Genomic DNA, 72,089 nt, shown 5'->3' with positions numbered 1-72,089 from the left:
CGGGGAACGACCCTCCGGACTGCTGCGGATTGTGTCGAGTGTGTAAGCCACGCCGCCCCAAGTGGTGCGCTGGGGGAAGCCAAGTCTAGCTACCTGGAGGGTAGGCTGACGAATGAGCTTCGGATTCTCCTCGCCCGGATGCAGCCGCGCGTCGAGTTGCTTTGTCGTGAAAACGACAAGTTAAAGACGGCGCGTAGCCTGGAAGTGGCTCAGGCGCGGGCTATCCGGGAGGAGAATAAGAGGCTTGCCGCCATTGCTGCGGAAAAGGAGAAGGCCTTCAAGGCCCTCGAGGTTGAAGTTCAGGCCCGGCTCGAGGCCCGTTCCAAGGCTACCCAAGCTGTTAACGAACAGCTTCGGTTGGCTAAGGAAACTGCACGGAACGCAACTGAGAGGGCCACCAAGGCTGAAGCTGTTGCTGAGCCTCTACGCACTGAAGTTGAAGAACTTAAAGCCAAATTAGAGAAGCTCCTGCAGGCTCATGATGCCTTGGCCATGGAAGACGCCAAGAAGCTCCAAGAGATCTTGGACCAGAGGGGCATGCTTGACCACACTGAGCGTAAGCTGAAGGGCGTTGAAGAGGCTGCAGCTAAAGATGTGTTGCTTGCCAACCTTACTAAAAACGAAGCCGAACGCGCCCGTGATGAAGCTCAAGCTGCCCTCCAAGAGGCTCTGGTCACCAAGGAATGGCTTCTTCGAGAAGTGTTGTCGCAGGTATGCGCAGCTTCATGATTTCTTTATGCTTTTCCTTACACTTAGAAGCGTTTTTGATATATTTCTATTTTGTAGGTTGTGCATCGGGTTCTCACGAACACATCTTATGACGATGCCATGAGCGCAGCCCTCAACGCTTCTCATGAGGATGGGGAAAAGGCTGGCTTCCTGCTTGGTCTAGGGTTTGTTGAGAAGGGCATCTCGCCTTCCAACTTCCCTCTATATGACGTGGATACTGAAGCTGCTTATGACCAAGCAGTGAACCAGTATGCTGCCTTCCCGCATCCGGTGGTGGAGAAGGTGAACGAGATTGCTGCTGCTGATGATGGGCTAGCTATTCTCAAGGCTTTCCTTGAACCGCCACACTCAACTGATGGTGCGGGTTCAAGTGGGAGTGGTCCTGAAGCTTGATCCTTTAGATCCCTTTCCACCGTTGGAATAGATTTTTATTTTTGTATAGATTTATATTCTTGTATGCGGGTATGTGCCCAGCCATTCTTGAAATAATTGAATTTTTATGGAATATAAATCTTTTGTTAATGTCTTGCCTTGTAAACCTTATATGTTTGCTCATGCATATTCTAGTTTAACTTAGCAATTTCATAAGTACTTTGGATGGGTTAACCTTTCAACGTGGTAGATAATAAGTTAAAGTTTTGCTTCCTCTATCATGATTGTGCGGGTAAAACCGTCACTTTCACTTAGGATGGCTAAACTTTACCTATATCTGACCTGCATGAAGGTTTTTCTCAGCTTTTCCTTAGAAATTTTTGCCGTTTTTATATTTACGCGGGTTTTTCCGCCTTCCACACGCAACGACTTACTTCTTTGCACACTTATTTATGCGGTGAATACCGACATATCAGTGTGGAAAGTTCGTAAGTATAAAGGTAAGGTTATCAACACAATGTGATAAGGGATAATCATTTCCATTAGAAGTGGCTCTAGGCCTTTTCTTTACAAGTTTGGAATTGATCTACATGTAACATTTGCGTAATTGAGCTCCATTCCATGTTCTTGGGATGGGGGTGCCATCGAGCCTTTCGAGCCGGTATATGCCCTTTCCCAAAACTTCTTTGATAATGTATGGCCCTTCCCAGACCGGGGCCAGCTTTCCTGTTTGCTCTTGGTTCGAAGCCTCGTTGTTACGCAGTATGTAGTCTCCGACATTGAAGTTGCAGAGTTTTACCCGCGTGTTGTAGTACTTTTGCATTTGTCGCTTGTAGTTCTCTTCACGCGCTGCGGCTAAGTCTCTGCGTTCTTCGGTTAGCATAAGGTCTAACCGTCTTTCTGCATCATTGTCTTCTGGCTGAGTCAAGACCCTTGGTGAGGGTAGACCAATTTCGACCGGGACCATGGCTTCAGTGCCATAAGTAAGGCTGAACGGGGTTTCTCCCGTACTTGCCTTTTTCAGCGTTCTGTTTGCCCAAATGACGTGTGGAACTTCGTCCACCCAGCCAGATCTATGCTCCAAGAGTCTTTTCTTTACGCCGTCGACGATGCTCTTATTTGCTCTTTCTACCTCACCATTACCCTACGGGTGTGCCACTGAGGTAAAGGTGTGGGTGATTTGAAGTTCTTCTAGCCACTTCTGTAGCTTCTTGTCAGCAAAGTTGGTGCCGTTATCGCTCACCAAGTTCTGTGGAAGTCCAAAACGACAAATAATGAATTCCCAAATAAACTTTTTGATATGTTTGGCGGTTGTTTGGGCTAAGGGTTTTGCTTCTATCCACTTGGTGAAGTAATCGATAGCTACCACTAGAAACTGAACGTTCCCTGCTGCTGTGGGAAATGGGCATGTCACGTCGATGGCCCACTTCTGAAATGGCCATGAAGAAGTGACTGGGACAAGTTCATTCTTCGGGCGATGCGTGTTGGGTGCGTAGAGCTGGCAAGATCTACACTTTCTGATGTATGCCAGCGCATCCGTATGCATCCCCGGCCAAAAGTATCCCGCGTTATTTAGCTTGGCTACAACAGCGCGTGGACCTGCGTGTACCCCGCAGATGCCTTCGTGTACTTCCCTTAGGAGGTAATCAGCATCTTGGTTGTCCACGCATCTTAGGAGTGGGCCAAGAAAATTACGCCTGTAAAGTATGTCATCAACGAGTTGATAGTTCAGTGCTTTACAGCGTATTTTTCTTGCCTGTGTTTTTGACTCTGGTAATATACCCACCGCAAGGTAATTTATTATTGGTGTCACCCACGTTTCTGTGCCGGTTTGGATGACACAGATTTCCTTGTGCTGGACTGATGGTGCTCCAAGGAGTTCAATGCGGATGTCCTTTCCCAAGTGGGTGAAGGCTAGCGATGCAAGCTTGCTTAACGCATCCGCAGATTTGTTTTCGCTTCGCTTGACGTGTATGACTTTACAATCGTTAAAATCGCGCATAAGGGTTTTTGCTTGTGCGAGGTACAGGGCCATTGTGTCGTTTACGGCCGTGTACGTCCCGTTTATTTGGTTGGCTACTAACATGGAATCCACGTGGGCTTCCAAGTTTTTCACTCCCATCTTACGCGCAATTCTCAACCCGGCCAAGAATGCTTCGTACTCCGCTTCGTTATTCGTACTTGGAAAATCCAGTCGAATAGCGTAAGTGTATTCTTGGCCTGCTGGGTTGGTTAGTTTCAACCCTGCGCCTGAACCCTCGTTATTGGTTGCTCCATCAGTGTAGAGTCGCCAGACATCATCAATGTCCTGTGCTGGAGAGGGTTGAGCCTCCTCCTGGCACTCTTTCTCCCGCGAAGAGGGGACTTCTGCAATAAAGTCGGCCAAGACCTGGCCTTTTATGGCTGGTCTTGGTTTGTACTTTATCGCGTATTCTCCCAATTCTATTGCCCATTTGGCTAGACGTCCTGACAACTCGGGTTTGCCTAGAACGTTTGCAAGTTTGAAATTGGTGAGAATGGTGATTGGGTGACCTTGGAAATATCGTCTTAGCCTGCGTGAAGCGTGTACAAGCGCTAAGACTAATTTTTCAAAAGTAGAGTACCGGGTTTCTACATCTGTTAAGACGCGACTAACATAGTAGATGGGCATCTGGATGCCTTTTCACTCTACTAGCAGGACTGCCCCGGTTGCTCTATCTGTGGCGGAAAGGTATAGGATTAATTCCTCCCCCACTTCTGGTGCTGTGAGCGTTGGGAGTTCGATCAAGCGTGACCGAATTTCCTGAAAAGCTGCTTCCGCTTCTGGTGTCCAGCGGAAGTGCGTTTTCTTTAAACAGTTTCTCAATGTTGACACGAATGGGAACGACCTATCCGCATGGTTTGCCAAAAAGCGGTTAAGTGCGACTAGTCATCCATTCAGTGTCTGAGCTTGCTTGATGGTAGTAGGTGATTCAATTTTGATAATGGCTTCGACCTTTTCAGGGTTCGCTCTGAAGCCATCTTTAGTAACAATGACTCCTAAGAACTTCCCTTCTTCCATCCCAAAGGAACACTTGCTCGGATTGAGCTTCATGTTTATCTTTCTGAGCGTGTTGAAAGTTTCTTCGATGTCTTTCAACATCGCTTCTGGCTCAAGGCTTTTGATGACCAAGTCATCCATGTAGACTTCCAAGTTCCTCCCAATTTGGGCATGAAACTCTTTGTCCATCAGGCGTTGGTATGTGGACCCGGCATTCTTAAGTCCGAATGGCATCATTTGATAACAAAATGTGCCATCGGGCGTCCAAAATGCGGTTTTGTCCTGATCGTCAACGGCCATGTGGATTTGATGGTATCCCTTATACGCATCAAGGAAGCATTTAAGGCGAAACGGTGCTAACGAATCTACCTTAAGGTCAATTTCGGGTAACGGGTAACAATCTTTGGGGCATGCTTTGTTTAGGTCTTTGAAATCTATGCACATGCGCCATTGTTTGTTAGATTTCGGTACCATGACGGGATTTGCAACCCATGTTTGATATCTGCTAACGCGTACGATGCCCGCGTCAAGGAGTTCCTTGACTAGTGTTCTACACGTGTTAGCTTGTTCCGCCCCCATTACTCTGCGCTTTTGTATGACTGGCGTAAAAGCCGGGTCACACTTGAGCTTATGCTCTGCCTTACTTCGAGGTACACCAGTCATGTCAGCTGGTGTCCATGCGAAGATGTCAGCGTTTTTCTGTAGTAAGCGTTTGAGTAAGGTGCGTGTAGGATCTGTGATTGTTGGACCAATGGTAACAGCCTGGTCAGGGTATTTGCCATTGAAGGCCCATTCTTCTGGTTCAGTGATGGTTGGTTTGGCCATCTTTGGTTTGGGTTTAGATGAGACAGATGCGATGCATACCTGGGGAATACCGGTGATCATCGCTACACCCTCAACTGTTGCCCACCCCATCATGCCGTGGACTGAAGACACCACGGCGTTGAATCTTGCCATCCCGTCTCTCCCGAAGAGAATGTCGTATGTGTGGTGTGGCTTCCTCATTACGACGAAGTCCACGTCTTCTGTGCGGGAATGTTTCCCGTTCGTGAGAGTGACGGGGAAAGATAGGATACCCAGGGGGTGTTTGTGCTGCCATCGAACCCTTCCATCGAGGCGTAGACCGTTTCCAGGCGTTCTTTGTCTTCGTCGTCTAGCTTGTCGAAGAACTGCCTGTACATGACCGTTGACGAGGCGCCGTTATTAGCAAGGGTGCGGGAAGTGATGTAGTGCCCCAGCTGGCTTTTGATGACTATAGGGCCTTCTTTGTTGGGCCCTCCTGGCACTCGCGGGAAGCGCATTTCAGCTTCCTTCCACGCACATGGTTCTGTCGTTCGTCGTTTCCTTCTTTTGACGTTACTATGAACCATGTGGATGCTGATGTCAACAGGCTTTCGTCCGTTGCCCTTGTACCGATTATCATTCCTTCCTCCATTCTTGATTGATGCCACGAGGTGCGCAAGTTTTCCATCTTTGACGAATGTTTCGACAACATCCTTCAAAGATGTACACTCCTCGGTGTTGTGGCCCTTTGTCCCGTGGAAGTCACAGGATTTGCTCTGATCAGCATTGTGGCGCTGCCGGATCATTGGAGCTTTTGGCCATGGGAGTTTCTCGGTGGCAAATATCTCCGTGACGCTTTTGGTGAGTGGCGTCCATCGGGGGTTTCGGTTTGATGGGTGCGTGTTATCCCTTCCGCTTAATAGAGGGCGAGAGCTGGATGAGGTGTCAAAGTTTACCCTTGACTGCCAAATGCCTAGCTTCCTCATTTTGTTTTGCCGGGCGGTCCGGACGTTGTTTTCTCTGGTCCTTTGCGTGTAGAGATTTGTACTCTGGGGAAGATTCCGACCCAGTTGATTTTCCGTTTCGGCAAAGCGCTTGGCTGCCGTCATGATGGCATCCCATGTGGATGGCATGCCGTCTTTACCCGTCAATGTGCGGATAAGCTCTGGGTATTCGGCGCCTTGGATGAAAGCTGCGCGAACAAGATCTTCGCTTATGGTGCCCAGACTCAGCTTCTTTGAGTTGAAGCGAGTGATGAAGTCTAGCAAAGATTCATCCTCCTCTCTAACGCAGTTGAGGATCGTCCACTGCTCTTCAGTATATTTTCTCTGTTGACTGAAGTGCTGGCTGAACTTGTGCTGGAAGTCCGCCCAATCATAGATGTGGTGGACCGGTAGACGATCAAACCATGCCCTGGCCGCTCCGACCAGCGTCATCTGGAACATATAACACCACGTGGGTTCCGTCCAATTGCTGACGGTTGCCCCGCTATGAATCTGTTCAAGTGATCGTCTGGGTCGGATATGCCATCATAAGTGCCGATGTTAGACATCTGTTTGGCACTCTTCGGGGCGATTGCTTCCGCAATGTCCCTTGCAAACTTGGACGTTCCCGCATTTGCAACAGTCGGTCTAAAGGTTTTGGAGAAGTCACGTGAGTTTCCCCCCGCGTTCCTCGGTTTGAAGGTTTCTCCAAAATTCCTTCTCGGTTGGAAGTCCGTTTCTTTGCGCTTCCCTTTTGCCCTATGACGAGGGTTTGCGTCGCTGTCGGACTCCTCCCAATCATCGTCCAAGTACTCGCAATCATTGCTCGTGTTGAGCTGTTGTCGAGTACTTCCGAATTCGTCAGCCTGTTGGAGTGAACGTAAACGTTCATCCAACTCCGCTTGGAATTCCTTCTGACGTGCTTCCGCCCACGCTTTCACTTGATCAAGTGTTTGGCGGGGGATCCTTGTCTGTTGCCTCTCCACCTGGGTATCAATGAATCCAAGGGGAGGATTGTTTACTGCACTTGCCCCGGCTTGGGTAACCGGGGTAGTGTTCATAAAATTTGTGTACTCGCCGGTGTTCCCCCCAGTAGCTGGGGTTTTGGTTACCGGGGTTTCTTGGTCACTCGCTGGCCTTGGCACCGGAGTAACCTTAGCCATCTTTCCAGAGGTTTTGAAAAAACTGAGAAAAATTAGTTCTAGCTTTTATGCACGGATGGCGCCAATGAAGAAACACTAAGTAACCCCGGCAGATTACGGATAATCTTAGGGTTAAATAGATGTTTCCCACGAGGGTTAGGTCCGGCAAATATGGTTATTCTTCTGATGTCCTGCAAAACAGACACCGTGAGCTCGTCACTGAGAATGGGGGGGGGTTCCTCCTTGTGACCACCCTCCGACGTGAGAATCAGACTAGGTTGCTCTGAATATAAGTGTATATTAAGAGAAATAGCTAGAGAAGATAAGATAATATCAGATGATATATGATGATGATACCGTTCCAAGGTGTTGGAGTATTTATAGCCGAATGTAGGTTTCCAAGCATGTACGGCCAGCTGTATAATATTCCTTTTCCACCAACTACAGGCTATGTACGTGCCACGATGGGAGTTGGTGGGTAGGGAGCGTGCTCCTCCTCGTACTATTGTCAGTGAGCTGTCACCCTGTGATTGGTTCATGGGCTGCTTTGGTCAGATCTTGTCTATTTTGTCCATACCTTGGCAGGTATAGTACAAAAGATCTTCCAAAAGCGTACGGACTGGCTCTTTTGGGCGGGAATATTCCCGCCTTGCTCATTCCTTCTTCAGGTGACATTGCTGAAGTAAAAGAGTTAGTGCCTTATGCGTGTAGCCTTACTGTTAGGGCGAGTAGCCTTCCTTCTTGGCTTGTACCCATAGCTGCGGGAACAGGCCGGGTACTGTACCAAGAGAGGCTTTCCTGCGTGAACAGCTGGCTTACTGCATGTAAGGTCTTCATCTCTCTGAGCATGGTGGGTCCTGCGGAACCAGTTGGTCTTTGCGCAGACGTACCTCATCAAGGTGTGTCTTGCGGGTCCAACTGGGCTTTGCGGGGACCTACCTCTTCAACTATACTATCCATAAAAGGAACACTATGTTGTCTATAGAAGGAACACTATATTATCCATAGAAGGAACACTATACTATCCATAAAAGAAACACTACGCTATCCATAAAAGGAACATTATACATTATTCATAGAAGGAACTCTATATATTATCCATAGAAGGAACACTGTACATAAGCTATTATTTAATATCCATGTAAGGAACTAATCTCTTCCCTTGGCAATACGTGCAATATCCGAAGATCGTTCACGTACCGACAAGAAATCAATCGTATCTATTACAAATATCATACATGGCATACACTTACCATTTAAGGTAAGTGTATTAACTGTCACATCGAGTATGCACACAGCCCCGAAAACATAACAAGGAAATGGGGCTAGAAACTCACCTGAACTCGGTTACTTCTTCCGTTAATGGTTACTCCTTTCTTTTGGCTGTGCACGGCTAGCTGTATAACAATTATGCGTATTAATTACTATCACTTTTCATATCGCGTTTCTAGTTAAATTATTACCCTCAACGAACGGGGTTCCGGGGGCAGCGCCCTGGCAGCGGGGTCTAGGGGCGGCAGCCCCTAGCAGGGTCCAAGGGGCAGAGCCCCTGGCTGGGGTCGAGCTGCCAAGTCAGCTTGGAAAAAATTTATTTATATTAATTGTCTTATCACATTTTCCATTAGGATTTTAAACTATTATCAAATTCGCCATCTCATTCGTTATAACGAATTAAGTCAAATTCGTTATCAGATCACAGTCTAATTCGTTATCAGATATGATCTGACTCGTCATCCTTCTTAAGTTGATTCGTTAGTCTAGCTCGTCATCTTTCCGATTCGCTAGTCTGGTTCGTTATCTTAGTTCGCTGGCCTAATTCGTTATCCTAACGAATTGGGTGGGTAACGAATCACGTGATTCGTTATCTGATCATAAAGAATTGGGGAGACTGATTCGTTATTTGGGCATAACGAATTGGGTTAATTAATTCGTTATCTTCTCTTAACGAATTACACCCATCTTATCCAGACTTTGACTCAGAGATCAAAGTCAAAATCGTCAAGAACACCATATAGTCAACATATCTTAGATTTGCAATTAAACCTTCGTTTCTTAACCAAATAACACGATTTAGGTATCAATGGATTCGGAATTATAGCGCCTACAAACCCTAACCCTTTGTTCGTCCAAATATACATGTTTATGGGGTGCGATTTAGGCATATATGTTACGGGTCTTCATACTAGCAATTAGCCTATCAAACTGTAATCAATTTCAGTAAGTTTAGCTTCGTTGGATTCGTTTTAACCATACTAAAACAGATCTATGATTTCTAGGCTAAATCCGAACTTAAACGAACAAGTTCTTGATATAAACGTACCTTAAACGAGTAGGTTTACGAGCACGGTTTAGTCTTGATGTTGTTTTGGTTCGTCTCGATGTTCCAGCACCAACAGATCTCGGGTTTTCGCCTTCGGATCTTGACTCGGGTTAGAGAATAGTGTTTGTGTGTGTTTATCAAGGTGTAGGCTATGATGTAGAGATAAAAATGGAAATGATTAGGGTTTAAGGGGTTTTTATACTCCATTAAGCCCATGAACCTAAGGCCCATATTTTCTTTTTGGTCCATCTTTAATTCTATTAACTAAGCCCGCTACCCCTTAAACTTTATTATTATATTATTATCATTATCCCACTAACTCAAATAATTTACCCGACGCAGGTATTATATTAAATATTAGTCTAGAATTTTCGGGATGTTACAATAATAACGTAAGATTATGTATATAATTACGCATGTAATATACATAACAACGCACGGTTATATATAGCTAGAAGATAATTAAAGCAACGGAAAGAGAAAATTAAGTTGAGACATTAATGTTTATGTTTCATATTTAAATAAAGCATTACGTACAAGTAATTATATGTCACATTAACATAATTGAATTGATTAAATGCTAGAATTGGCTAAATAGAAAAATGCACCACCATTGTTGGTTTTTATCTAGCTTCACTAAAACTTTAATGCAAATAGCTTTTATATATTGTCACACGAAAAAATTTCGAGGCACGACCAACAGTTAGATTTACACAAAAACAAATTTTTACTAAAAAAACACTACGAAAGTCTACATTTTATCATTTAAAAAAAAGACACATGAACCAGAATAAGGCTTTGTTGTATTTAGCTTTAATGTTTACTATGTAAATATATTAATCGCATCAAGAGTTTTGGCCTCTTAAATCATTAAATCATTCATGCATCTACTTGAATGATTGAAGTTATTTACAATATGTTGAAAGTATAATTTTCTAGACACTACTGTCTTAAAACGTTTGCTTTATTCAAACTTGTTTTGAACGTTTCTGTTTCTTTTTGTGGACCAATGTAATTGTTTTCAAACAATTTCATGACATATATCCAAGCCAAATCATTGAAAAGGAGTTTACAAAACTATTTACGACATATATCAATGTTGAATAATTTGAAAAGGGTTTTTAAAAACATTTACAACGTATATCCATGCCAGGTAATTTAAAAAGGTTTTACAAAGTCATTCTAAACCATATTATTTTCACAATACCATCAAGCCTTCTTGTTCGTACCTTCACACACTAACTCGAATTTATACAACATCCTATGCGCGCGTGTGTGTATACTAAACCCAGTTTAAATCTCTTTTGTGATTAGGCTTATATTATTTGATGCAACACCTCAAAGGAAACCTTAGATTACTTTTAAGCGAGAGAAGATACATGTGTAAATGCACCATTAATAAGTCACTAGTCAAACCAATTTGTCAAGTAATACTCGTCAATAGTGAAAAAGAAAAAAATAATAATAAAGAAACAATAGATCAATTTACCAAGTAATTAGTTACAAACATGGTTTTTAGTCTAATTTTATAATGTCATTTTAGTCTAAACAATAAGTTATACCAATCGGTGCAGTTTTAATTGTTTCTAAAACAACCAACTAAATTCTATTTTAACTGAAAACAATATCAAGCAGGTATTCTGTAATCTGTACACCGGTTGTATGTAATAGTGATAATTCAACATATGATCATAATGACATACGTACTGATTATACATGATATTAAACTATTTAAATAAAAACTATAATTAAACTAATGAATAAAGAAATGATAATGGTAGGTCGTAATATATTATATAGTGAAAATGTTTAAATAATGAAAACATATAATAGTCCTCCCTCGTAGGTCGTAAGTCAAGCCCAAGTTCTTACATCGTACAATCTTTGCCGTTTAATTTGGATATTTGCACTATAGTCCATGTATTTTATTATTTTTGATGCATGATGTCATTAGTTGCATTTCCAAAAATAACATAAACCCCCATCAACCGGACCACCGGTTCTTTTTCTTTCTTTTAAAAAAATGTAGTTATATTTAATTAAACTAAATTAATTTCATATGTAAGCATCAATCGTACATATGAGCCACCTTAGGTTCACATAAGTCTTTCTTTTGTTTAACGTCACGAGTTTGAATTCAACTAAGCCTAGATGAAGCACTATTAGGTGGATTAAGTCTTACGACCCTAACCACCACCACCCCCCCCCCCCCCCCCGAGAGCTTTCCATTAATCAGGTTAATGGAAGGGATGAGTGGTCAAGGAAAAAGAAAAAAAACACGAAGATAAAAAAACAATATTTCATAAGGTTGAGCAGTGAATATTTCACGCGAGCGACATTTTTACAAGGTAGGGTGATGTTTCACGGCGCCACACCAATTGCCACCTAGGATGGGAATCGAGAAATCGACGTCCACAACTTAGAATACAATGCTTAATAAAGTCATGGCATCGTATGACATTGGAATCGGGCATTGAATGTTCTGGTTCCAATAATAATATCAATGTTGTGGATATATCACAAATTTCAAATGAATCATTGAATTAGGAGGTTATGAACAAGCTTTTAACTAACTTTTTATATTTGATTTGTATGAGATGTTACACAACCTAAGCTTACCCATGCACTCATGTAGATGTGTAGTAGATACTAACTTTATCATGTATATTTATTGGAAATTTGTTACAATCAGCATACATTAACATTATCATCCTAAACAAGACTTCATATGTGATATGAAGTATGAACTTATAGCATATCTTAAAACTGCTATATATTTCCTGCAAGTAACCGACAATAGTTTATCAACTTTTAGGAAATTTATTTACATAACTGTATGTAAAACACAAGTTACATCTTACATGCAGTCGCATGTAAAATATAACTCACGTTATGTAACAAAAACTTAAAAACGGAAACCGTCATATTTTCCACTTGGAAAATTGCCAAAAAAAAAAAAAGAAACCACATGATCAAACACATGCAATCAAAGCTTATAATCTTGTGACATCATAAATGGGAAATTATCATCACTCTTGTAAAACATCCCAGAGTACTCTTCATCATTGACCATCAATGGTTGACTTTTTTTGTCATCTACATCATCTTCTTGTTCTTCACTTCCATTAAGGTTTTTTTGCACAAGATCTCTAAATATTGATGACTGAAACAACAACCCGAGTGCGGTTGGAGAAGATTTGTTCCTCGGACTAAATGGAAAGTTGATATCAGAACACACTTCTTGTTTTTGAGGTAAGCTTGTTTTTTCAGTATATGTATCATTATTGTTATTATAGCCAAAGTTATTAAATGGCAAAACCGGCAAAACTGTTAACTTAGTGTGTGTTTGTGGTTGTTCAGTAATTTGTAGTCCTGGCTTCAACCATCTTATGTAGGTGCTTAAGTCGAAATTGGTCACGGCGTTCACGCCTCGATATTCGATTGCTGCTATGTCATATGCACGGGCGGCCTCTTCTTGGGTGCCTGTAACACAATATTCGGGTAATTAAACATTTAAACATGTCGTTGGTCACTCGGTCTTGAGTTGGTGGCATAGTGGGAGAGATAAAGTCTAAAAACTGGCATAATGCAACATTTTTTTTACAAAAGAGTTGCATCAGACAAATTTGTATTAACCATGTACAATTTTACGGAAAAGAGTTACATCTTGAAAATGTTGCAATTGAAAGAAAAAAAACAGTTGCATTAGGTAACAAAAATGTTGCATTAGGCCACTTTTTTTAGTAGTGATCTTAAACACCCAAATGGCAGGGGTTCAGTCCACGGACTAGAAAGAAATTTGTCTTATATAAAACGTTTAAACATGTCATTCTTAATATTTTACGGGTTGTTGATAATTTATCATTATTATTACTGAACTTACTATAAGTTCCTAAGTAGAGATATTTGTTTCCAAAAACTCTTCCAATTCGGGCTTCCCATTTCCCGTTATGATGATGCCTCGCGACTCCCCGGTACTTTGATACTCCTCTTGAAAATCCACTGCTTCTCCTGATAGAAAGAGACCAAATTACAAAAAGAGTTAGTAATACAAATGGTCTCTGACTCACTGTGATTGTTGGAGTTGTTTTAAAATTGTACATGTGTTTAGTGTTGTTCCTCTAACGTAACACACATGTTTATTGGAATATCATATTTGAAGTTTTTTAACTAATGGGGCCCATTGGCCCACCATTTTTTAAAATAATATATATGTATGCGGTCTTGGATTTCCCTTGAATAAATTAACTACAACATTCGTGTAATAACTTTTTTTTAACAAGAATAAAGTCCGGCTATCTGGATAATCTAATGTCAAAAGACGACCCCAAACACTCACGATTGCAGACCACACTGGGTAGCCCAAGCCGGTGATCTCTTGTTCCGAGAAAAACCAGCTACCCAAAGGGGCCAACTATGGTAGAATCTGGTTGTGATCAGATTCAAACTCAAGACCTTGCGGCATCCATCTAGAATCTTCACTTCTTCTCCGATAGCAGTTGAGCAAAAGCTTATGAAACTATAATTCACAAGAATATTTTCTTACAATCCAATTGTTTTTAAAATTTTCTTAAATTTACCTTCTTAGTGAAGCTAGGTATTCTTCCTTTGTAACAGTTTGCATTATTTTGATTTCTTTCTCATAATCAGAGACCTTCACAAAAGTTTAGACTCACAATTAGCTGTTAAAAATTTTAAAATTACTATTAAAATTTAAAATTCATTTTTTTTCTTTACCGGGAAATTAGTGAAAGTTGATGATCCCCAATACTTAAGAGCAGCTAGATCATATGCCCTGGCTGCTGATTCTTCTTCATCATAAGCTCCTGATTCATGATCAAGTTAAAAATGTCAACTCTATGGTTTAAAAGATCAAAATAACACTAACTTTAAGTTGATTGTCTATGCATAGGTTGGTTTTGGGCTCAAACCGAGCCCAAACCCGAAAAATATTTGGGCTTCGCGTTCTTAAAAATCGTTTGGTTTTTGTTTTTTCAGTCTTTGGTTTTCACAATGGGTTATTTAATATTTACTATTTTTTCAGTTTTGTCATTTGGGCTTAAAATTTGTTGCCCCTAAAAAATGATCATAATAATGAATTTTTGATACTTAATGGTTATTTGATTATATATAAGACATTGGGACCTAAAATCTTTGGAAAGATCATTTATATTCCATAAATTCAATAACCAAAGTTGGTTTTTTCATTTTTTATTGGTTTGCTTTTTTCGGTTTTCTGCACATGCAAAACCGAAACTAAATTTGAAATTTGGTTATCGAAAAAACATAAAACCAAATTGTTGGTTTTGGGTTAGGTTAGGTTATTTCGATTTTTTCGATTTCATGCTAGTTTTATAGCATCTACGAGACCTAAGAGACTAATTCTAACCATATAAAATCATATACTCATTTGCGAAAAGAACTCACCAAGATAAACTGTTCACCCGAACATATCATCCACAAAGCCGATCAAAGTCGAAAAAAGAAACAAAATTTGGTTAAGATTTCTTGATCTCAAAAGAAATACAAAACCATAACAACAATAATAGTAATAATAGTAGTAATAGTAATAGTAACAGTAATTGTAGCAATAATAATGATAATAACCTTGTTTTCCTTTCTTTTTCCGTGTAACATTCCAAGAAAGTTTATCCCACAAATGAGCTTCATATCTTCCGGTCCATCTATGTTTGCTCACACCGCGAAACTTAGAACTTCTTTTCACCGTTGTTGGTGAAGCTTGACCCGATTGTTGACTCGGGGTCATCTGTTCACTTTTGCTGTCAAGAGCAAACTCTCTTCTTCTCTTCACACGCCTCGGTTCTGCTATACCTTCGTTTTCAACCATATTAATACGTCTACGTAGCGAACTTTCTTCACTCTTTACCGCAATCAATGCCATTTTGTTATAACTTATAAGTATAAGCTTCTTGTAGTGTCTAGTTGTTCTTGATCATACGATAATGCATGGTGTGCTACATTGTATTATTGATATGTGTTTATATATGGATATACATATATATAACCATGCACACGTGTGCATGTTTTGGTCTAATGACGATAATTCCAATGATTTTGACAGCTTTAGACACAATTCATTTGTCTATAGTATGTTTTGGTCTAGAATCATCATTCATCGTGTTCTACGCTAGAACCAGTCTGGCTGTTGGTGAGGGTATTTTGGTCATTTTGCTTATTAGGTTTGAACAAGATCTTTAAAGTTTATTTTTTTGTTTATATTAAGTCAAATTTTAACAACTTTAGGAAGCATCATATTCCATGAAAATCTCCGTCTAATTGGTTAGAAGTTTTTTTTTAACATTTTGTGTAAAGAGTTCATTTGTTTGTTTGGGACGATTTAAACAATGGGATCAACAAATTACACGCGTCTTTTGTTTAAAATAATGTTTTTAATTAATAAAGACTCCAAACTAATCATGCTTCTACTTGGATGTATGTATAATGTTCTTTCTTGTGAGGAAATGGCATATGTATATGAAAATGACATGGGGTTTTTCATGCCGATTTATTACGCGAGTTGGGCAAAGGGTTAAGATGTTTCGGGTCAAAATAGGTGGATTTTAACGTGCCAAGACAGGTCAGGATAGATTGAGTTGGTCACTTGGTTGACTCTCTACACGTGCTATTTATTATTTTACTAGCTTGGTTGAACCAAACTATGTACATTAAAATGTGTTAACATATTGCTAGTGTTGCAAACGAGTTGAGCAGCTCATTGAGCTATTCTAGACCAGCTTATTAAATGTTTGAACATGGCAAGGTTTAATCAAGTCCGAGCTTGTTTAGAAGCTTGGCCTGACCCGTTTTACACAAGACTTGCTATCCTAAACTAATCAACTATTTATATAAGTTAAATATAATATTATATAATATATAAAATATATAAATAATATTATATTATATTAAATTATGATAAAATAACTTTTTGTATGCACACACTTATATATGTGTATAAATAAATACTTAAAAGTAAACGAATTGAGTGTGGGCTAAACTCAATTCGAAAATTTGTTAATGACCTGAGTTCGGGCACCTCCAAATAAAATGAACCAAGTTAGATACTACATGAGCTCGAGATAACTCGGCTTGCACCATTGTTAATGGCTATTTAATAAAGGGAGAAGCTATAGTGTTATTATGTTATATGTGTTACTACGTATTTACTAATCAACACCCCTATGTGTTTGATGAATACACGATCGTATGTGGGTGTACAATCGTTGGTATACACATGTATAGGGTATGTATATGTTTGGCGGGACGTGGTGAAGCGGGTTTTAACATTCAATGACAAAAAAAAAATACATGAATTAAAAATAAGGAAGTTTGTATTAGTTTGGTTGTTTTATTCATTTCTTGGTTTGTCCTATAATACTTTTGTCTTTTTAATGTAGCGTTAACATGACTAGGGGATTTAGATAGATTAAAGTTTTATGATTTATCATGAAATACTTAAGAAAAAAACATAATAATAATAATAATAATAATAATAATAATAATAATAATAATAAAATGTACTAGAGTCCTAGACAGTTCTCTATATGAATGCTTGTAGTGGAAACCAAACAAAATAATGAGTTATTGACTTGTGTCTAAAGAAAAACTTATTAGGAATTCATTTATTAAAAGGAAAAACACACACACACGCATAACTATTAATCATCTCATCGTTACATGACTGAAATTGTCAACAAGAAGATAATGAGAAGCAATATTTTCGTGTATTTGTTTGTTTATCCTTTTCCATAGCTACTCATTGATGGATGATAATGAAGAAGATAAAATATTACTGAATTCGTATTTTGTTAATTTCCTAAAAAGAAAGTGAGAATAATGAACTTAAAATGTGTTAGTACGAAAAATTGTAGAAAGGCGACTTAGTAACTTTGAAAAAGACCACTAAGTACCACATTGCGATATAACATCATTTTAATTACGTGACTACGGCATTTCATAATTACTGAAGAGGTAGGTCCCAGCAGAGACCAGTTGGTCCCGCAAGACTCACCTTGAACAGGGACGTCTGCGCAAAGGCCATCTGCTCCCGCAGGACCCACCATGCTCATAGAATCTTACGCGCAGTACGCAAGCTGTACACGCAGGGAAAGCCTCCCAATGGTGAAGTACCCCGCCTGTTCCCGCAGTTGCGGATACAAGCCATCAGGGAAGGCTACCCGCAGACAGCAGGGCTACACGCACAAGGCAATAGTTACTTCAGTAGTCACATGAAGGAATGAGCAAGGCGGGAACAATCCCGCCAAAATGAGCCAGTCCGTATGATTCTGAAAGATCTTTTGTACTATACCTACCAAGGTATGGATAGGACAGACAATCTGACCAGAACAACCCATGAACCAATCACAGGGTGACAGCTCACCGACAACAGTACGATGAGGAGCACCCTCTAGTACTGTTTGTCACTATTAGCCGCTGCCTACTCACCAACTCTTACTGAGGGGCGTGCGTAGCCTACAGTTGGTGGAATAGTGTTACTGTTGGCCGTAACCTATTCACCAACCAGCATGGCCTGCGTATAATCCACAGTAGGTGGGACGTGCATAATCTACAGTTGGTGGAATAGTGCAGCCGACTTTGTTACTGTTGGCCGTAACCTATCCACCAACCAGTATGGCCTATGCATAATCCACTGTTGGTAGAACAGGAATACTATTCAGCCGGCTGTACCTTCTAGGAAACCTACCTTCGGCTATAAATACTCCAACATCTTGGAATGGTAAGGGCATCTGATATCTCAATCTTATCTAGCAATCTCTTAATATACTCTTATATTCAGAGCAACCTAGTCTGATTCTCACGCCGGAGGGTGGTCACAAGGAGGAACCCCCCCTTCTCAGTGACGAGCTTACGGTGTTTGTTTTGCAGGTCTCCTGAAGAACAGCCTTCTCAGCTAGATCTCATCCGTGGGAAACATTACTTAACCCCCAGATTATCTATAATCTGTCCAGGGTTCACTTAGTGTTTCTTCATTGGCGCCATCCGTGCATAAAAGCTAGAACTATTTTAGTTTTTTCACAATTTCTGAAGAAATGGTTAACGTTACTCCGGTCCAAAGGCCAGTAACCGACCAAGAAACCCCGGTAACAACCCCAGCAACTGGGGGGAACACCGGCGGTTATACAATCCTTACGAACACTACCCCGACTACCCAAGCCGGGGCAAGTGCAGTAAATATTCCACTGGGGTTCACCGATACCCAGCTGGAAAAACGAACGAAGGTCCCTCGCCAAACACTAGATCAAGTGAAGGCGTGGGCCGAAGCACGGCAAAGAGAATTCCAAGCCGAATTGGATGAACGCTTGCGTTCAGTTCAACAGGCTGACGAATTCGCCAGTACTCGCCAACACCTCAATATGAGCAGTGACTACGAGTACTCAGACGACGAGTTGGAGTCCGATACCGACGCAAACCCTCGCCATAAGGCGAAAGGGAAGCGTAAGGAAACGGACGTCCAACCAAAAAGGAATTTTGGGGAAGCTTTTAAACCAATCGCGGAGAGAAACCCGCGTGACTTCTCCAAAACCTTTAGACCAACTGCTACAAATGCAGGAAAGTCAAAATTCGCAAGGGACATTGCGGAAGCAATCGCCCCGAGAAGTGCCAAACAAATGTCCAACATTGGCACTTATGATGGTCTATCCGACCCAGACGACCATTTGAACAGGTTCATTGCGGGGGCTACCGTCAGCAACTGGACGGAACCCACGTGGTGCTACATGTTCCAGATGACTCTGGTCGGAGCGGCCAGGGCATGGTTCGATCGTTTACCGATCCACCACATATATGACTGGGCGGACTTTCAGAACAAGTTCAGCCAGCACTTCAGCCAACAGAGGAAGTACACTGAAGAGCAGTGGACGATCCTCAACTGCGTGAGAGAGGAGGATGAATCTTTACTAGACTTCATCACTCGCTTCAACTCCAAAAAGCTAAGTCTCGGCAACATAAGTGAGGATCTGGTTCGCGCCGCCTTCATCCAAGGCGCCGAATACCCAGAACTTATCCGCACATTGACGGGTAAGGATGGCATGTCATCAACATGGGATGCCATCATGACGGCGGCAAAGCGCTTTGCCGAGACGGAAAAGCAACTGGGAAGGGATCTTCCCCAGAGTACACACCTCTACACGCAGAGGACAAGAGAAAACAATGTCCGGATCGCCCGGCAGAACAAAAAGAGGAGGCTAGGTATTTGGCAGTCAAGGGTAAACTTTGACACCTCATCCAGCTCTCGCCCTCTTGTTGGCGGAAGGGACAACACACACCCTTCAAACCGAAAACACCGGTGGACGCCACTCACGAATAGCGTCACGGAGATATTTGCCACGGAAAAATTGCCATGGCCAAAAGCCCCATTGATCCGGCAGAAACCTAATGCGGATCAAAGCAAATCCTGTGATTTCCACGGGACAAAGGGTCATGGTACTGAAGAGTGCACATCCTTGAAGGATATTATTGAGACATTTGTCAAGGATGGAAGACTTGCACATCTCGTGGCATCAATCAGGAAGGGAGGAAGGAATGACAACCGGTACAGAGGTAACGGACGAAAGCCCGTCGACATCAGCATCAACATGGTTCATGGCAAGGTCAGAGGAAGAAAAAGACGAGTGACAGAACCATGCGCGTGGAAGGAATCTGAGGTGCGCTTCCCGCGAGTGCCAGGAGGCCCCAGCAAAGAAGGCCCCATCGTCATCAGAAGCCAGCTGGGGCATTACATCACTTCCCGCACTCTTGCTGACAACGGCGCTTCGTCGACAGTGATGTACAGGCAGTTCTTTGATAAGCTGGATGATGAAGACAAAGAAAGCTTGGAAACGGTCTACGCTTCAATGGAAGGGTTTGACGGCAGTACAGAAACCCCCCTGGGTATCCTATCTTTCCCCGTTACTCTTACTGATGGGAATCATTCACGCACAGAAGACGTGGATTTTGTCGTGATGAAAAAGCCACACCACACGTACGACATCCTATTCGGAAGAGACGGGATGGCAAGATTCAACGCCGTGGTATCTTCAGTCCACGGCATGATGGGATGGCCAACAGCTGAGGGTGTAGCGATGATCACTGGCATTCCCCAGGTATGCATCGCATCTGTCTCATCTAAACCCAAACCGAAAAAGGCTAAACCAACCATCACCGAACCGGAAAAATGGGCCTTCAATGGCAAATACCCCGACCAGGCCGTTACCATTGGACCAACAATCGTTGATCCCACCCGCACCCTACTCAAACGCTTACTGCAGAAAAACGCTGACATCTTTGCGTGGGCACCAGCTGACATGACTGGTGTACCCCGAAGTAAGGCGGAGCATAAGCTCAAGTGCGATCCGGCTGTTACGCCAGTCGTACAAAAGCGCAGAGTAATGGGGCCTGAACAAACTAACGCGTGTAGAACCCAAGTCAAGGAACTCCTTGACGCAGGCATCGTACGCGTTAGCAGATATCAAACATGGGTTGCAAATCCCGTAATGGTACCGAAGAATGACAAACAATGGCGCATGTGCATAGATTTCAAAGATTTGAACAAAGCATGCCCCAAAGATTGTTATCCGTTACCAGAAATTGATCTTAAGGTGGATTCGTTGGTACCATTTCGCCTTAAATGCTTCTTGGATGCGTATAAGGGGTACCATCAAATCCACATGGCCGTAGATGACCAGGACAAAACCGCATTTCGGACGCCCGATGGTACATTTTGTTATAAAATGATGCCATTCGGACTTAAGAATGCAGGGTCCACGTACCAACGACTGATGGACAAAGAGTTTCATGCCCAAATCGGGAGAAACTTGGAAGTCTATATGGATGATTTGGTCATCAAAAGCCCCGAGCCAGAAGCGATGTTGAAAGACATTGAAGAAACTTTCAACACGCTCAGAAAGATAAACATGAAGCTCAACCCGAGCAAGTGTTCATTTGGAATGGAAGAAGGGAAGTTCTTGGGAGTCATTGTTACTAAAGATGGCTTCAGAGCGAACCCTGAAAAGGTCGAAGCCATTATTAAAATGGAATCACCTACCACCATCAAACAGGCTCAGACACTGAATGGACGACTAGTCGCACTTAATCGCTTTTTGGCAAACCATGCGGATAAGTCGTTTCCTTTCGTGTCAACATTGAGAAACTGCTTAAAGAAAACGCACTTCCGATGGACACCGGAAGCGGAAGCAGCTTTTCAGGAGATTCGGTCACGCCTGATCGAACTCCCAACACTTACAGCACCACAAGCGGGAGAGGAGTTAATCCTATACCTTTCAGCAACAGATAGAGCAACCGGCGCCGTCTTGCTATTAGAACGAAAAGGCATCCAGATGCCAATCTATTATGTTAGCCGTGTACTAACAGACGTAGAAACCCGGTACTCTACCCTCGAAAAATTGGTCTTAGCACTTATACACGCTTCACGCAGGTTAAGACGATATTTCCAGGGCCACCCAATCACCATTCTCACCAACTTCAAACTCTCAAACGTTCTAGGCAAACCCGAATTATCGGGACGTCTAGCCAAATGGGCAATTGAATTGGGAGAATATGCAATTAAGTACAAGCCAAGACCAGCCATAAAGGGCCAGGTCCTGGCCGATTTTATTGCAGAAGTCCCCGCTTCGCGGGAGAAAGAGTGCCAGGAGGAGGCTCAACCCTCCCCAGCACAGGACATCAATGATGTCTGGCGACTCTACACTGATGGAGCAGCCAGTAACGAGGGTTCAGGCGCAGGGTTAAAATTAACCAACCCAGCAGGCCAAGAATATACTTACGCTATTCGGTTGGATTTTCCAAGTACGAATAACGAAGCCGAATACGAAGCATTCTTGGACGGTTTGAGAATTGCGCGTAAGATGGGAGTGAAAAACTTGGAAGCCCACGTGGATTCCATGCTGGTGGCCAACCAAATAAATGGGACGTACACGGCTGTGAACGACACAATGGCCCTGTACCTCGCCCAGGCAAAAACCCTCATGCGTGATTTTAATGATTGTAAAGTCATACACGTCAAGCGCAGCGAAAACAAATCTGCGGATGCGTTAAGCAAGCTTGCGTCTCTAGCCTTCACCCATTTGGGAAAGGACATCCGCATTGAACTCCTCGAAGCACCATCAGTCCCGCACAAGGAAATTTGTGTCATCCAAACCGGTACAGAAACGTGGATGACACCAATAATAAATTACCTTGCAGCAGGAACACTACCAGAGTCAAAAACACAGGCAAGAAAACTACGCTGTAAAGCACTGAATTATCAGCTCGTCAACGACATCCTTTACAGACGTAACTTTCTTGGCCCACTCTTGAGATGCGTGGACAACCAAGATGCCGACTACCTCCTAAGGGAAGTACACGAAGGCATCTGTGGAGTACACGCAGGTCCTCGCGCTGTTGTAGCCAAGCTAAACAACGCGGGATACTTTTGGCCGGGGATGCATACGGATGCACTGGCATACATCAGAAAATGCAGGTCTTGCCAGCTTTACGCACCCAACACGCACCGCCCGAAGAATGAACTTGTTCCAGTCACTTCTTCATGGCCATTTCAGAAGTGGGCCATCGATGTGACAGGCCCATTTCCTACAGCAGCAGGAAATGTTCAGTTCCTAGTGGTAGCCATCGACTACTTCACCAAGTGGATAGAAGCAAAACCTTTAGCCCAAACAACCGCGAAACATATCAAAAAATTTATTTGGGAATTTATTATTTGTCGTTTTGGACTTCCACAGAATTTAGTGAGCGATAACGGCACCAACTTTGCTGACAAGAAGCTACAACAGTGGCTAAAAGAACTTCAAATCACCCACACCTTTACCTCAGTGGCACACCCGCAAGGTAATGGTGAGGTGGAAAGAGCAAATAAGAGCATCGTCGAAGGCATCAAGAAGAGGCTATCGGAACACAGATCCGGCTGGGTGGACGAGCTTCCGCACGTCCTTTGGGCAAACAGAACGCTGAAGAAGGCCAGTACGGGAGAAACCCCGTTCAGCCTCACTTATGGCACTGAAGCCATGGTCCCGGTCGAAATTGGTCTACCCTCGCCAAGGGTCTTGATTCAGCCAGAAGACAATGATGCGGAAAGACGGTTGGATCTTATGCTAACCGAGGAACGCAGAGACTTAGCCGCAGTGCGTGAAGAGAACTACAAACGACAAATGCAAAAGTACTACAACACGCGGGTAAAACTCTGCAACTTCAAGATAGGAGACTACATACTGCGTAACAACGAGGCTTCAAACCAAGAGCGCCCGGGAAAGCTGGCCCCGGTTTGGGAAGTGCCATACATTATCAAAGAATTCCTGGGAAAGGGCGCATACCGGCTCGAAAGGCTCGATGGCACTCCCATCCCAAGAACATGGAATGGAGCTCAATTACGCAAATGTTATATGTAGATCAATTCCAAAACTTGTAAAGAAAAGGCCTAGAGCCACTTCTAATGGAAATGATTCTCCTTTCATAATGTGTTTACCTTTATACTTATGAACTTCCCACTGATACCGGTATTCACCGCATAAACGGGAAGAAGTAAGTCGTTACGTGTGGAAGGCGGAAAAAACCCGCGTAAACACAACGTTAATAAGGGAAACCTACACGCAGGTATGATGTAAGTAAAGTTTAGCCATCCTTGTAAGTGCAAGTGACGGTCTTACCCGCACAATCACGAACAAGGAAGCAAAACTTCAACCTATCATCTACCACGTTCAAAGGTTATCCTAAAAAAGAAAAAAAAAAAAAAAAAGATGAGGAAAACCTACACGCAGGTCAGATATGGGTAAAGTTTAGCCATCCTACTAAGTGCAAGTGACGGTCATACCCGCACAATCACGAAAGAGAAAGCAAAACTTCACACCTATTATCCACCACGTTCAAAGGTTAACTTATCTTCAAATAAGGTAAACCTACACGCAGGTCAGATATGGGTAAAGTTTAGCCATCCTACTAAGTGCAAGTGACGGTCATACCCGCACAATCACGAAAGAGGAAGCAAAACTTCACACCTATTATCTACCACGTTCAAAGTTTAACTTATCCTCAAATAAGGTAAACCTATACGCAGGTCAGATGGTAAAGTTTAGCCATCCTACTACGTGCAAGTGACGGTCCTACCCGCACAATCACGGAAGAGGAAGCAAAACTTCACACCTATCTACCACGTTCAAAGGTTAACTTATTCTAAACACTTGGAAAATTGCTAATTTAAACTTTTAAGTATGTAAGTCATATAACGTTTATAAAGCAAGGAATCCAATGAATCAAGCGGTCTTAGCCGCGCAAAGATTTACATTTCATAAATATTCGTTACAAGAATGGCCGGGTAACTACCCGCCTACAAGAAAGTAAATCTATACAAACTAAATCTATCCTAGTAGCGGGAAGGGATCTTCAGGATCAGGCTTCAGGGCCACTTCCACTTGGACCAGCGCCGTCAGCAGAGCGTGGCTGTTCAAGGTAAGCCTTAAGGATAGGTAGCCCGTCATCAGCAGCAGCAATTTCATTCACCTTCTCCACCACCGGATGCGGGAAGGCGGCGTATTGATTTATTGCTTGGTCATATATGGCTTCGGTATCTACATTGTACAAAGGGAAGTTGGATGGCGGGACGCCTTTCTCAACAAACCCTAGACCAAGCAGGAAGCCGACCCGTTCCCCATCCTCGTGAGAAGCGTTGAGGGCTGCGCTCATTGCATCGTCGTAGGATGTCTCTGAGAAGACCCGATGCACAACCTACATAAGAAAATATACAAGTGTCAGCACCCTATCTACAAAGAAAAGCGTGAAGACATGAAGATAGACATACCTGAGACAACGCTTCTCGAAGAAGCCATTCCTTGGCAACCAGAGCTTCTTTAAGGGCGGCTTGAGCTTGGGTGCAGGCGCGTTCGGCTTCGCTTTTGTTAAGGTTGGCAAGTAGAACTTCCTTTGCGGCAGCCTCTTCGACGCCCTTAAGCTTCCGCTCGGTATGGTCAAGCACGCCCCTCTGGTCCAAGATCTCCTGGAGCTTCTTGGCATCTTCCATCGCCAAGGCATCATGAGCACGTTGGAGAGCCTCTAATTTGGCCTTGAGCTCCTCATTCTCCACGCGTAAAGGCTCAGCAACGGCTTCAGCCTTGGTGGCCCTCTCGGTTGCGTTCCTCGCAGTCTCCTTAGCTAGCCGAAGCTGTTCGTTAACAGCTTGGGCAGCCTTGGAGCGGGCCTCGAGTCGCGCTTGAACCTCAACCTCGAGGGCCTTGAAGGCCTTCTCCTTCTCTGTAGCAGCTGCGGACAACTTTTGGTTCTCCTCCCGAAGAGCCCGCGCTTGAGATATTTCTTTGGCGCGAGCTGCTTTCAACTTGTCGTTTTCACGACAAAGCAGCTCGACGCGCGGCTGCATCCGGGCTTGGAGAACCCGAAGCTCATTGGTTAGCCTACCCTCCTGGTAGCTAGCCATGGCTTCCCCCAACGCACCATGGGGAGCAGCGTGGCGAGCCCATTCCACGCACTCCACAGGGGTACGAAGGGTTGTTCCTCGGCGTATGTTCCATCTTGGAACATACACTTCATTGGAATCCGACACTGCAAAAGAAACAAAGCAGTTAGGAAAAGATGATAAAAAATACAAAAAGGCCAAAAGAACCCTACGCACCTGTAGGGTCGATCACTGGCCGATAACCACCGAACCCATCACCTGAACCTAAGGGAAATCCATCCAAAAGGTCAGGCAGATGGGAAGGTAACAAAGATTGGCAAGAAGCCCCGCGCGTACCTGAAGGTTCGGCCGTCGAAGCCGATGGCGGGGGCGGCATGGTTTCCGCCGCAGTCGATGGCGGAGGCATGGTGTCCGCCGCGGTCGCCGCCGCGGAAGAAGCAGCAAAAGTAACCGCCGGCTCTGTGAAGGATGCTGTAAAAATCGCACTCACAGCCGGCGGTGACGTCATCTCGGCTGGAACAGTCGGCTCAGAATGAGCAACTGAACCAGCGGTAGCAGGCGCAGGCGCCTGGGTCGACGCCTCAGGTAGGCTGACCAAGCCTACCGTCATTGGCGGAGAGGTAGTACTCGGGCCCTCACCCTGGAATGCGCCAACATCCACACCTGCGTAAAGAAGAAAAGTGTTAAAAGACTTGAGGATTAAACTACGAAGATAAAAGCCAAGAGTTGTACTTACGGGTTTTCTTGAGCTTGAACGTACGGACGGGCGGGGACGAACCCGATGGAGCCGGTCTCTTGATGCCGGTCACCGTCGTCGTCATTGGTTCTCCGGAGGTAACAGTCGTAGCCTCCGGAACAGTGGTCTTCTCACCACCGGGGTTCCCCGCCACCTCTTCACTATCTGACTCAGTGTCAGATAGGAGCACTGGATCGGCTGTGGAGGCCGCCTTCTCCTTCCCTTTCCCGCCGGCAGCCCTCTTCTTCCGCACTAACGGAGGACCATCTGCGGATTCCTCAGAAGAAGACAGGATGTCAGGAATTCCAGCAGCGGGTACAGCACTGAGGGGTGGAGGAGAGAATAACGCCTTACCTGGCCGCCGGTGGCTCAGGATCTCGTGGCCCAGCGGATAGACCTCCACAAACCGATCCACTGTTTGCTCCAGGATGGGCAACTCGTTCTCGTCAAGAGCACGAGTACCCACCCGCACAGGGTCGTCAGCTTCCCGCGGGTACAGGAGCGACTCCAAATTGTTCCCCTCTGAAAAAAAAGAAACAGTTAGAAGACAAACTCATATCAGCAAGAAAGACAAGACATACCATAAGGAGTAGAGTTCAAACCGTATTCGAGAAGGATGGGAACCTGAGACGCCTCCTTCCATACCCGGCTCATCCCCAGCATCACCATCCCGGACTCCGCAAACCGGTAAACCGGAGATTGGACCCGGGATATCTTGGCAAACCATCCCGCCTCCTGGTAGTTGGTGGCGTGGTGGCTTGGAATTGCCTGGCCATTTTTAAACTTCATGGCAATAGGGATGGCGCGGGCAGAAATGTAGAAGAACTCCCGCTTCCACGATCGGAGACTGCGCTCGGTCGCGCAAATCTTCAAACCCTTGATCCGGGTTGTCAGGGTGTACCACCCCTGGATGCACCTCCAAGTATAGAAGGTCATCAGGCGGTCCACATAGGGCTCAATGCCCAGAATCCGGCACACCCACTCGAAATGGCGAATCTTGGCGATCGCCATGGGGTGCAACTCGGTCAGATGAACACCGTGCCTCTCAAGGACACGGTAAACAAACTTTGTCAATGGGAACCTAAGATTCCCATAGACAAAGAATGCTGCATAAACCCCGATCTTGCCTCTGGGGGCATCGTACACGGTCTGATGGGGTTCAGGAAACTCAGGCTCGAAAGGATCGAGCATGAACTTCCTAACAACATACCGGTACTGATCGCCGGGCAGAGCACACTGGCACTCACCAGCAGTACTCCTGTCATCGGTGGTGGACTCGAGATCATGGGAAGACATCTTGCAGAAAGAAAGCGATTTCGGGAAAATGCTTGCCTGAAAAGGGGAGTATTTGCCGGAAATCGCTAAGAAGAAGAAGAGAAGGGTGAAGGTGTGAATTACAAAGGACCCTCTCCCCCTTTATATACTAATCGCAATTAATGCGGTGAATTTAATGCGGAGGAGAGAGAAATCGAGGGTGCAATGAAACTATGACGCGTGGCAAAAAGCAGGCTGGCAACAGCTGTCAAAAGGACGCGTGCCAGTAATTTCGCGGCCACGCGCCCGAAAAATCGCGCCCACGCGCCTGAAAAAGCGTCTGGAATGACCATGTACTGTCACGTCACCATAACTTCCTGCACGTCCTGACACAGTCAGAAGAAACCGTCGCACGACGTTTCAGATGTTTGGACTGTTCTTATCCTCACAAACCTTTCGAATTTCAAAATTCAAAATTCAAAAAGATTCAAAAGTAAGCGGGAAAATACCCCTTACCTCGGCAACCAAGTAACCATAAGACGGATGCGGGTACAGTGTTAAGGCAAAACCCTTCACATACCTAGCACCCGCAGGGAATTGAAGCCAAGAATACCCCGGCAACAAAGTAACTATAAGACGGGTGCGGGTACAGTGTTAACGCAAAACCCTTCACATACATAGCACCCGCAGGGAATTGACGCCAGGGGTACCTTGAAAGTAAAGTAACCGTAAGACGAGCGCGGGTACAGTGTTAAGGCAAAACCCTTCACATACCTAGCGCTGCGCAGGGAATTGAAACCAAGAAGGATCTTCTGGGCAATGCTTGCGGAAACGGAAATAACATCCCCGCATAGCGGGAACGTCGAGAACTACATTGAGGCTCCAGGATGGAATTGGTGGTTTAAACATAATTGATCACTATGTTCAAAACCACTAAAACCTTAAGGAGAATCCACACAAGTGAGACTCAACGCTCCTGACTTGCGAGAAGGTTACATACCTACCCGCATCATACCCAAAGATCAAGCAAAAAAATCGGGAATTTTTGCAAGTGACATTAGGAAACCCGCGGGAAGAATCCCCACGGAGAACCTTAAAACTAAAAACCCTTTTCAAAACCCCTTGCTTAAAGTCCAAAAGTTCACCTCACTTTATTAAACATTCATGAGAAGAACATTGGACTGGGGGGACTTGAAGAGGTAGGTCCCAGCAGAGACCAGTTGGTCCCGCAAGACTCACCTTGAACAGGGACGTCTGCGCAAATGCCATCTGCTCCCGCAGGACCCACCATGCTCATAGAATCTTACGCGCAGTACGCAAGCTGTACACGCAGGGAAAGCCTCCCAATGGTGAAGTACCCCGCCTGTTCCCGCAGTTGCGGATACAAGCCATCAGGGAAGGCTACCCGCAGACAGCAGGGCTACACGCACAAGGCAATAGTTACTTCAGTAGTCACATGAAGGAATGAGCAAGGCGGGAACAATCCCGCCAAAATGAGCCAGTCCGTATGATTCTGAAAGATCTTTTGTACTATACCTACCAAGGTATGGATAGGACAGACAATCTGACCAGAACAACCCATGAACCAATCACAGGGTGACAGCTCACCGACAACAGTACGAGGAGGAGCACCCTCTAGTACTGTTTGTCACTATTAGCCGCTGCCTACTCACCAACTCTTACTGAGGGGCGTGCGTAGCCTACAGTTGGTAGAATAGTGTTACTGTTGGCCGTAACCTATTCACCAACCAGCATGGCCTGCGTATAATCCACAGTAGGTGGGACGTGCATAATCTACAGTTGGTGGAATAGTGCAGCCGACTTTGTTACTGTTGGCCGTAACCTATCCACCAACCAGTATGGCCTATGCATAATCCACTGTTGGTAGAACATGAATACTATTCAGCCGGCTGTACCTTCTAGGAAACCTACCTTCGGCTATAAATACTCCAACATCTTGGAATGGTAAGGGCATCTGATATCTCAATCTTATCTAGCAATCTCTTAATATACTCTTATATTCAGAGCAACCTAGTCTGATTCTCACGCCGGAGGGTGGTCACAAGGAGGAACCCCCCCTTCTCAGTGACGAGCTTACGGTGTTTGTTTTGCAGGTCTCCTGAAGAACAGCCTTCTCAGCTAGATCTCATCCGTGGGAAACATTACTTAACCCCCAGATTATCTATAATCTGTCCAGGGTTCACTTAGTGTTTCTTCAATTACCCAACAACGTTTTAAAAGTCACTAGTTACGTTAAGCAAAAGTAAGAATCAACATAAGTACACAACAACGTTACAAATCATATATGGTAAAAATCACGTTATAAAAGTCTAAAAAAGCATAATTATGCATATACCGTACTCTTATAATCACACTAAACCCTGTTTATATCTTTGCAAATTACTCAACAGTCAACCCCCCTCTCTCCCTAAAACCATAATAGCGTCCAATAAAGTAGATATCGTCACCGTGATATCAAAGGAGAGTGGAAGACGCGAATATGAAATTCAAACTTGATCTCGATGATGTATGATAAAGTGCTATACTCCCAAACTAACAATTAACACAAGTCACGTTAAGCAAAATTAACAATGAACCTACTTATGCAACAACACTACAAATTCATATATCGTAAAATCACGTTAATAAAAGTCTACAAAGAACATAATTATGCATAATTTATAGGTTGTTATACTCACGTTCGAAACCTGATTTCAGTGAATAATTAAAACACCTATATATTCATTGTCTCACAAAAAGTTAAGTTTTAACATAACCCCTCCCCCCTTTCCATAAATATGCCAGCAATTACCACCCCCCACCCCACCCCACCCCACCCCACCGTGGTCGTTTGGAAAACCTAATGTTATCCAACAAAGTTGATATCGACACTGTGATTTTAAAGAGTGAGAAAAAGATTAAAATTTAAACCAAATCTCGATGACGAGTGGTAAAGTGGCGTGTTCCTCAACTAACAATGAACACAACTCACATTAAGCAAAATTAACAATGAATCTAATGACACAAAAACGTTACAAAGTAACAAGATAAAAAACACGTTTAGACAAGTATACAAAGAACATAACTATACACAAATTTTAGATTGTTGTAATCACGCTAACACCCTGATTTTAGTGAATAATCTAAACGTCTATATATGAACCGCCCCTAAATAGTTAAGTTTTATCATAGTTTCCTCTTTAATTGTTTAACATATTTGTAAACAATTACTAAAAGAATCTTAAACCCTTATGAAAAACATAATGACGCTATGCTGACATCAACATTGTGATACTAAAGGATAGCGGAAGTTATAATTTTGAAATTTAAACCCGATCTCAATTGCAGGTGCTAAAGTAGTGTACTTTCCAACCAAGTGATCGTGCGCTTAAGGATATTAAAAAATAAATAAAGAAAAAACATTTCTATTTTATCACACTATATTAGACTATTCCCATCAACAATCTCACATTAATAAATTAATTTCTCTCTCTTCAATTTACACACCCAACCCTACTCAATTTTTAACACACATTCACAACCCATCCCAACTTAAAAAAAGTTTTTTTAATGAAGTCTGTTTTTAATAAAATTTATGTCGGAATGTTCGTTTTAAGAAATATCGTGTATTTAGTTATTTTTTTAGCTCGAATATTAAAAGTTAATTGAATAATTAAATTATTAAGGGTTAGTTTGGATTGTAATCTGGGTTTGCTCCACAAACCCAGATTATTATTTTTTTTTAATTTTGGGCCCACCAATTATCTCATTACGAATTATGAGATTGCCAACTGTACTCTAAGCACTTTCAATCCATCATCCCGCCGTCTTCTTCTCCACAATTAGGCGGCAAACTCTTTCTCTTGAGGCCACACAGTACTTCCCGTGGAGCTTCCATGCACCTGATTACTCTCAATTATTTGCATTTCGCGCCACAATAATAATAATAATAATAATATCTTCTTCTTCTTAATCACTTCATTTCTAATAACAATAATAATATCGAAACCCTAATTTCTACACTCACCTGCTTCATCGATCGATTCGACAGCCATGGCGGACGGCCACATGTTCAACAGCATCTCTCTCGTCGGCCGTGGCGGCTCCGTAAGTTTAATTTCGTTTTATTCTTATTTTTCGTGTTTAATTTGTTTGAAACCCTAACCCTAGGTTACTGTAAATAAGTGATGAACGAGCACGGCGTGTTTATTGAGTAGTGGAATCAGCTTATTATTGCTATGTCATAGGGTTTTGGATTCGTTTGCACATGGAATTTTATTTTTTGTTATATATTTAGGGCTTGAACTGCAGGAATATTATTTGCTTAGATTTGTGTTTACTTTGGTAGTGGAATTATAGTAGATGTGATATTATGAAGTGATTTTGGTGAAATTTAAGATTTGTTTATACTTGATATTCGTGTGGAGCTGGATCTAATATATATGATGAGTGTTTACGTGCGAAGAATACGAATCGAAGAGAAAATGGAATGTGGTGGCATTTTTGTAATTACTATGAATAGAGTGATTACGTTACAACAAAATGAAGTAGCTTAATAATAATAATAATTACTCCACTTGTTTTTCGTTTAAGTGTAATAATTACTCGTTGCCGAGTAATTACAGTATTGCCACCGTGTCATTTTTACTTTACTTTTTGTTGTTGGTATGATATATCTATTTGTACGTTATCTCTCCTATTTGTGGAATTTAAGCTCATAATAAGATTTTTTTTTTAAAAAAAAATTTGGTTCTGCTCACTAGGATGACTTGTTCTTTACAACGTTCTTTTAGATGTTAATTTCTTGATGTTCTCTGGTGTTATTGTATGTTATGTTTAACAAGAAATATCTCACACACCTATTTGTTTTTTATGCTTGTGGGAAATGCAGAATCCAGGGCAACTAAGGGTTCATACACGTGGTCTGTTGTGGAAGAAACAAGGGGGTGGTAAGGCTGTCGAAGTTGATAAGGCTGATATTGTGAAAATTACTTGGATGAAGGTGCCACGCAGCAATCAGCTTGGTGTGCAGGTCAAGGATGGCCTCAAATATAAATTTGTTGGTTTCCGTGACCAGGTATATTTCTTTTTTGCATGTTAATGTGACATCCGGTGGGCGGTGGATTTTTATGTGCTATTTTCTTTCAAATTCGCATGTTGAACATGTTATTAAGATCTTCATATGTGTGATATATGGTAATATAGGTCCAAGATTCAGTTATCTTAAGTTTACTTGACTTTTTTTATTACTCTGTTTGCAGGATGTGGCTAGCTTGACCAATTTTTTTCAGAACTCATTTGGCTTACCACCGGAAGACAAGCAACTTTCAATCAGTGGAAAGAATTGGGGAGAACTTGATATAAATGGTTGGTTTTCTTTTTGTTTGGTATTTCTGACCTTTTTGTTAAGTATTGTGTGATATTTAATTCTTTGATTAAATGCTTAGAATCATCATCATCATCGTCATCGTCATCGTCATCGTCATCGTCGTCGTCGTCGTCGTCGTCGTACTCAGTATATCCCACCAATAGCAATGCTATGGTAGGGTCTGAGGAGGGTAAGATGTAGACAGCCTTACCTCTATCCCATAGGGATAGAGAGGCTGCTTCCGGTGAGACCCCCGGCTCGATAGTAGTTTTGAATCAAGCCTTGGACATAAGACACATAACACTCAATCATCGGGACACCGGCTGATTGGTGCATGTGCCCTTGTCTTTCGGCTATCAACGCCACCACATGATACCTGATTAACCTTCCGCCACTTTTAACGTTATTTTCACGTGATTAGTAAAATAACGTCAAAATTAGTGCAATTTTACTTTTGCCCACCCAAGGGTTCACACATATATACATTATATGTGCGCACCGCAAGCAGGCGTGTTAAATGCTTAGAATAAGTAGCTGAAATGAACTTGATTTGTCATTTTTTGTGCACTAAACAGAATGGTTTACAAATCACATGCATGCAGTTATATTTCCTTAAAGTTTCACATGTATTTTTATTGGATGCTCTCAGGTAATATGCTTTCTTTCCTTGTTGGTGGGAAGCAAGCGTTTGAGGTATCTTTAGCTGACGTGTCCCAGACACAGCTTCAAGGAAAGAATGATGTCATTTTGGAGTTCCATGTGGATGACACGACTGGTGCAAATGAGGTCAATTAACTACCTCATGTGAATAACCTTCTTTTTGTTTCTATTTTTGTACTAAATCTTGTGTTTCCTTAAAACTAATGCAGAAAGATTCCCTGATGGAAATGAGTTTCCACATTCCGAATTCTAACACTCAGTTTGTTGGCGACGAGAACCATCCGCCTGCGCAAGTAAGTTTCTAACTTTATTTATTGCTGCCTTTTCAGCTACGTGTTATATGTTTTTTTATCTTATTGTTACACTTCATTAGGTATTCCGTGAAAAAATAATGTCAATGGCGGATGTTGGGGCTGGTGGCGAGGAAGCTGTTGTTACTTTTGAGACCATCACAATTCTCACTCCAAGGTACATCCTCTGCTTGCTTGTGTCAAGACTGTTTTTATTTTTATTTTTGTTTTTTTTGTTGAACATAACGAGTCAATTAATATTGTAGGGGACGATACAATGTTGAGCTGCACCTTTCGTTTTTACGGCTTCAAGGGCAAGCCACTGATTTTAAAATCCAATATAGCAGCATAGTTCGTGTTTTTGTTTTACCAAAGGTTTTTTCTTTGATCTCTTTTTACCACTTGTTTATAAGCGTGACACATTACTGAAAAATGTTTATTTATATCTTATTGGTTTTATGCAGTCTAATCAACCTCATACCTTTGTTGTTGTAACTTTGGATCCACCTATCCGCAAAGGTCAAACCTTGTACCCGCATATAGTGATGCAGGTATTATTCTCACCCTGCTTTTTAAAGTATTTTTGTTAGCTCACTAGTCTGTTCTGGCGTATAGCTTCCGTTTAATGTTTATCTGCTTCATGGTTATCAAAAGCGGCGGAGGCGCTCGTCTAGGCGCAATTTCAGAGAAAAGCGAATGTTTAGCGACTAGTGTTGGTCGAGGAAAAAAGCGAACATTTTGGAGAAATTTGCTATTTTTTCTGATTTCTTTTGATTTATCAATAACTAATAAATAAGGATTCCCTGAAAAATAATCAAATTTACGTAAATTAATAACTGATTACCTAAAAAAAGGCATATTTACATAATTTACCATTAACATCAAACATAATTCTTGTTTGTGTATCATATTTATTTTATTTATTCAAGTTAAGATAGATTTATTCTGTAACATCATACATATTTATTCTGTATCACGTTTTATTTACATATTTATTTTATCATAATTTTTATATAAATATTATTATTTTATAAGTTTTTAATTATTTTTTGTTCCTTATTTCTTTTGCATTTTCTATTTCTTATCTCGTATCTAAGTTTAATATTCTGGTTAGCAAATGGCTTCTCAATCTCAGTTTGATGTTGGAACCTCACAATTCAACAGAAAAGATCTGGGATGGAAATACAATTTTCTTATTAAGATGTTTAACTTTAGTTAAAAAAAAAATTTAATGTGCGCGCTTATCGCCTAGGCTCTAGACGCATCTTCATCGCTTTAGAGCGCTTCTCGCATTTGATAACTATGATCTGCTTATGTTGTTGCAGTTTGAAACTGATTATGTGGTTGAGAGCACTTTAATAATGAATGATGACTTGTATGCTTCCAAATACAAAGACAAGTTAGAACCATCATATAAGGTACTGATTCTAGTCTCATGCTTTCTCATCATAAATCTAAAAGAATTGCAATTTAAGTATTTTTTTATCAAAGTGAAAATTTCAATCTGATTACTCATCAACGGATTGATTTGGGTTTTGTTCTATCTCTAGCAGGCCAAATGGGCTGAACTGATAGAAACTCGCCCAAAGTGTGTTTCTATGCTTTAAACCTTCTAAACCTTTTAATTTGCAAGATCAGATTATTATAAAAATAAAATAATTTTGAAATCATACTTGACACACTAAAATTATATAGAATGCCCAATATTTGGCAAAAAAGCATTATGGGCTGACTTAATTGTACCAAAATGTCTTGTTTTTAACCTGTAAGTAACCTATTAGACCCACCCCTTTGCTACCTCTAGTTTTACACAACATGCATGCTGTTGAATGACTTGATGCTCTTCAATTTGACAGGGTCTTATTCATGAAGTCTTCACTATGATCTTGCGTGGTTTGTCTAGTACAAAGCTGACTAGACCTGGGAAATTCCGTAGCAGTCAGGATGGTTATGCTGTAAAATCATCACTAAAAGCTGAAGATGGTGTTTTATATCCTCTTGAAAAGGGCTTTTTCTTTTTGCCAAAACCGCCAACTCTTATTCTTCATGATGAGGTATGACATCATCTTAACTGATCCATTTCATGATTGAATTCAGGTGTTACTAAACTTGTAAACTGACCCATTTGCACTATAGATCGATTATGTGGAATTTGAGAGACATGCTGCTGGAGGTTCAAACATGCATTACTTTGATCTTCTTATAAGACTGAAAACCGAGCAAGAACATCTTTTCCGTAATATTCAGAGAAATGAATATCATAACCTGTATAATTTTATTAGGTGAGTGCACAAGTTGTTCTCCCGTTTGCAGTTTTGAAATCATTAATATGGATTAATACTAACATGTTATTTATCTGATGAAGTTCAAAGGGTCTAAAAATCATGAATCTGGGTGGTGGTGTTCAAGCTACAGACGGCGTTGCAGCTGCTCTACGTGATGAGGATGATGATGCTGTTGACCCTCATCTTGAGCGTATCAAGAATGAAGCTGGTGAAGAAGAGAGTGATGAGGAGGTAAATGGGTGGGCATGCGGGTTGGTTAATGGGTCAAAACGGGTAACTGTTACTGGAGGTGTGCATGAAACCAAATAAACTGAAAAAACCAAACCGAAGTTACCGAACTCAAACAGAAACCGGCAGCTTGGTTTTATGTTTATGTGAAAACTGAATTTTTGGTTCAGTTTTAGTTTTAATTTCAAGCCTAAATGGTTAAACCGAAAAAACTGAACCCAAACCCAAACCCAAACAAAAAATTGAACTGTCAACAATCGTTTATTTTTTATTGGTTCTGCTTGAGCTTAAAACTGACACATGCATATTTTGTTTAGCTATCAGTACAGAAGAGTTAAGACTGACCGACCCTTATTCAGATTTTTGAACTATATAAGTATTTAATTTAAGGAAAATTGGATTCTATAATCCAAACTATCAAGTACTGGTCAATAATAATCCCAACTAACAATGTGTCTACTAATAATCCTAACTTTCATTTTTGTTGCCAATAACAATCCTAATCTAGAAAACCGTTAACTCCGTTAAATTTTTGATGACGTGGCATGCTGTGTGTCAATTACTTAGATATTTATTAATTAAATTCGGTTATTAATAAAATACCCAGTTTCTTCTTCAATCTATAACCTCACCAAACCCTAACCCAATAATCACCCAACTTCTTATTTTATCCTCCATGGCAGCCACCACCCCATGGCCAGTCACCACATCACCACCGCCGGAAAACACCATAACCATCGGAATTTGAACAAAGAAATAAAGGATGCGTCCTTTTTAAGCAACATACATGAAATTAAATTGTAAACTATAAAGTCAAACGTGTAGAATATGATACCCACAGATTTTGTGATGGATTTTGGTGTAATAGTTTATTCATCGTGCGTATGAAATTAACTTCTGATTTTAGCGTGAAATTGTCTATGAAAAGTCAAAATTGCTTCGTGATATATGATTCTATGTGAGCGAATAGTGAAAATCAGATATAGTTCTCGTGCTATAACGATTTACCAATTGACCTGACGTGGCATTTTTGGTCTGTTGGCAACTTTGTCGTTGAGGTGGAAGTGATTTCAGGTAGCCTTTGAAACTAATGGAAATGATTTTAGCCTCTATTCCTTTGTTCAAATTTCGGCGCTAGTTATGGTGGCGTCTGACGGTGGGGAGGTGGCATTCGGCTGTGGGGATAAATAAGAACTTGGGTGGGTGGGGTTATAGGTTGAAGGAGACGAAGGAATTGGGTATTTTACTATTTTATTAATAACAGAATTTAATTTAATAAATATCCAAGTAATTGACACATAACATGCCATGTCATCAAAAATTTAACGGAGTTAATGGTTTGTTAGATTAGGATTGTTATTGGCAACAAAACTGAAAGTTAGGATTATTAGTAGTCACATTGTTAGTTGGGATTATTTGGCCAGTACTTGATAGTTTGGATTATTAGAATCCAATTTTCCTTAATTTAATAATTAAAGTTTAGAAAGTGTCATAAAATTATACTCGTTTGACCTGTTATTTCAATTGCCACCTGCTTTGACCCATATAAGTTATGCCCTTCACTTTTTATATGTTTTTTTTTATTTTTTTGACAGGATGAAGATTTTGTTGCTGAAAAAGATGATGAAGGCTCGCCTACTGATGATTCTGGGGGAGATGACTCAGATGGTAGTGACAGTGAAGGTGAAAAAGAGGTAATTGTTAAAAGTAGAAGTAATATATATGTTGGTTTTCATAAGGATGATGTCTACAAATCAGAACTATTCTTACACTAGCTAACTTATAATATCAGAAAATTACCAAAAAGGAACCCAAGAAAGAAGCTGCAGGTGGATCTAAACCATCTTCAAGTAGGAAGAGAAGCAGTACCGATGACGGTTCAAAGAAAAAGAAACAGAAGAAGAAAAAGGATCCCAATGCACCAAAGAGAGCAATGAGTGGTTTCATGTTCTTCTCGCAGCTTGAACGGGAGGTTAGTTAAAATACAATTTTCAATCAATGTGTTCAGACCTGGACCGGACATCGACCCGGACGCCTTACCGGGTCGCAGGTCAGACCGTGCAGTAGGTCGGACTGGACATTGACCCGGATGATGTCATTAATATACAATTATTTATTGTTTAATAGACTAGTAAAATGAAATGTGGGTCGTAAAGCCCAACAAGAAAGTAGTTAAATCGAAAGTTGCCCTGTTTTTGAAACTTTAATGCTGCATCATTTCACAAAACCACAAGCGGCACACGTTTTCTTGCATGCATCAGCCGTCGGTGTCCACCGAAGCTGCACTCTTTTTCATAGTTTCCATAACATAAGATCTGACCGTAGGGGTCCTTCTTGCAATCCGGTCCGATTGTGGTCAGCTGTCTTCCGGTCTAACCCTTAACCGCCAGAACCGGTCTGATTGCTTCAAAACGGTTCAAATAGGCTCACCCGGACCGCCGGTACCCACCGGTTGGCGGTTCAACCAGGCGGATCCGTGTTTCAAAGCCCTGCTTTTAATTGTCAAATACTATTACTATAGCTTCATGTTATTTTTATTATTATTATTATTATTATTATTATTATTATTATTATTATTATCACGATTATACTTGACTTTAACATAATTTATTTCAGAATGTGAAGAAGGATATCCCAGGAATCGCATTCATAGATATGGGGAGGGTTCTTGGAGAGAGATGGAACAAGTTGACAGGTTCGTAAACAGATTTGACTTTTGTCAGAATTTCCACTGATTAAAAAACATTTTTTTAATATGTATGATTTGATCGACAGCCGAAGAGAAAGTACCATATGAAGCAAAAGCTCAGGTTGATAAGAAGAGGTATCAAAACGAAGTCAGTGGCTATAAGAACCCCGCTACTGTGGATGTGGATGAATCGGACAGTAGTTAGGTTTCAGAACATGTTCGTTAAATCTTCCTTGAGTTATGTTAGTTATCCGTTTAGGGGGTTTAACTATGTTGTAGTGTAATTTGGGTACTTTTATCGGTTTACAGATAGGATGTTTATGTGGCTGTGCTTCGCACATTCTTATTTTCATGGGAGCTCGGCATGTGACAATAGATTATGAAATGATCGGTATGAATGTTGAACGTCTGCATTACAATGTTTTCATTTCAGCAGCAGCATGTTGAAACAAAATCAGGTTCTTGTGAAACTTAAAACTGAATCATCAATTCTAATTCGGTTTAAAATCAGATTTGTAATTTAATTTGGAGTAAACTGCAGTTTCTTTGTCCAAATATGCGGTTTTAGTCCAATAGTTTCAAATTTGTGGTTTTCGTTCATGTAGTTTCATTTCAGTTGCAATTAAACCTGAATTTATTAGCTCCGTTAAGTCTAGTCGTTAAACTTATTCGCGTGAGGGGTGGTTTTGTCCTTTTTCTTCCCGAATAAACCCAGTCTTAAATCGAAAGCCCCTTCACGTGAGGAAATGGGGTGTATTTGGGGAAAAAAAATAGGACAAAAATGCCCCTAACGTGAAGGACATGTTGATGGGTTTAACGACTAGACTTAAGGGAATTAGTGAATTCGGGTTTAATTGCGAGTGAAATGAAATCACAGGGACGGAAATCGCAAATTTGAATCTATTAGACTAAAACCGCATATTTAGACAAACCAAAGGGATGAAACCGCAGTTCACTTTAAATTTGTTTTTAGTCTGTTGATTCAGTTCAATTAATTTTTGATTTATTCGTTTGAAACCGTACAACGAACACATAACATATAACAGAAAAACAGGATAGTGGTAGCAAGAACAATGTTTTCGACGTCCTAACATGATTCAAAATTGACATAACACGAAATTGAAAACTGTACACGAGTTACTATTATACATTCTTAAAACACTACCAATCTTTCCTACTCCTAAAAAATAAAATCGGGTCATCGCCATCGGTTAACAACGGGTACCCCTTTTACACTTAAGTGAGGCACCAACGAACTTCGTGAGGTGAGGCACAAGCTTCGCTGGCAACGCTCGAATCAATGGGTAACCCTTATATCTTTGAGCCCAATGAGGGTTACCCGACTGCCGAAAGTATGCACCGTTCAACATCAAATCCCCTTCACTTCTCCACGTCCACTTGCACCACGTGGACTCCGGAACCTTTTCTCGTTTTGTGACCTCTTTTTGTGCACTGTCTGATGCCACGAACCGGTTTCCCTGGCTGATGATGGTGGCTCCATCAGAACCACCGATGGCATACGAGTGCCATTGTGTGTAGTCGTTGTTCACAATGTGAACGAACCCGAATCTAACTGCGGGTAGCCGTTGCGTTAAGCCTTTACCAAAATGGTTGTAAGCAAGTGTCACCTTTAGTATCTTGTCCTCGGGGGTCTTATCACTCGCGCCAAAAAGCAAACCCTGCATGTCGGAAAAGAAAAACAGTTGATCACACTGCTAAATGATGTTTTGTTTTAAGTAATGTTTTACAAATAATGTTTGATAGTAGTTATTTTTAGAGTAAATTTCTATTTTGGTCATATGGTAATGAGGTTTGACCTTTTATTTTTTTCAAGTCTAGAAGTATTTAAGTCATTTTACACATAAGGACCGTTTATGTACACTAGTGACACCATTTAGGAGGGGTGTTCTTCGGGTTTTTTGGGTCGGGTTATTCGGGTTTTAAAGTTTTAATTTTTGACCTGAAACCCAATCCAAATCTCTCTCGGTTTGTTCGGGTTCGTGTTATTTGGGTTCGGGCTGGTTTAATCGGGTTTCGAGTATCTAAAGAAACAAAAAGAAAATAAAAGTAAAGAAAAGCTACAACACGAAAACTAAAACAACACATTTTGTTACGTAAATAACCAAATAATAAATAAACATAACCCGGTAAAGCAACATATTATTTGATTGCGGTTGTTATTAGCCCTAAATAGAAAAGATATATAAACAATAAATAGTCGATCAACCATAATAGGTGGAACGAGAACAAATAGTCTATTCTGGTTGACCCGAAACCTAGAAATCAGACCCAAGAACCAACCCCGGTTACTTTGGTTCGGGTTCGGGTATTTCGGATCGGGCTAGTTTAGGTTTGGGTTCGGGTTTCGGGTAAAATAATAGCCCTAAGGCCATTTTACTGATGTTCTCTTAGTTGCTTTTCTTTATTTACATTTTTTTTATTTCTTATATTTTACAAATGATATTTTCATACCATATCATTTAGTCAATACCCCTAATATAACTATCTATTTTAAAGCTAAGATTGTCACACTTTAAAGTAGTGCACACATACCTTGTCATGGTTGATGAAGTAGCAATTTGAAATAGTAACATTAGTTGAAGCTGCAACAATATCAATAAGACCATCATAACTGCTAGCAAAGGAGCAATGGTCAACCCAAACCTGAGAGGATCGAAAGATTGATATAGCGTCGCCATCGCTTCTTCCTCGTATTCCAACATGATCATCTTTAGATCTAATCATACCACCGGACCCTTCTACAATGTCGTACATCTTAAGGCCATGAATTATAACATTGTGAACAAATTGGAGCATGAAACCGGCCCCACCCGCCACGTGGATATCATACCCACGACCATCAATGGTCTTGTGGGATGTGAATATAAGCTCTTGGGTGAGCCTTATGTTCATATTGCCCGAGAATATGATCCATAGTGGTTCAGGCAAGAGAATTGCGTGGCGTAGGGTGCCTGGTTTTGGGCTAATTACATTTTCGTCTGACGAGTCATTCACAACATAAATTCTGCCTTTTTTGCCACCGTAGGTCCCATGCCGAACCCTTTGGCACAATTAGCCAGCCTATTCCGATTCTTACTCCAATGTGGATCGCACATCCAACATTTGTCAATAGGGTTATGGGCCACGCATCTTCGAGTTTTTTTATTATGCTGTTTTGTGAGGTTACCAACAGTATTGTTACTATGAGCCATCGACAATGAGACAATTGTCGCAAATACAAAACATAAAACAAAAACCTGGTTACAACCGCGTAAAACTTCCATCTGTGATTAATTACAGGTAGCTAGTCTGGTCGTCTAATTAAAATCTGATATTTAACATCAGATCTTTTTAAAACCAGTCCAGCTACCAAAAGCAAAATACTCAGCCTCTATGTGGCCTTCAAAGGGCGGAGGTTGAGAAAATGAACAAATTAGATGGAATGTTTTTAACTTATATTACATTGAACCATACTAAAAATAGAAACCCGTGGAGATGTATCCCTAGAAAAAATGAGGGGAAACATAATATTTTGTGGATGAGAGAAATAGAGATTAGTGGCCTGGTTTTATTTGTACAAAGAAAATGTTGCTAATTAGTAATTAACCATTTAATCATTGTTGTGGAAGTATCCGCTCAAGAGGCTAAGTTAACTATCGTTATACACTCAATAATTTTTATACTTGAAAATTGATACGTTAAAGATGCGTTGGACTCCTCAATTCAGATTACTATTTTGAATCAAATAAAACTTGGCCCAACCCATTTCCAAACTGTTGACTCTGGTCTATCTTGCAAAAGCTAGACACATCACAATATTCACGTACCTTTATAGGAAAAGACATTCTATTGGTTTGTAATGACGGGCCCAAATAGTTTTCTAATTAGACGAGAAGTTTTCTTAGTTCACATTGCCATATATTCACAGAGTTCATAAGGATTTTTACACTATAATAGTACTAAATTTTTTTTTCATAGGGGACGACATTCTCCAGTATCATAAGGGTAGGTCCGCCCTTGTTGGTTGGGGAAAAAATTCGAGACCATGAAAAGCAGTATGAAAATATTTTATCAAAACAGAGTATTTTTGACCAAACGTTTAACCAAAATGAAATTTGACTTTTCCTTTTCCGAAACATTGAATTAGATCTATCAGAGCTAGATTTATTGGGCATGAAAAGAAAATTTACGTAGACTCCACACCTCCCCCTTCAATAAAAATAAGAGGTGTCAATGTCCTCGTTCAGTTATTTGGGCAATTGAGCTGGCTCCACCTAACCTAATCCGATTATAGTCTTAACCGAGCTTAAGCTGGCTTCAAAATTTAACTTGAACATTTCTTAAAAAAATCATACAATCGTTTACCATTTAACAATTATTATGCCAACACAAAAGCATAACTTTTTTTGAATGTAAACAAACCCATATAAAACAGAATAAAATTAATTTTGACTTTTGGCCGAAGAGAAAATATAGCATGAGTCACCAAAACATTTAATTTCCAAAAATACCCTCATCATGCAGAACCCATTTCCTAAAACCCTCTCAGATCTACGGCCATAGAACCACACCAATCACCGCTTCACTTAATCCAACGGTCCATACACACCAAATCACACGTCAGCAGCAACTTTTCACACTCACCAACAAGCCACTAATCGCATGTACATGACGCATTACCAGTTGTACTCCAAATAGAATCTAGCCATTTAGGGTTTGGTAAAACGGTTACACTCACCTATTTCATTCATATAGCTGAGCCTGTGACTGTGTCTCTGGCTGCTTGATTTGATTCTCTGTGCTTCTCGGTTCGGAATCTGCAATTTGAGCTAGAGTTAATCATGGTGAAAGGTCCAGGACTTTACTCCGATATCGGCAAAAAAGCCAGAGGTTCGTTGTTTCTTCATGCGTATATGTAGATTTACAGTTCGATTTAGGTTTTATTTGTGAATGTATTTGCGATTGAATAGTTTGATATGTATGTGTTTTAGGTATGTGATTGTTTTCGTGCTGATTTTGAATCTGTTTTATAAAATTATAGTTCGATTTAGGTATTTTTGTGTATATAAGTACGTATTTACGAGTGTTTAGTTCAATATATGTGCGTATATACGTATATGATTTAGGTTTTATTTGTGTGTATGAGTATGTATTTACGATTTTATAGTTCGATATGTGTGTGTGTTAGGTATGTGATTGTTTTTGTTATGATTTTGAAGCTGTTTTATAGAATTACTGTTCGATATAGGTATTTTGAGTATATTAATGCGTATTTACGGTTTTGTAGTTTGATATATGTGCATTTATTCGTATATGATTGTTTTCGTGTTGATGTTGAACCTGTTTTATAGAATTGCAGTTCGATTTAGGCATTTTGTGTATATAAGTATGTATTTACGAGTTTGTAGTTTGGTATATGTGCGTGCATGATTGTATCCGTGTTGATTTTGAACTGTTTTATAGAATTATAGTTTGATATATGTGCGTGTTAGGTATATGATTGTATTCGTGTTGATTTTGAATCTGTTTTATAAAATTACAGTTCGATTTAGGTTTTTGTTGAGCGTATAAATGTGTGTTTACGTTTTTATAGTTCGGTATATGTGCGTGTTTGGTGTATGATTGTTTTCATGTTGATGTTGAATAATTATAGTTTGATTTAGGTGTTTTTGTGCATATAAGTATGTATTTGTGAGTGTTTAGTTTGATGTATGTGCGTGTATAAGTATATGATTGTATCCGTATTGATTTGAGTCTGTTTTATAGAATTATTGTTCGATTTAGGTTTATTTTGTGTATATGAATGTGAGTGTATGATTTTATAGTTTGATATATGTGCATGTAGCAGTGCATACGTGTATGATTGTTTTTGTGTTGATTTTGAATCTGTTTTATAGAATTATAGTTAGATTTAGGTATTTTGTGTATATAAATGTGTATTTGCGATTCTATAGTTTGATATATGTGCGTGTATATGTGTATGATTGTTTTCATGTCGAAATTTTGGATCAGAAGAAATTGATTTTGAATCTGTTGTATAGTATTATAGTTCCATATGTTTTTTGTGTGTATATAAGCATGTATTTGCAGTTGTATAGTTTGATATATGTGCGTGTTAGGTGTATGATTGTTTTCATGTTGATTTTGTATCTGTTTTATAGAATTACAGTTCGATTTAGGTTTTTTGTGTGTATAGGTATGTATTTACTAATGTTTAGTTTGATATATTTGCATGTATATGTATATGATTGTATTCATGTTGATTTTGAATCTGTTTTATAGAATCGTAGTTCGGTTTAGTTTTTTTTTTGTGTATATATGTATTTGCGATTGTTTAGTTTGATATATACGTATATGATTGTTTTCGTGTTGAAATTTTGGATCAGAAGAAGTTGATTTTGAATCTTGTTTTATAAAGATATAGTTCGATTTTGGTATTTTGAATATATATATATACACATATACTCACATATATTGAAGTAAACAATTGTAAACACATTTTCATTTTCATATACACAAAATACCTAAATCAAACTATGCAATTGTAACTACATACTCGATTGTTTTCGTTTAGGAATATTGGATTAGAAGAAGATGATTTTGAGTCTGTTTGTTGTTTGATGCAGATGTTCTGTACAAGGATTACCAGGCGGATCATAAGTTCACTATCACGACCTATTCACCGACTGGAGTTGTGAGTTACTTTCTCATTATTATAACATGTTGATCTGCTTAATCGTTGTTGTCTGCTTATTTGCTTAACCTTGTTGCAAAAGTGTCAGTAGGTTATCGTGTATGAATGTAGCTGTTGTTTATGTAATTATCCAGTTTTATGCTGTTGATGAACAAACATCCGTTTGTAGGTGATAGTTGATTGTATAATTATTCATTTTTCTGGAAAGTGGAAATTGCTAGGCTTGTGGTTCACAATTTCAGATCATGTTTTATGTTGATGAACAGACATCCGTTCTTCTTTGTTACAACTCATATAATTGTATAGGCAGTAGTCTGTTGTGATATGACATTATATTTGAAAAGTTAATAAACGTCATTAGTTTTGCAAAATTAGAAGTGTTAAAAGTCATTTCTAATTTTCTAGGGAGTCTAGTTAGGAGAATTTCAATTATGTTTTTCTAGATGCCTACCTGAGTTGCTGCATTGTTGATGGTGTTTATGCTAAACATTGATTCCTCATCAGATGGTGATGTGCCTTTAACATTCTGATGTGTCTGAAGTAGTTACCTGTAGTGACTAGTGAGACTATAATCATATAGTCGTTGGCAAGCGAAGCTAAGGATACTCTGTTCGAATCTTGTTAGCATCTCTTGTAGTTGTGTGGTTATTTTACACGTTTACTAAGCTATGACTGTTATTAAATGGTAAAAATGACCTCTCTATATACGGTAATTGTGAGCTTGCAATCTACATCGACATTTGAGAGTGCTATGGCCTTTGTTTAACATCAGTGCGTGTGCATATTGAGTTCTGCTCTTAGGGTTTGCATGTCTTTCTCTTGTCTTCTATGTGTTGACTTCTTTTGGTCTTGTTTCCAACTTCTGTATAACAAATAGTAGTTTTTGGACATTTATATTGCTTGCTGATTTGGCATATTTCTGACTAGATGCGAAAGATACAATACACCCATTTGTAATCTTTTAGCAAGTATAATATTGATCGACACTTTCTCCGAAGGTTCTTGTTGATTGATTTCAGGTTCATATGTGTCTAACTGTTTGGCTTAGTAGGATAGGTAGCATATTGTTGCTCTTATACAACTTTGGTTGTGACTAACCGATTTGTGGGCATAATTCACTAATTTGATGTGTTATTTAATGAGGTTTTTATATGTGATGGATCAGTGTTAGTATACTGAGACATAGCATGACTCATAATCTGGTTGTTTACGTTATTTGAGACATATATTTAAGAAAAAATGTATGTCTGATAAAGCCTTATCAAATGCTATCCAACAACTTGAAGTATTCTCTTGTTAGTGTCATTTGCATCACGACTTACATTCTCAACTTGTGAACTTTCACATCATGTAGGCAATCACATCATCTGGAGTAAAGAAAGGTGAAGTATTTCTTGCTGATGTCAACACACAACTGAAGAGGAACAACATCACTACTGATATCAAAGTGGACACCAACTCCAATGTAAGACAATCATTTATTTTGTCTTAACTACATCATCTCTTGTACTATCTGGTATGGATATTAACTGAATTGTTTGCATCATTACTAGCTCTCCACAGCTATCACCGTTGATGAACCCATACCCGGGCTTAAAACAATCATCAGCTTTAAAGTCCCTGATCAACGGTCTGGCAAGGTATGCAATCTACTTGAGAAACCACAGAAATATTTTTCAATCGATGTAGAATATGTTTAGAATATTTTCTGATTAGGCGATAATTTTGTTTCCATTAGATTGAACTTCAATACTTGCATGACTACGCTGGAATCTGTGCGAGTGTTGGGGTGACTGCAAACCCGATCGTGAACTTTTCTGGTGTTTTGGGAACAAACATTGCTTCCATTGGAGCTGATGTGTCTTTCGACACCAAAACTGGAGACTTCACCAAATACAATGCTGGCCTTAGCTTCTCAAATGCTGATCTTATTGCTTCTTTAACCCTGTAAGTTGTCAACGCGCTTCGATTAAAAATTTCTTTTCGAATGTTAAAATAATATATCAGCGTAACGCATGATATATAAAATGCGTAAATGTTGTTTCGAAAGGGTGACACTTGAAGTATTATGTCGGTTATACAGGAATGACAAGGGCAACACACTTAACGCTTCCTACTACCATATCGTTAAGCCTTTGACCAATACATTAGTAGGTGCAGAGGTGATCCACAGCTTCTCAAACAATGCAAACACCATTTTGGCGGGCACTCAGTACTCATTGGACGCGTTGACCACGGTCAAAGCCCGGGTCAACAACTTGGGAACAGCGAGTGCAGTGCTCCAGCACGAGTGGCGCCCGAAGTCCTTTTTTACACTTTCAGGAGAAGTTGATACTAAAGCTGTTGACAAGGGTGCGAAGTTTGGTCTTGCTTTGGCTTTAAAGCCCTGAAGTGCTGACACGTGTCGGGAAACAGTCAATGCAGGTTTTTTCTGTTCCGTATTATGAAGTTTTGGTAGAAATAATTCCCAAATGTTGTTTTTGAGGACCAGTACATTTGTTGAGGTTCGTTATTCGAGTTTCTTCTAATCAACAGTTGATTGTTGAACAATTTCTTTTGCAGTTAATTAGCAATCCAATCTTGTTTCTTTATCATTTGCATTTAACAAACAAACAAACACGCTCGAGTCCTATTTGCAAGTATTGTTAAATAAGCTCGAGTTCAATTCACACGTGTTGTGACAGCGATGTGGTGGGGTTTGGTGATCATGAATCACCTAAGAAAAAGATGTCACTAGTAGTATTGAATATTCAACTACTTTTCTAGTGTTATATAATTTTAAAAGCTCTTTATAGTTGATTTATATAATGGTGGGTAAACCAGCTTAGGTTATCCCTCGGGTAGAGGCGTAGAGGTGCACAAATCGGATATTATCAGGATCCGAGTAGGAATCGGTTCCGGGTATGGTCAACAAAAGTCAAAACCTGGGCAGGGTAGGAACCAGGGTATAGTCGGGTATTTGACTGGTTCCACCGGGTTTTTTTCCGGGTAGGGTAGGGTCGGGTTTTGACCGGGTATATCCGGTTCCGGGTCGGTTTCGAGGGTACGGCTCCGGGGAGAAATCCTATACCTGGTCCTACCCGCGGGTCGGGTACGGGTAGGAACCGGTTCCGGGTCGGGTTTGGAATCGGGTATTTTGTGCACCTCTACCGTCGGGTATAATGTAATAGTATACCCTTTTGGGACTCATTTAAGTTTTTAAACTTACCAAATACCCGGGAATACCTAGATTCTCGTTTCTGATAATAGTTTTTGTCAGTCGTGTGGACATTATGATGACAATTACGGGTGTAACGAGATTTGCGAACTACTCCGCTTATTAATTCATGAACTGGTGATAACAATTATGATTTTACCCTTGGCTTGGCTTAATCAATGCTATATTATTATTGTTTCTTCATAGGAGATTAGGTGTTAAAGTTTTAATACCGAGCTTGGTTAATAAGATGCAAACAAACATTACAGTTTTGTATCCTCGTTAGTAAGTTCAATGTTTTGCAGTTTTGTTTAGTCTTTAGGACAATGTGTTTTCTGTATGCATTAAAATTTAGGAATAGAAGCAACATGTTAAAATACAATAACCTAACATAGAAATCGACCCCCTGTTATTTGTATGATCTAAGCATCTAACTTTACAATCTCTCCTGCAGTTAAAGTTTCAATGGTTTTATATAATAGTTCAAACTTTCAAAATGCTCTCCATTGAGTCATTGACTGCAAATTCAGCAAACTTTATTAGTGTCCAAACCTTATTCTTCTGAGTTCTGTAATTAGTTCTTATGAGTAACAAACTCTAAGTAAGAAACCTTTGAAAAGCCTAAAATGTCGTGTATTATCAATCATAAATTGTTGGGTCTAATTAACACATTGGGTATTCTTCAAATTAAGCTATTATAAGGTATTTTCATAATCTGTTAACTGCATAAGATGGTGATGATGATTGAGATGGGCATCAATTAAACATTGTTATTTGTTAATAATAAAAAAAATTAGCAAACTAAACTACACGACCAAAGATACCCGGCCGAAATTAGGTCTGATTAAGCACATAGATCATAGATGATTAACATCACAACTATTAAAATTAAAACATGAACCAAGTAACAACTTACCAGGTAGAATTAAAAGACAAGTTGTATAAAGATGAGTTTTGGTGATCCAACAAAAGTTAAAACGAAAGTAAAAGAAATTAGTATAGCTAGGAAGTAAAGGCGGCGGAATTGAGTGGTCAACATAAAGCACACGTATATCTATGATTGAAGAAAATAATAAACTAAGCAACAGTAAATGGAATAGTAGGTTAGTGACGAGAAAATGATCCTCTAATTAAAATATATATAATAGCTCGAGCTTATTTTGTATGATATATTATTATATTGTATAATGCATACCGTCATATTATAAAAAATTAAATAGCTAATACATATACAAAAAAAATCACGCATAAAATTGTGTATAAAAAAAAGTAGATAAAAAATGTAATACTTGAAATATAGATTAGTTAAGTTAATAAATAATAAAGTGGTATTATTGTATTAATTATGGAATATAATTGAAGCTTTTAATATAAAGAGCTCCGTCTGGTTGGTTTATAGATTCCTTAAAAAGGGAACAAAAGCAAAATGATAGTTGTTGGGAAGAAGTATCGCACGGGTGACATAGAACTTAAAAAAGAAGTCAAGGGTGATTGTGAACATTTAGAAGACTTGAAGGGTTAAACATATAACTTTACTTTTTGGTCCAATTAAAGCTTTCTTTATATAGGGGCCAAGTTGTTAATAATTGGTCCCATGATAACATTTTGTTGTTTAAGACTTAGGGTTTGGACCAAATACAAATGAAATTAACGTGCTAAATGTGAGAATTAAGTAGAGTAATTATATATATACAAGTAGAGTAATTATGTAATTACTCTATGATAACTACTCTATGATGTAATTACATAATTACTCTACTTGTATTTATAATTACTCTACTTGATTCTCACGTTTAGCACGTTAATTTCATTTGTATGTTAACCTTCTCCTAAGAGTGAGAAATTTACACACCAACCGGAATATTGTTTTATTATATTAAATTCAATAAATGACATTTGGTTTATAGGCTATGTGTAATGGGGGATGTAAATCGGAGGGATAAGTGATATGCAACACCCAATCAGCAAATGAATATTTTTTGTTTTAGGGATATAATGATATTGCAATCTCATATATATCACACACATACTAATATAATAATATTTTTCAAAATAGCATCCAGGCGACAAATCCTTGTCCCCCCACCCCCACCTCCCAACTAATCGCCCCCATTTGGCTGTTCGTCAAAAATTCACTCTTATCATTGGGAATGCCGCCCACTACGCATACATTTGGTTGTTCAGTATTTTAATATACATTTTATAATCTTATATATCGAATTTAATTATTATTGAATGTTTCTTTTTTGTTTTGGACCTTTTGGTGGTAAGTTATTTGAAGTAAATGGTAATTGTAAAGGCAATAAACTTACCAAATTATAACTAAGTTTCATAATCTTTCAGTCTAATCGTGTAAGAAATAATTACTAACTAATAACCACGATTAGTGTATATGACCCAACTGGATTCAATCCGATCAGAAACAACCGAAGCGGACCCAAAAAGGTTTATATAACAATAGTCAACTGAGTAAATTCTGACCCCGTGAGAAAATTCTTAGGTCCGTCACCGCCTACAAGGTGAAACTTTATGCTATTTTAGTGATCATGTTTTTAAGTTGAAAAATGCAAAATATGGCCGAACTCGTTTATAAAATTTTCAAATTCGTTTAGATAAAAATGGATGAACCTGTTATATTTGTTGTTACAACTAGTGATAACTAGCAATATGGTTGCATCACATTTAAATCTAGTCTCATGAGTCTTTGATACATTAGATTTTAGTTGGAATATTAAATCACAGCAAATAATATTCAAGTAATACCAAAAGAAAAGTAGGTACAAGAAACCACCATCAGATAATTAAATGCTTGTTTTTAATTAAAATAATTGCATTTTCTTAAAAACACCACTTACTAAAAAATTACCAACTAAATATCTATCTAAAAATAAATGATATCAATATATTAAGTTTGAAGAAAACAATGTCACCCAAACAAATGCTTTCATTTAAAGAAAACCCAAGATAATGTTACATCTATTTTGCGAAAAAAAAAATAAAAAAATGAGAGAGACTATTCAACTACACAAAGAAGTCAAATACAAGCATCAATAGTGCAATTAAAAGTTAAAATATTCAGAAAGACAGTCCTAGCCCCTAGGAAAAAAATAAAGCATACAAAGTGCACAACAGTAAAGGCTCAAATAATCAATCATACAAAACAGAATTCACCATGAAATTGACATCACTCAAATGTTGGTATACAATTCTAATATGATGTGTCAAATCCAAAGTTACTTTCTAAATATTCTCATAAAAAATAAAAATATAAAAGGAAAATGGTCCATCAAGATTCTAGCTGAGAAAGCATATGAAAAAAGAAAAAGCTAACTGTTATGTTTTGCTTGTTGACAATTTTCTAAAGTGCAAAATAATATCCAAGTGGGGGCCTAATATGTTTACTTTTAAAATAATTTGTAACCTCAAAAAGACAAAAAGCACAAAAAAGAACTCATAAAGTGCAATAATAACAAAACTAAACAAACCAAAATTTTCATTGAGAAAGTGAACACAAGCAAAGGATGCAATAATAATAATAATAATAATAGAACTCATAAAGTGCAATAATAACAAAACAAAACAAACCAAAATTTTCATTGAGAAAGTGAACACAAGCAAAGGATGCAATAATAATAATAATAATAATAATAATAGTAGTAATAATAATAATGGGCCTAAAATGTTTTCTTTTAAAATAATTTGTAACCTCAAAAATACAAAAAGCACAAAAAAAACTCATAAAGTGCAATAATAACAAAACAAAACAAAACAAAACAAAACAAAACAAACCAAAATTTTCATTGAGAAAGTGAACACAAGCAAAGGTTGCAATAATAATAATAACTAATGCACAAGTTTTATAAGTTATAACTAACACAAAACTAAAAGAATTCAAAATCTAAATAAGGCCCTGATGATCTATCAGAATCAGAAGCCTTCTTGTCGCTTTGACTCGTCGTTGACTTTCCCGTTTGACTAAAGAACGAAAGGTCAACCGGTTTTGGAACCTCAGGAGGCTGAATCCCACGAATTAGAGCCCAGATTACGCTTTCGAAAAACGGGTGTTGTTTAATCTCGGTTGCACCTCGTTTATACCCTAATCTTTTTTGCGGGTCCTTAACGAGAAGTCCACGAATCAAATCCTTTGCAGCCGAACTAATGTTTGACCCCTCGGGAAACTTTAACGTTTGACCAACAACATTGAACAGCGTCTCTCGGTTTCCATTCCCTTTAAACGGTGTTTTACCATGCAGTAACTCGTATAAAAATATCCCAAACGTCCACCAATCAACAGCACTCCCGTGACCATCACCACGAATGATCTCAGGTGCTAAATACTCATGAGTCCCAACAAACGACATGGATCTAGCAGCAGTCGGTTCAACAATAAGCACAGGGCGCGAGTCTAAATTAACGTTATTCTTATTCTTTTCGGTTTTGGAACTTGATGTTTTGGAAGAGTTAAAAAGGCGCGGTTTGAAGCAAGTTGGTTGGAAGCAAGTGGGCTCCACACAAGACGGTTCGATGCAAGATTGTTGGATGCAGTGTGACGTTGCAGTGCAAGACGGCTCGGTTGTTGACTTGACTAATCGCGGGTTGACACAACATCTTAATGATAGATCGAAATCAGATAGCATAATGTGACCGTCTTCTCTAACCAAAACGTTTTCGGGCTTTAGATCGCGGTATACTACTCCCATCATGTGAAGATACTCTAGAGCTAAAAGCACTTCAGAAGCATAGAATCTGAAAAGTTAAATAATAGCACAGTTATGGATCAGTAATATAATCAAAAGATTATGTGACAGAAAATGTTATTTCATGTGGATTATAGCTAAGGGTGCTAAACGCGTCAAGTCAGACAGATGAACCTGAAAATGACACGAATATTTACGGGTTGACATGAAAATGACCACTTTAACCTGCTTTTTTTGTAAATTAATACTTTAAACTTATATTTTTACAAAAAAAAATATATAAAATAATTACAAAGAAATCCATGTCAATTTCACTTTTAAGTTTTGACATAAAATACCAACCAATTTAATTTGTAAACACATTTTAAAAGGCAAAATTTAAGAATAAACGAATAAAACGAGTTAACCCGTGAAACTGCCTGGCAAACATGGATTCAACCCGAACTCATTTATACTGAACCCAAACCCGCAAATTTCGTATCATACCAAAAATTCACAACTCTAATCACAGCTAAAAACCTACAAATTAGGTTAAAAATTCTAAATTATTTAACACATAATTGCATAAATATAGAAAAACATACTTCAATGTGGTTCAATACTTCAATTAACCCTAAAACAACAAAACCAATACACAATGATATCTCATAGAACAATATGTTTCAAAATAGTTAACAATAAGTTCAAGTGTTAAACCTTGCAGCCTGCTCAGAAAAATGCTTCCCGGGCTGGCGCTGCCGAAGAATATGAAGATCACCACCACTGCAATACTCGATAAGCAAACACGAAAGCTTCTCGGTATCAAAATGTGAGTACAGTGTCGGAAGAAACGGATGATCCAACATACCGAGAATCTCTCGTTCGGTTTGCGCCCGAACTAATTTCTTCCTACCCACAAGCATCCCTTTATCCATAACCTTAACCGCGAACAAACAACCTAATGATCCCCTTAACTCAGCTAAATACACACTCCCAATATCCCCAAACCCTAGCTTTTTTAATAGTCTAAAATTGCTTAAACTTAATTCACCATTCTTAGCCGTAACCGATTGGATGGCGTCCCATCGGATGTCGTTCGATTTGTGCGGTTTTGATGGGGGAAATGACCTAGCCCGAGGCTCGGCCTGGTCGATTTAAGAATAGTTTGAGGAGCTTAAACTTAAACTAGTCTTCTCACTACCTTCCTCGCATTCTTCGGTAGCCGCGTCTTTTGAATTAGTCTTCTTGTCATATTCACCTTCACATTCTTTTGTCGAATGTGAGGGTGAGTATCCGGCAGCCACGTCTGTTAGTGGAAATATTGAGATTCATGAAACTAGTCTTGTTATTATGGCATTTTCCTTGGGTCGAATTTGAAGGTGAATGTCTGGTAGCCGCGCCTTTTGAATTAATATTGGAAATGCAGAAGAAGTTGATAGAACTAGTCTTCTTGTCACTACCGCCTCCACATTCGCCTTCGGCAGCTTGTTGTTTAATGGTGTAATTGATTGATGGTGAGATCCGGTGGTGATGTGGTGGAGGAGTTGTTATTATTATTATTATTATAAGTGTGTTTGTTGGGCATGGTGGGAGTGGAATAATATTAAGTGTATATGATGAAATGAGTGAGTGAGAGAATGAAGAAGAATTTGTAGGTTTAAAGTGATGTGATGGTAGTGGTCAAAGGAAGGTTGTTGGGGGTGTCAAAGATGTGTGTGTGTGGGTTTAAATTGAATTGGTAGTGTGTTTGTTTAATTTGCATTGAGATGTGGAATTAAGTGAGTTGGGTCGGGGTTGTATACTTAAATACTTAAATTATGTATATATGCTATGGGTTTGATTTCCACCCAAAGGGAATATGCCAAAAAGTGATATTGTAAATACATGGTTTAATACCAAGAATAGTTTTTATTTATTTATTTAATAAAGTATATATTAAAAAGTGATCTTGTAATTTCATGCTTACAAGCAATGTTTTTATAACTAAATCGGACAGCAAACCGGTCGGGCAACCTATTTAACTGGTTAGACCGGCCGAGCGGCTTTTGCTTAAAAAAGTGTTGGAAAACAAATTTCAAAAAAGAAACATATTTTTTTAACATAAAAACCGGTTCAACCGGTCTGGTTTCCCAGTCGGATCGAAAAACTAGTTCAGACCGGCCAGTTTTTTTGGAACTGAGCGAACGACAATGAACTGGACCAGTCAGGAGACCGAATGTCCCCCCCCCTCGTTTTTTGCGCGGTAGTGTAAATTGACCCCTTCTTCGTCCGAAAAAATGTATACGTAGTGTAAATTTACCCGTTTTACATCAAAAATTTGAGGCCGGCCCCCATAGTTTATGATTTTTATAATACATTTTGAGCCCCTCCCCCCCCCCCCGACGAACTCGCCCAAGCTACGTCACTGTCTGTACGATCTCAACAACATTGCTTACAAATAGTTTTGTATTGTTTATTTCATGCTTATAACGCTTTTGCTTTTAAAAGTGAAGATCAAGGTTCAAAATCTGACATGAAAATATATTTTATTTTTAAGTAGTTTAGGATTATAAATAGGGATAGACGGGTATGTGAAGCCGCTAAAAAGGAGCTTTTAACTTGACATGCCTAAAATGAAAAGTCGGGTGATATTGTTGGTAAACCGTGTCTAACAATAGGCACGAGGCCAACCTTTTGTTGATAAGGTTCGTATCACTTAATATTTGTAAAGCATTGTTATAAGTTTAAACAATATGTACTGTTAGAGAAGATATGAATAACATGAATAGGAAGATCGCGAAAGGATTGACGGGAAACATCTTAGTGTTTGTCATCCTCCAGAGTTTTTTCTTTTTTTTTTCAAACCTCGCCTCAGTATAATGAAATGACATCAAAAGGACTCTATCAAGCATTAAACGAATGAATATATTTCTTTAGACGTATTCAATGCCTTTTATTTGGTTTGATGTTCTGATTCAAGCTATCAATCTTCTTTTCAACCAATCTATAGTAAACTAGAAAGTCGGTAGCAACCCAAACGCACTTGGACAATAGTCAACAACTCGAAAGCAGGATGAGAGATCGGTAGTGACCGGGATGGTCGGTTGGGTAAACACTGAACCATGTTGGTGGTACCAAGCAGTAGGAGATACTCGGTAGTGACTTCGCATAAGCCTTCGAAACATAGAAAAGCTACTCTTGGCGATGGGAAATGCCAAGTTCATTTATCACCCGCACCACGTGTGCGTTTGTTTTTCTCTTGGTGGAAACACTAAGGAAGACTCTCGCTTACATACCACTCCAAATATCTTCCTACCTGGCATCCTATTTAAGACTAGTCCCCACTCTTTCCACCCATTTTCTTGTTAGTTTTTCAAGATATTACAGTTTCAAACATTCAACTTAAAAAATTGATGTCACTTTCATCTTAGCTCATTTAAATATACGGTTTGGTTTGTTGCAAAGCTCTCATATAGTCTAACACAAACCCATTAAATAATACTTGTGTGGACTGCGGTTACAAATAAATATTTACGGTAAGTTAGTAAAAAAAAACACTTTTACTCTTGATAAAACTTAGTTTCAACAATTTTTTCTACACTTGACAAGTCCCAAATCATACAAAAAATTTCACAAAATGTGTATTTTCTTAGAGGTCAAGTCCAATAACACACACATGTGACGTACAAAATTAATACATATCATGAAGACTTTAAGACATAGACTCGTAAATCTTTTAAATACAACACAATGATAAGTTTCCATCAATATATATTTCCATTATCTTGACCTTATCTTTATGAAACGATGCATTTAATTAATTTGGAAGAAAGCATTGAATAATGTAACTGAAGAGGTAGGTCCCAGCAGAGCCCAGTTAGACCCGCAAGACTCACCTCAAAGAGAGACGTCTGCACAGTTGAACCCGCAAGACTCACCTTCAACAGGGACGTCTGCGCAAAGGCTAAACTCGCAAGACTCACCTTGAAGAGGGATGTCTGCGCAGAAACCAACTGGATCCGCAGGACCCACCATGCTCAGAGACGTGACGTCCTTACGCGCAGTACGCAAGCTGTTCCCGCAGGAAAAAACCTCCCAATGGTGAAGTACCCCGCCTGTTCCCACAGCTGCGGATACAAGCCATCAGGGAAGGCTACCTGCGCAGCAAGGCTACACGCACAAGGCACTTAACTCTTAAATAATTCAGTAATGTCACCTGAAGAAGGAGTGAGCAAGCCGGGAACACTCCCGCACAAAGTCGGGAACACTTCCGCGCAAATGAGCCAGTCCGTACGATATTGGAGGATCTTTTGTACTGTACCTGACGAGGTATGGACAAAAGATCTGACCAAAGATACGACAGCTCACTGACAACAGTATGATGAGCAGCACGCTCTTGTACTGTATGTCACTGTCAGCCGCTGCCTACTCACCAACCTGTCGGAGGACGTGCATAGCCTGCAGTTGGTGGAACAGGAATAGTACACAGCCGGCCTGGTCACTATCAGCCGCTGCCTACCCACCAACCACCAGCATGGCACGTGCGTAGCCCACAGTTGGCAGAACATGAATACTATTCAGCCGGCTGTACCTGCTTGGAAACCTACCTTCGGCTATAAATACTCCAACACCTTGGAACGGTATTATGATCTCATCTCATACCATCATATCTGCTCTAGTCATTTCTCTTAATATACATTTATATTCAAGAGCAATCTAATCTGATTCTCACGCCGGAGGGTGGTCACAAGGAGGTACCCCCCCCCCTTCTCAGTGACGAGCTCACGGTCTGTTTTGCAGGTCATCAGAAGAACAACCATCTTTGCCGGAACTAACCCTCGTGGGAAACATCTATTCAACCCCCAGATTATCTGTAATCTGCCCGGGGTCAATTAGTGTTTCTTCATTGGCGCCATCCGTGCATAAAAGCTAGAACTAATTCTCAGTTTTTTTCAAAACCTCCGAAAAGATGGTTAACGTTACTCCGGTCCCCAGGCCAGGGAGTAACCAAGAAACCCCGGTAACCACAACCCCAGCTACTGGGGGGAACACCGGCGAATACACACATTTTACGAACACTACCTCGGTTACCCAAGCCGGGGCAAGTGCAGTAAACAATCCTTCACTGGGATTCACCAATACCCAGTTGGAGAGACAACAGACGAGGCTCCCTCGCCAAACACTCGAACAAGTTAAAGCGTGGGTGGAAAAACGTCAAAGGGAATTCCAAGCTGAGTTGGATGAACGCTTACGTTCACTCCAACAGGCCGACGAATTCGGAAGCACTCGACAACAGCTCAACATGAGCAATGAGTTCGAGTACTTAGACGATGATTCGGAGGAATCCGACACCGACGTAAACCCTCGCCATAAGGCGAAAGGGAAGCGTAAGGAAACGGACTTCCAACCAAGAAGGAATTTTGGAGAAACCTTCAAACCAAAAAACGCGGGTGGAAACCCACGTGACTTCTCTAAAACCTTCAGACCAACCGCTGCAAATGCGGGAACCTCCAAGTTTGCAAGGGACATTGCGGAAGCAATCGCCCCAAGAAGTGCCAAACAGATGTCCAACATCGGCACCTATGATGGTATATCCGACCCAGACGATCATTTGAACAGATTCATAGCGGGGGCAACCGTCAGCAACTGGACGGAACCCACGTGGTGTTATATGTTCCAGATGACGTTGGTTGGAGCAGCTAGAGCGTGGTTTGACCGTCTACCGGTCCACCACATCTATGATTGGGCAGACTTCCAACAGAAGTTTAGCCAACACTTCAGCCAACAAAGAAAGTATACCGAAGAGCAATGGACAATCCTCAATTGCATTCGAGAGGAAGATAAATCTTTGCTAGACTTCATCACTCGCTTCAACTCAAAGAAGCTAAGTCTGGGTAATATTAGCGAAGATCTTGTTCGCGCTGCTTTCATCCAGGGCACAAAAGACCCAGAGCTCATCCGCACCTTAACGGGTAAAGATGGCATGCCATCCACATGGGATGCCATCATGACAGCAGCTAAACGCTTCGCGGAAACGGAAAAGCAACTGGGTAGAGATCTTCCCCAGAGCACAAACCTCTACACCCAGAAAACAAGAGAAAACAATGTCCTTACCGCCCGACTAAACAAAAAGAGGAAGCTAGGCATTTGGCAGTCAAGGGTAAACTTTGACACCTCATCCGGCTCGCACCCTCGGTTAGGCGGAAAGGATACATGCAGTCGTCGAACCGGAACTCCAGATGAACGCCACTCACCAAAAGCGTTACCGAGATATTCGACACCGATAGACTCCCATGGCCAAAGGCTCCAATAATCCGAGAGCGTCACAACGCTGATCAGAGCAAATTCTGTGACTTCCACGGGACAAGAGGCCACAACACCGAGGAATGCGTAGACTTGAAGGACACCGTCGAAACATTTGTCAGAGATGGGACGCTCACGCACCTCGTGGCGTAATGAACGCTGAGCAGGCTAATGCGTGTAGAACCCCAGTTGGGGAAAACACGAATAAAACTGCAGCTTCAATGTCGGAGACTACATACTGCGTAAACAACGAGATTCCGAACAAAGTGCATATCGGCTCGAAAGGCTCGATGACACTCCCAAGAACATGGAAGGGAGCTCAATTACACAGTCTGCATGTAGAGCAATTCCAAACTTGTAAAAGAAAAGGCTCAGAGCCACTTCTAATGGAAATGATTCTCCTTATCACATTGACGCTGATGATCTTACATTTATACTTATAAACTTTCCACACTGATATGCCGGTCTTCACCGCATACATAAGTGGGGAAGTAAGTCTTTGCGTGTGGAAGGCGGCAAAACCCGCATAAACACAAAAAACGGACAACCTTCACACAGGTCAGTTATAGGTAAAATTGGGTCATCCCACTAAATGAAATTGCCGGTCCTACCCGCACAAATCATGACAGAGGAAACCCAACTAACCTATTGACAACCGCGCGTCGAACGGTTAATTTATTCAAAACACTGATGCCGGTTTTCACCGCATAAATAAGTGTGAAGAAATCGTTGCGTGTGGAAAGCGGCAAAACCCGCATAAACACAAAAAACGGCAAACCTTCACGCAGGTCAGTCATAGGTGAAGTTCGGTCATCCCACTAAATGAAAGTGCCGGGCCTAACCGCACAAATCATGATAGAGGAAACTGAACTTTAACCTATCGACAACCGCGCGTCGAACGGTTAACTTATTCAGAACACTTAGAAAATATCTTCAAGGAAAAAATGAGGAAAACCTCCACGCAGGTCAGATATAGGTAAAGTTTAGCCATCCTACTAAGTGCAAGTGACGGTCTTACCCGCACAATCACGAAAGAGGAAGCAAAACTTTAACCTATTATCTGCCATGTTGATAGGTTAATTTATCCAAAGTACTTAAGAAATTGCTAAGTTAAACTAAAATATGCACAAGCGAATCATATATTGTTTATGCGGCAAAACAAGTGCCAAATTAAACTATAATATGCATAAGCATGTCGTATAATGTTTATAAAGCAAGACGGTCATACCCGCACAAAAGATTTACATTCCATAAAAATTCAAGTGTTACAAGAATGGCCGGGTATCTACCCGCCTACAAGAGTGTAAATCTATACAAAAACATAAACCTATCCTAACAGTGGGAAGGGATCTAAAGGTTCAAGCTTCAGGACCACTCCCTCCAAACCCACTTGTACCCGCACCATCAGTTGGCTGTGGCGGTTCAAGGAAGGTCTTGAGAATGGTTAACCCATCATCAGCAGCAACAACTTCGTTCACCTTCTCCACCACTGGATGCGGGAAGGCAGCATACTGGTTCACTGCTTGGTCATAAGCAGCTTCAGTATCCACATCATATAAAGGGAAGTTGGAAGGCGGGATGCCCTTCTCAACGAACCCTAGACCAAGCAGGAAGCCAGCCTTTTCCCCATCCTCATGAGAAGCGTTGAGGGCTGCGCTCATGGCATCGTCATATGATGTGTCCGTGAAAACCCGATGCACAACCTACAAGAAAAAATACAAGTATCAAAACCTTTTCTTAGTAAAAAGAAAAGCGTAAAGACGTTATGAAGCTAAGCCTACCTGCGACAACGCTTCTCGTAGAAGCCATTCCTTGGTAACCAGAGCCTCCTGGAGGGCAGCTTGAGCTTGGTTACAGGCGCGTTCGGCTTCACTTTTGTTAAGGTTGGCAAGCAACACTTCTTTAGCATCAGCCTCTTCGACGCCCTTTAGCTTACGCTCAGTATGGTCAAGCACGCCCCTCTGGTCCAAGATCTTTTGGAGTTTCTTGGCGTCTTCCATGGCCAAGGCATCATGAGCCTGTTGGAGCCTCTCTAGTTTGGCTTTAAGTTCCTCATTCTCGAGGCGTAGAGGCTCAGCAACAGCTTCAGCCTTGGCGGCCCTCTCAGTTGTGTTCCGTGCAGTTTCCTTAGTCAGCCGAAGCTGTTCGTTAACAGCTTGGGCAGCCTTGGAACGGGCCTCGAGACGGGCCTGAACTTCAACCTCGAGGGCCTTGAAGGCCTTCTCCTTCTCCGCAGCAACAGCGGAGAGTCTCCTGTTCTCCTCTCGGACAGCCCGCGCCTGAGCTACTTCTTGGATACGAGCTGCCTTTAACTTGTCATTTTCACGACAAAGCAGCTCGACGCGCGGCTGCATCCGAGCTAAGAGAATCCGGAGCTCATTTGTCATCCTACCCTCCTGGTAGCTTGACATTGCTTCCCCCAGCGCCCCACTTGGGGCGGCGTGGCACGCCCACTCGACGCAGTCCACAGCCGTCCGAAGGGTGGTTCCCCGGCGGATGTTCCACCGCGGAACAAACACCTCATTCGAATCCGACACTGCAAAAACAAAAAGCAGTTAGGAAAAGATGATATATAAAAAAAAACAACATAACAGGCCAAAATAACCCTACGCACCTGTAGGGTCGACGACAGGCTTGTAGCCGCCAAACCCATCACCCGAACCTAACGGATATCCATCCAAGAGGTCATGCAGATGGGAAGGAGGCAGAGATTGGCTAGACGCCACAACCCTGGACATACCTGAAGGACCGGCCGTAGTCGCCGGCGCCGGAGGAGGCATGGCGGAGGCCGTCGTGGTAGAGACCAACGGAGGTGAACTCACCGGAGGTGAACTTACAACCGCGGTCGTTGCTGCGGAAGAGACTGTAACATCTGCCCCGATCCGACCCGACCCAGGTACCCGTTTCTCTGACCCGATCTCTTTCTTTTATGATTTATTTATACTTATATTTTACTTTTAATAATAATAATATACTTTTCCTTCCCGCCTCTTTCTCTCTCTTTCTTTCCGCCGTCCCGTCCCTCTCCTTCTCTCTTTCCGCCTTCTTTTCCCTCTTGTCGCCGTCCCGCCCTTAAGCCTTGTTTCCCTCTTTCTTCTAACTCCTTGCTTGTCCTTTGTTCCTTCCCGCCTAAGGTTGTCTGCGCAGCTTCACGCGCCAGACCCCTTACAAGGAATCCTGCGTGAAGACCACCTGTTTCAGCGATACGCGAGACGAACTCTTCTCGCAGCGCGCTAAGAATTGTAATTCTTCTCGCAGCGCGCTAAGAACGGTAGTTCTTCCCGCGACGCGCTAAGGATTTGTAGTTCTTCTCGCAGCGCGCTAAGAATCGTAGTTCATCCCTCGACGCGCGAAGAATTATAGTTCTTCCCGCGGCGCGCTAGGAATTTTAGTTCCTCCCGCGGCGCGCTAAGAAATGTGATTCTTCCCGCGGCGCGCTTAGAAATGTATTTCTTTCCGCGACGCGTTAAGGTTGGTTCTGTCTGCCTTCGCGCTCGCGCTCTCTTGACCTTCTGTGTCTGCCTTCGCGCTCGAGCTTTCTCGCGCTGAACCCTTTGAGTTTTCTTCTGTTTAATCTAGCCGTTTGCTTTTGTGTTGTCTTATCTTCTGTGCTGTTGACCTAATCTGCTTTATGTCTGAAAAGTTACTTTCGGCGCAGCATGCGCACCAAACCCCATTGGTTGACAGAAAAAGTGACTGACATTATCTTTTGAGATCTGCTTTTTCCATGCCTGACCAGTACCTTTATCTGAACCGCCCATGCCTTTTTACTGTTCCCTGTCAGCCTTTTTCTCTTTTTCCCTGCTGTCATATCTTTTGATATCTTTTGCTTTTGGAATCTTTTGCTTTTTGAGATCTTTTCCCCTTTTTCTAGGGATTGTGTTCCCTAGGGTTTCTCTATAAATAATAGTATTATTTTTCCTAACACATCACACACAAACACTTAATTTAACCTCCTCCTTGCTCTCTCTGCCGTCTTCCTCTCTGCCTCCGTCTTCCTCCCTGTTCTGCCCTGCTTTTCCGGTAATATATATTATATATAATAATTTACTTATTAATTATGCTAACTTATAATCAAGACTTAAATCAATTCATTAAAACAATAATCTTATTTATAGGTTAACTTGTGCTTGTTTAAAGTGGTTCTTGCTTTATCTTACACCGCATCGTTTATCAAGTGAGTAATCTCGTACCTAATCCCTTTTTGCTTTTAATGTTTTGGGATGTTCATGTGTTCATACAAACTTAGTCTTAAACTGTTTATGAACTTTAGTCGCGCAGTATCCCATGTGTTGAGGACGTAGACTTGGCTGTTTATTTGTATGTGTGGATCATTAACCGTCTTGTCGGTCTATTCCGCAGTTCTCATGGTACCATTAGATGAACACGGGAGAACTATCGTTTATGATTTTCTCTTTTGTTTACACATGCACAGTTTGTCTTGTTTGTGAGCTCAATTGTGAGCACTGGCAGTCTTATGAATCTTAGAGTTGGTCCCGATCAGATTACACCCTTGTTGAAAACCAGACATACACATGTTGCGCGCAGATTTATTGTTATCTATGTATTAACTATTAAACTTGATTTCTCACCAACACGCAAGTGTTTGACGTTTATTTTAACACATGTTCAGGTTTGCAGTAGCTGTTTTGGAGCTTGTGGACACATAGGAAGTTTTCTTTATTTTGGACCTAGATTAAAATGTATCAAGACAAGTTTTTACTGTTCGAATATTATGATTTATAATATATTGCTTTATGATGATTTATGTTATCTTATGTTTACTCTGCGCGTGCGCGAATGAATGTATTTATTAAATATTGACACCCAATAGTGTCACGAGTAATGAAACAATATGTGGCGCCCCGATGTATAATCCGCCTTTGGTCGGGGTGTTACAGATTGGTATCAGAGCTCGTTGACTTTAGGATAGGTGGTTAGACGTAACGGCCTAGAATACCTAAGAGTCCCTTCTCGCGCATGAGAGAAATCTCATGTTTGCGCGCTTATTGTTAATTACTCGTTATTTATGAATATGCTCGCGCTTGCGCAGTATATGATTTTATGATTTATTTCGCGATATTTCGACTTTTGCTGAATTTCGATTTTTATTGATTTTTCTTACATATTCGTTTGTTGGATTTGAAAATCCGAAAAGTCATGGTGATACATGAATAGTTGATTTTCAATTTCCATTTACGATTATGTTCTGAGGTTGGAGACTTGAAAAGTCATGGTGATACATGAATTGTCAACCTCCAATACTCATTTTCTTGTATATTTTATATTGAAGATTGAAAAGTCATGGTGATACATGAATCGTCAATCTCCAATACTCGTTTGCTCGTATATTTTAAATTGGGAATTCGGAAAGTCATGGTGATACATGAATTGTCGATTCTTGATTCGAATTTGCTACCTTTATTAAGTCTGCATTTAGGGTCATTTATTTTACTTTAACTTTTGATAGTATCTAACTCCGCGAAACCAAGCTTTTCGAGGTTATACTTTGCGATAAAACTAAGATATTAACAAAAATTAAAATTTTTATAGAATGCCTCCGCTATCTCGCCGATTTCAGAGAAGAGAAGCCTCGCGCAGACGCTCGCAGCAACGTTCCCAGGAAATGGCCACCGCGATAGCCCAAGCTTTGAGCCAAAACAATACCAACACCTCTGGTTACAACATTAAGTCCTTTAACGCGGGTAACCCTCCAAAGTTCACAGGTCTTGAAGGAGCCACCGTGATGCTCCAATGGCTCGAGAAGATTGAAAACACTTTCCTCCACACCCAATGCCCCTCAGACAGACGAACCCTATATGCTTCCAGTGTCCTGGAATCTAGAGCGCTTACATGGTGGAATGGAGTAGCTCATGCGCGTGGCGCAGAAGCTGCTTCCAGCATACTCTGGGAGGAATTTAAGGATCTCTTGACGCGAGAATTCTGCCCTCCCAACGAAGTAAAGCGCCTGGAGGAAGAATTTTGGAACCTGAAGCAATACAGTGGAGAAGCGCGCGAGTACGCGACGCGCTTCCACGAGCTAAGCTTACTGGTCCCTCACCTTGTTACCCCTTCCCGCCGAGCCATCGAGAAATTTCTTGGGGGACTCCCCATGGAAATTCAAGATTCGGTATGGGCCAGAAACTCAGCAACCCTCTCTGACGCCATCGAGTTGGCCGCTGTGCTCAGCGACAACCATGTCAGAGCAGGAACCCTGTTCCTGCGGGGAGCTGAGAAGACCAAACCTACCAAAACTGTCCCTGAACCAACAGAAACCAAACCTGAACCCTCAAACCGTAACAGCCTCAAGCGCAGGCGCAAGGCCTATGCGCTTACCAACCCGCCCATAGTCCAGCAACCCGCTTACCAACCTCTAGCATACGCCCCTCAACCCCTGTCAACCTACCCAACTCCCCCTGTAGTCCACAATTATGCCTTAACCAATCCCGCACTCCCTGCCCCGCCAACTAAGAAACCTTACACAGGAAACCACCCCTTTTGCCCAACCTGTAGATTTCACCACCCAACCCAAACCCCGTGTCGACTTTGTAACCGCTGTGGCCGTACTGGTCACACTGCTGAAAACTGTAGAGTCCTTCCCGCCAATCCAATTGCGCCAACACCACCAGTCTACCCGCAGAACCCACAACCAACCTACCAAAACCCACGACCCAGATCGTGCTTCAACTGCGGTGATCCCAGTCATTTCCGGAACGCGTGCCCGAGACTACAAGTTCAGATTACGCAAGCGAATCCGGTGAACCAGATTTCGAACCAAGTGACACGCGGGCGAGCTTTTAACATAACCGCGCACCAAGCGCAAGCGAATAATGACGTAGTTAATGGTACATTTTTACTTAACGGATTTCATGCTTCTATACTTTTTGATACTGGCGCCGATCGAAGTTTTATTTCTCGCGCCTTCGAGCAGAAGCTTGCGCGACCGCGCGATAACTTAAAAGAAGATTTTTCAGTTGAATTGGCTAATGGTGAAATTATTTTAATAAACTCAGTGATTAAAGATTGCACGCTTAACCTTAACGAAAACGATTTTCTAATCGACCTCATCCCCATGCCTCTTGGAAGCTTTGATGTTATCATTGGTATGGACTGGCTTACGCATAATCGCGCCGAAGTTATTTGCGCCAAGAAGATGATTCGCATTCCTCGGGAAAATGGTGACCTTCATATCTACGGCGAGAAACCCTCCCGCGGTCTTAAACTTATGTCTTGCGCCGAAGCCCGAAGACTCATGAGGAAAAGGTGTATTGCATTCTTAGCCCATGTGGTTAAACCTGCTGAAGAAAAGAAGAAGCTTCGCGATATCCCTGTTGTGCGTGATTTCCCTGAAGTTTTTCCTGATGATCTTCCTGGTATCCCTCCCGCTCGTGAAGTCGAGTTCCGTATTGATCTTGTCCCTGGTGCTTCCCCCGTAGCTAAATCTCCTTATCGTCTTGCACCCGCTGAGATGCAAGAATTGGCCAGCCAACTTCAAGAGTTGACTGCTAAAGGATTCATCCGCCCTAGCTCTTCGCCCTGGGGTGCTCCGGTGTTGTTCGTTAAAAAGAAAGATGGATCGTTTCGCATGTGTATCGATTACCGCGAGTTGAACAAACTCACCATTAAGAACCGGTATCCCTTACCGCGTATTGACGACCTCTTTGATCAACTCCAAGGTGCCTCTTGTTTCTCCAAGATTGATCTCCGCTCTGGCTATCACCAGTTGCGCATCCGCGATGAAGATGTTCCGAAGACTGCTTTTCGAACTCGTTATGGCCATTTTGAATTCTTGGTCATGTCCTTCGGTTTAACCAACGCACCCGCCGTTTTCATGGATCTAATGAATCGGGTGTGTAGGCCTTTCTTAGATAAATTCGTGATTGTGTTTATCGATGATGTTCTGGTGTATTCTAAGACCAAGGCCGAGCATGAGCAACATCTTCGGTTGGTGTTGCAAAAGCTTAGAACTGAGCAACTCTATGCTAAGCTTTCCAAGTGTGAATTTTGGTCTGATGAAGTACAGTTTCTTGGCCATGTTGTGAACAAGATGGGTATTCATGTCGACCCATCCAAGATTGAAGCAATCAAGAACTGGATCACGCCATCCACTCCTACCGAAATCCGTTCCTTCTTGGGCTTAGCTGGTTACTACCGGCGATTTATTTCGAACTTCTCAAAGATCGCTTTGCCTTTAACAGCTCTAACGCACAAAGGTAAACCATATATTTGGGGCTCGAAGCAAGAAGAAGCCTTTCTGACGCTCAAGCGTTTGTTGTGTGAAGCTCCTGTTCTTGCGCTACCTGAGGGTAATGAAGATTTTGTCGTGTATTGCGATGCATCCAACCAAGGTCTCGGTTGTGTTCTTATGCAACGAGGCAAGGTTATCGCTTACGCATCAAGGCAACTCAAGGTTCATGAAAAGAATTATACAACTCACGACCTCGAACTAGGCGCAGTTGTTTTTGCCTTGAAGATCTGGAGACACTACCTTTATGGTACTAAGTGTATCCTCTACACTGACCATAAAAGCCTTCAGCATATCTTTGATCAAAAGGAACTCAACATGAGACAACGCCGATGGAACGAACTCATCAGCGATTACGATTGTGAGATCCGGTATCATCCTGGTAAGGCTAATGTGGTAGCCGATGCGCTCAGCCGAAAACCCTGCCAACTTAACTGTATCTTGCCGCGCACCCAGCTTCACTTCGCGCCGATTCAAAGCAACCTTGAATCGCGTATTCGTGACGCGCAGCGCGCATCCATCAGTAATGGTAACCTTCGCGCCGAGTTAGCGTGTGGCGCGGAAGCACTCTTTGTCCCTAATCTGAGTGGAATTCTCTGCTATCTTAATCGCATCTGGATTCCCTTTGATGAGAATCTTCGCGCTGATATCCTGAGTGAAGCGCACAAATCTCGGTATTCTATTCATCCTGGCGCTGATAAGATGTACAAGGATTTGCGCATTACTTATTGGTGGCCCGGTATGAAAAAGGATATTGCTGTGTTCGTAGCTAGATGCCTGACTTGTTCTAAAGTAAAAGCTGAACACCAACGCCCATCTGGTTTGCTCGAACAACCAGAAATTCCTACGTGGAAATGGGAAAGTATAGCGATGGACTTTATTACCAAGTTACCTTTGACAGCAAGCAAACATGATAGCATTTGGGTAATAGTGGATCGTTTGACTAAGTCTGCTCACTTTCTGCCCATTCGTGAAAACTACCGTGTTGAGCAACTTGCGCAGCTTTATGTCAAGGAGATTGTCTGCCGCCATGGTACTCCTTTGAGCATCATATCCGATCGCGATGGCCGTTTTATATCTCGCTTTTGGAAATCTCTCCAATCTGCACTAGGAACTCGCTTGGACATGAGTACGGCATATCATCCTCAGACTGACGGTCAGTCTGAGCGAACTATTCAAACTCTTGAGGATATGCTCCGATCTAGTGTTCTTGATTTTGGAGGTAATTGGGATTCACACCTGCCTTTGATCGAGTTCTCTTATAATAACAGCTATCATTCCAGTATCGGTATAGCCCCATTTGAAGCACTTTACGGTCGTAAGTGCCGCTCCCCGATTTGTTGGAGCGAAGTGGGTGAAACTCAAATCACAGGACCCGAACTTGTTCAAGAGACAACCGATAAAATCGCCAAGATCCGTGATCATCTGCTGACTGCCAGAAGCCGACAGAAGAGTTACGCAGATCGCAGGCGAAAGCCTCTCGAATTTCAAGTTGGTGATCTTGTTCTCCTCAAAGTGTCGCCCTGGAAGGGTGTTGTCCGCTTTGGGAAGAAAGGTAAGCTTGCTCCTCGATATGTTGGACCATTTAAGATTCTCACGCGTGTGGGAAAAGTTGCCTACAGACTTGACCTGCCGCCCGCGCTCAGTAATGTGCATCCAACGTTCCATGTATCCAATCTCAAGAAGTGTTTAGCTGACGAGAACCTTCACATTCCACTTGATGAAGTTCAAGTTGATGAAACTATGCATTTCGTTGAGAAGCCTGTTGAGATTATGGATCGCGAGGTAAAGCAAACCAAGCGCTGTCGTATCCCTATTGTTAAAGTTCGCTGGGAGTCCAAGCGCGGAGCCGAGTTTACATGGGAAAGGGAAGATCAAATGAAGATCAAGTACCCGCACCTGTTCTCTGCGCAACCTACTTCGAGATAAATTTCGGGACGAAATTTCTTAAAGTAGGGGAGACTGTAACATCTGCCCCGATCCGACCCGACCCAGGTACCCGTTTCTCTGACCGATCTCTTTCTTTTATGATTTATTTATACTTATATTTTACTTTTAATAATAATAATATACTTTTCCTTCCCGCCTCTTTCTCTCTCTTTCTTTCCGCCGTCCCGTCCCTCTCCTTCTCTCTTTCCGCCTTCTTTTCCCTCTTGTCGCCGTCCCGCCCTTAAGCCTTGTTTCCCTCTTTCTTCTAACTCCTTGCTTGTCCTTTGTTCCTTCCCGCCTAAGGTTGTCTGCGCAGCTTCACGCGCCAGACCCCTTACAAGGAATCCTGCGTGAAGACCACCTGTTTCAGCGATACGCGAGATGAACTCTTCTCGCAGCGCGCTAAGAATTGTAATTCTTCTCGCAGCGCGCTAAAGAACGGTAGTTTCTTCCCGCGACGCGCTAAGGATTTGCAGTTCTTCTCGCAGCGCGCTAAGAATCGTAGTTCATCCCTCGACGCGCGAAGAATTATAGTTCTTCCCGCGGCGCGCTAGGAATTTTAGTTTCCTCCCCGCGGCGCGCTAAGAAATGTGATTCTTCCCGCGGCGCGCTTAGAAATGTATTTCTTTCCGCGACGCGTTAAGGTTGGTTCTGTCTGCCTTCGCGCTCGCGCTCTCTTGACCTTCTGTGTCTGCCTTCGCGCTCGAGCTTTCTCGCGCTGAACCCTTTGAGTTTTCTTCTGTTTAATCTAGCCGTTTGCTTTTGTGTTGTCTTATCTTCTGTGCTGTTGACCTAATCTGCTTTATGTCTGAAAAGTTACTTTCGGCGCAGCATGCGCACCAACCCCATTGGTTGACAGAAAAAGTGACTGACATTATCTTTTGAGATCTGCTTTTTCCATGCCTGACCAGTACCTTTATCTGAACCGCCCATGCCTTTTTACTGTTCCCTGTCAGCCTTTTTCTCTTTTTCCTCTGGCTTGCCATATCTTTTGATATCTTTTGCTTTTGGAATCTTTTGCTTTTTGAGATCTTTTCCCTTTTTCTAGGGATTGTGTTCCCTAGGGTTTCTCTATAAATAATAGTATTATTTTTCCTAACACATCACACACAAACACTTAATTTAACCTCCTCCTTGCTCTCTCTGCCGTCTTCCTCTCTGCCTCCGTCTTCCTCCCTGTTCTGCCCTGCTTTTCCGGTAATATATATTATATATAATAATTTACTTATTAATTATGCTAACTTATAATCAAGACTTAAATCAATTCATTAAAACAATAATCTTATTTATAGGTTAACTTGTGCTTGTTTAAAGTGGTTCTTGCTTTATCTTACACCGCATCGTTTATCAAGTGAGTAATCTCGTACCTAATCCCTTTTTGCTTTTAATGTTTTGGGATGTTCATGTGTTCATACAAACTTAGTCTTAAACTGTTTATGAACTTTAGTCGCGCAGTATCCCATGTGTTGAGGACGTAGACTTGGCTGTTTATTTGTATGTGTGGATCATTAACCGTCTTGTCGGTCTATTCCGCAGTTCTCATGGTACCATTAGATGAACACGGGAGAACTATCGTTTATGATTTTCTCTTTTGTTTACACATGCACAGTTTGTCTTGTTTGTGAGCTCAATTGTGAGCACTGGCAGTCTTATGAATCTTAGAGTTGGTCCCGATCAGATTACACCCTTGTTGAAAACCAGACATACACATGTTGCGCGCAGATTTATTGTTATCTATGTATTAACTATTAAACTTGATTTCTCACCAACACGCAAG

At 41.1% G+C, this 72,089-nt stretch overlaps 3 protein-coding genes and 2 pseudogenes across 4 annotated transcripts; 2 read left to right on the top strand and 3 right to left on the bottom strand.

The window, feature by feature from the left end:
* Window positions 1-12,219: 12,219 nt before the first annotated feature.
* LOC143556147 (uncharacterized) lies at window positions 12,220-15,426 on the bottom strand. Its single transcript, XM_077045556.1, has 5 exons — window positions 14,776-15,426; window positions 14,086-14,174; window positions 13,929-14,002; window positions 13,232-13,359; window positions 12,220-12,831 (listed from the first exon to the last, which is right to left on the bottom strand). The coding sequence occupies exons 3-5, from the start codon at window positions 13,970-13,972 to the stop codon at window positions 12,335-12,337; spliced, it is 669 nt and encodes a 222-aa protein (XP_076901671.1). The 5' UTR covers window positions 13,973-14,002; window positions 14,086-14,174; window positions 14,776-15,426; the 3' UTR covers window positions 12,220-12,334.
* A 16,232-nt stretch (window positions 15,427-31,658) lies between these two features.
* On the top strand, window positions 31,659-39,720 carry LOC143556166 (FACT complex subunit SSRP1-like). Its single transcript, XM_077045572.1, has 16 exons — window positions 31,659-31,877; window positions 32,662-32,847; window positions 33,032-33,137; window positions 33,788-33,924; window positions 34,008-34,091; window positions 34,172-34,266; window positions 34,355-34,463; window positions 34,553-34,639; window positions 35,414-35,506; window positions 35,945-36,142; window positions 36,225-36,370; window positions 36,454-36,604; window positions 38,197-38,295; window positions 38,394-38,573; window positions 39,218-39,296; window positions 39,377-39,720. Exons 1-16 carry the CDS (start codon window positions 31,824-31,826, stop codon window positions 39,493-39,495), a joined length of 1,923 nt encoding a protein of 640 aa, XP_076901687.1. The 5' UTR covers window positions 31,659-31,823; the 3' UTR covers window positions 39,496-39,720.
* Window positions 39,721-40,272: 552 nt separating this feature from the next.
* Window positions 40,273-42,574, bottom strand: LOC143556146 (pectate lyase-like; annotated as a pseudogene).
* A 1,467-nt stretch (window positions 42,575-44,041) lies between these two features.
* Window positions 44,042-48,575, top strand: LOC143556165 (mitochondrial outer membrane protein porin of 34 kDa-like). The gene is made up of 6 exons (XM_077045571.1): window positions 44,042-44,180; window positions 45,917-45,984; window positions 47,339-47,449; window positions 47,538-47,624; window positions 47,723-47,931; window positions 48,068-48,575. The coding sequence occupies exons 1-6, from the start codon at window positions 44,132-44,134 to the stop codon at window positions 48,372-48,374; spliced, it is 831 nt and encodes a 276-aa protein (XP_076901686.1). The 5' UTR covers window positions 44,042-44,131; the 3' UTR covers window positions 48,375-48,575.
* A 4,409-nt stretch (window positions 48,576-52,984) lies between these two features.
* On the bottom strand, window positions 52,985-55,108 carry LOC143556188 (serine/threonine-protein kinase D6PKL2 pseudogene; annotated as a pseudogene). Its single transcript, XR_013139339.1, has 3 exons — window positions 55,058-55,108; window positions 54,574-55,001; window positions 52,985-53,926 (listed from the first exon to the last, which is right to left on the bottom strand). The product of XR_013139339.1 is annotated as a serine/threonine-protein kinase D6PKL2 pseudogene (transcript).
* Window positions 55,109-72,089: the final 16,981 nt, after the last annotated feature.

The sequence above is a fragment of the Bidens hawaiensis genome, unplaced genomic scaffold (assembly GCF_021521415.1).
Source record: "Bidens hawaiensis isolate Kalapana, Puna unplaced genomic scaffold, B.hawaiensis_p1.1 tig00018483_1, whole genome shotgun sequence".
Lineage (NCBI taxonomy): Eukaryota > Viridiplantae > Streptophyta > Magnoliopsida > Asterales > Asteraceae > Bidens > Bidens hawaiensis.
Note: the sequence above shows the minus strand (reverse complement) of the source record. Positions and strands in the feature narration are given on the sequence as shown.

Excerpts from the sequence above, each read along its gene's own strand:
- LOC143556165 (XM_077045571.1), top strand. The coding sequence starts at position 44,132 with ATGGTGAAAGGTCCAGGACTTTACTCCGATATCGGCAAAAAAGCCAGA. Across the intron at positions 45,985-47,338 it reads CCTATTCACCGACTGGAGTT|GCAATCACATCATCTGGAGT; the intron begins GTGAGTTACTTT and ends CACATCATGTAG. Across the intron at positions 47,625-47,722 it reads CTGATCAACGGTCTGGCAAG|ATTGAACTTCAATACTTGCA; the intron begins GTATGCAATCTA and ends TGTTTCCATTAG.
- LOC143556147 (XM_077045556.1), bottom strand. The coding sequence starts at position 13,972 with ATGCAAACTGTTACAAAGGAAGAATACCTAGCTTCACTAAGAAG. Across the intron at positions 13,360-13,928 it reads TACCTAGCTTCACTAAGAAG|GAGAAGCAGTGGATTTTCAA; the intron begins GTAAATTTAAGA and ends TCTTTCTATCAG. Across the intron at positions 12,832-13,231 it reads TCTCTACTTAGGAACTTATA|GCACCCAAGAAGAGGCCGCC; the intron begins GTAAGTTCAGTA and ends ATTGTGTTACAG.
- LOC143556166 (XM_077045572.1), top strand. The coding sequence starts at position 31,824 with ATGGCGGACGGCCACATGTTCAACAGCATCTCTCTCGTCGGCCGTGGC. Across the intron at positions 36,371-36,453 it reads AACCTGTATAATTTTATTAG|TTCAAAGGGTCTAAAAATCA; the intron begins GTGAGTGCACAA and ends TATCTGATGAAG. Across the intron at positions 39,297-39,376 it reads GAGATGGAACAAGTTGACAG|CCGAAGAGAAAGTACCATAT; the intron begins GTTCGTAAACAG and ends TTTGATCGACAG.